General features: G+C 52.6%; 1 protein-coding gene and 1 long non-coding RNA gene across 4 annotated transcripts; one reads left to right on the top strand and one right to left on the bottom strand.

The window, feature by feature from the left end:
- Window positions 1–12,705: 12,705 nt before the first annotated feature.
- Rps6ka1 (ribosomal protein S6 kinase A1) lies at window positions 12,706–51,670 on the bottom strand. Of its 3 annotated transcripts, XM_021643582.2 has the most exons (22): window positions 51,438–51,670; window positions 45,120–45,164; window positions 36,771–36,887; window positions 36,464–36,545; window positions 34,605–34,685; window positions 34,347–34,426; window positions 32,783–32,889; window positions 31,853–31,890; window positions 31,248–31,390; window positions 30,802–30,872; window positions 30,445–30,533; window positions 29,267–29,331; window positions 28,865–28,967; window positions 26,274–26,404; window positions 25,301–25,426; window positions 25,015–25,104; window positions 24,382–24,540; window positions 15,552–15,713; window positions 15,291–15,367; window positions 15,059–15,176; window positions 13,969–14,106; window positions 12,706–13,633 (listed from the first exon to the last, which is right to left on the bottom strand). In XM_021643582.2, the coding sequence occupies exons 1-22, from the start codon at window positions 51,498–51,500 to the stop codon at window positions 13,511–13,513; spliced, it is 2,208 nt and encodes a 735-aa protein (XP_021499257.1). In that variant the 5' UTR covers window positions 51,501–51,670; the 3' UTR covers window positions 12,706–13,510. The 3 variants fall into 3 exon arrangements, with proteins under 3 accessions (XP_021499257.1, XP_021499265.1, XP_021499249.1); XM_021643590.2 differs by lacking the exons at window positions 45,120–45,164; window positions 51,438–51,670 and adding an exon at window positions 39,413–39,536; XM_021643574.2 differs by lacking the exons at window positions 45,120–45,164; window positions 51,438–51,670 and adding an exon at window positions 37,690–37,891.
- On the top strand, window positions 51,638–55,744 carry LOC132652981 (uncharacterized). Its single transcript, XR_009590569.1, has 3 exons — window positions 51,638–52,375; window positions 54,049–54,109; window positions 55,239–55,744. It is a non-coding gene; the product is annotated as an uncharacterized LOC132652981 (long non-coding RNA).
- The last annotated feature ends 14,479 nt before the right edge of the window (window positions 55,745–70,223 follow it).

The following is a 70,223-nucleotide window of genomic DNA, read 5'->3' as shown; positions in this document are numbered from 1 at the left end:
ATGATACCAAAGCTGCCTATTAACTTCCTATTAACCCTTCCATCCATCACCTATGGGCTTTCTATGTCCCTGGAAACTTGCATGTACTAAACACGTGCTCGCTCACTGGACCACACCCTCCAAATTGCCTTTCGTGGCGATATTTACTTGTCTGGTGGGATCAAAGCTTATTACCCCTAAAAGATGCCTAGGTTCCAAATTGTTACTGTTCTTTTTACTAAACAAAACAAAACAAAACAAAAACGCCAAACGGGGCTGGAGTGATGGCTCAGCGGAAGCCTTGGTTGGGTTCCCAGCACCGAAGCTGCACACTGAAGAAAGGCTACAGCTCTAAAGTTTGCCTCATTTCCACACAGGAAGAGTGGAAATGTGACTCAGTCATGCTCCCTAGCCATAGGAGTAAATCCCTTCTCTTTGTGACTCCTAGAATTGCCATTACCATCACCACAGAAATCCTGGACCTCAAATCCTCAAGGACTCTGGGAGACAAAACACACCTAAGTCGAAGGCTGTCTGAGCTGGAGCTCCACAACCCCACTTAGGAGAGAGTGTGCCAACGAAGGCTTTCGAAGTCCAAAGAGCACAGCCAAGCTGCACACAGCGGGCGGGGGTTCAAGGTCACCCTGGGCTGCATAGAGTTTGACGTCGGCCATCTGTGCAAACACGGTTTGGTAAAGTGCTGCTCGAGCAAGAGGACTTGAGTTCTGATCCCCATTCGCACTGGCGGTGTGGAGACAGGCGGATCCCTGCAGGTCAACTCCGCGAGGGACCCAGCGGCGTGGCGAGGAGGAAGAAGGCTGAGGAAGGCATGGTGGCTTGCGAGCATTCCATGCCTCGATACCAGAATCCCAGCAGAGAATCCAGGCCCGGGCAGGCAGGTTTCTACGAGGATAAGGCCAGCCTGTTCTACTTAGTGAGTTCCAGGGAAGCCAGGGCTACAGAGTGAGATAGTGAGACCCTGTCTCCAAAAAACAAAGAAAAACAAAAACAAACAACAAACATAGCCTAAGAAAGAAACAAAGAATGTGGAAAGCCAGACACCTGAAGGTGATCCCCAGAACCTAACTGCTGAGAGAAAAGAATTTGCTTTGTTTTTGTTTGTTTGTTTGTTTTTGAGGCAGTGTTTCTCTAAATAGCCCTGGCTGTTCTGGAACTTGCTCTATAGATGAGGCTGGCCTCGAACTCACATTGATCCATCTGCCTCTGCTTCACGAGTTCTTCAACACACACACACACACACACACAGACACACACACACACACACACGAATGCACGAAGATTTAAAAAGAATCAGGTGGAGACTGATTTTGGAAGACACCAGCACACACTCTCATGAACATACACATATAGGCACTGGCAATAGCAACCTGGAAAGCACAGCTTGATTCACTGTGTTCTTTTTTCTTTTTTAATTTTTATTTTATGTACAGTAGTATGAAGGTGTCAGATCTCTTGGGATTTGTGTTACAGACAGTTGTGAGTTGGGTGCTGGGAATTGAACCCAGGTCCATTTGGAAGAGCAGACAGTGCTCTTAACCACTGAGCCATCTCTCCAGCCTCAGTTCACTGTGTTCTTGTTTGGAACCAGAGTCCCATGTAGCCCAGGCTAGCCTCAAACTATGTGTGTAACTGAGGTCAGTCTTAAATCCCTGGCTCCTCTCAGCCTTTCAGGCCTATGTCACAATGTCTGGCTGATTGGATTTGATCAACATTAAAATCTTCTACTCTTTTGTAGACTTCAGGAAGAGAGGGAGTCCTGTTTGCTAGTTTGAGGCAGGCTTTCACCATCCAAGACAGGCTGCCCAGGAACAAAAATAATTATCACTCCTCTATGTCCAGAGAGAGCTAGGCTCCTGTCACCCTGTTCGGCCAGTGAATGCATGTTTTGGGCAAGTGACCTGAATCCAGAAGATGCTAAGAATAAATCTGCTCCTCAGTTAGACAACCCAGCAAGGAATAGACAGAAGACTTGTACAGATTCTCCTCCAAAGAAGATACACATAAAAAAAGCAAGAAGTCCCACTGTGAGTCAGCAGGGAAATGCAAATTAGAACTACAATGAGCTCTCTGAAGCCAGAAGCAGAAACTAGGAGGAGAGGGCTTCCTCAGAGGCGTTCATCCAGTCCTGCACACTCCTGCTTAGAAGAGAAGAAAGGCGGAGTCTGTGGAGACTTGGAGAACACCCTGAGGTTTCAGACCGTTACCTCAGGGCCGGGCAGGCTTTGAGTAAACCCTGAGAAAATGCTTAAGCGGGGCAAACCAGAGGAAGGAACAGATGAGAGCTTTTGACAAACACCTAAGATAGAATTTTTTTTTTTTTTAATGGTTTTTCAAGACAGGGTTTCTCTGTGTAGCCCTGCTCACTTTGTAAACCAGGCTGGCCTCAGACTCAGAGATCTGCCTGCCTCTTCCTCCCAATTGCTGGGCTTAAAGGCTTGTGCCACCAGTTAAGGACACTATGTGCTCTTCAGGAGGACCTGGGTTCAATTCCCATCACCCACATGGGAGCTCATAACTGTTTGTAATTCCAGTTGCAGAGAACCCAGTGTTTTCTGGCCTCTGTGGGCACAGCGAGTACAAAGTACACAGACGCACGTGCAGGCAAAACATCCATCAACATTAAAAAAAAAGTCATGTTGCTGGGGTTCGTGCACACACCTGTAGCCCCTGCGCTCTGGAGGCAGAGGGAGGAGGATGAAGGCCAGCCTGGGCTGAAGACCAGTTGTTAGAGTGCTTGTCCAACACTGAGGAAGCCCTGAGTCTGATCTCCGGACCTCATAAACGAGGCATGGTGGCTCACCCCGGTAATTCCAGCACTTGGGAGAGAGAAGCAGGAGGATCAGAGCGTCAGAGTGAGTTTGAGGCCAGCCTGGACTACGTGAGACCCGGTCTCTACAAAGATAACAAACAAACAAACAAATCAATGACAGCGCCTACAGAATGAGAGCTCAGGAAGAGTCTGCTGCCCGGGCAGCAGAGCCCCGAACCATTGCAGAGCCTGGGCAGTGGAGGAGGTTCATCTTCTGCGACATCCTGCTTTCATTTGTTTTCCTTTTTATTTTATTTTTGGTTTTTTGAGACAGGGTTTTTCTGTGTGGCCTTGGCTGTCCTGAACTCACTTGTAGACCAGGCTGGCCTGGAACTCACAGAGAGCCACCTGTTTCTGCCTCCTGAGATTAAAGGCTTGCACCACCACATACAGCTAAATCACAAATATTTTAAACATTTGCAAATTGTTCTTCAACAAAAACTTCCATTCTTCAGATGAAACAGTGAGTCACAGGTTGGGGAAACATATTCATTAAAGATTATTATACACTTATTATATTAAATAGGATATATTTATATTACATTGTACAAGCCCTTTATATTCATACATGGAGTTCTCTGTAACTCTGTAAGAGAAATGACTCAATTGGAAAATGTGGCAGCTGGGCGTGGTGGCGCACGCCTGTCATCCCAGCACTCTGGGAGGAAGAGGCAAATGGATCGCTATGAGTTCAAGGCCAGCCTGGACCTACAAAGTGAGTCCAGGACAGCCAAGGCTACACAGAGAAACTCTGTCTCAAAAAAAGAAAAGAGGAGCAGAAGCATATAGAAATAGTGAGTTTGTGGAAAGTGCTCGCTAACGTTAGTCATCAGGAAATGCAGACTGAAGTCACAAAGAGAAACCACCCCACACCCACCGGTGTGACTAAATTTAAAACAACTGATATCACAACCCAAGCACAGGTGTCCAACCTTTTGACCTCAGCACGATGCTGTCATCCTCAAATGTCATCTGCAAATGGGCCTCATTCACAGCCGTTCTCCGCCCCGTGTAGCCAGTCAGACATGCCTGGCAGTAACAACCGGAGGTTTGTGTGTTCCTAGTAAGAAAGTGATGTGGTGGGAGCTGCAGAGAGGGCTCAGAGGTTAGGATCACTGGCTGCTCTTCCAGAGGTCCTGAGTTCAATTCCCAGCAACCACATGGTGGCTCACAACCATCTATAGTGAGATCTGGTGCCTTCTTCTGGCCTGCAGGCACACATGCAGGCAGAACGCTGCATACATAATAAATAAGTAAACCTTAAAAAAAGAAAGTAATGTGGTGCAACTACCTTGGAGCACATTTATTATTACCTATGTTAATATTATAGATATGAATTTGTCTGTGTAGCCTTGGCTGTCCTGGAACTCACTGTGTAGACCAGGCTGGCCTCAAACTCACAGAGATCCGCCTGCCTCTGCCTCCCTCATGCTGGGATCCAGGCGTGTGCCACCCTGCCCGGCCAGCCAGTGCTCTTAACCCCTGAGCCGTGTCTCCACTCCCACAGGCAGTCTTACTTCCTCCTTCCACATGCTACGGTTGCAGGCATGTGCCCACACTTGCCTGTAATTTTTGTTTCTCTGTTGACTGGGGGGGACACACTCCGAAGCTCAAGCTGGCTCAAGCTCATGGCGATCCTCCTGCCTCCGTCTCCGAAGGGCTGGGGTTACACCCGGGCTGTCAATACCCGTCTTTAGGTAGGCTTTCTTTCTTCTTTCACATCTTAATTATATGCATAGATGTGTGTACATATGTGTGCACAGAGGCTAGAGGTGTTGGGGCTCCTGGGCTGGGTTTACTGGTGGTTGTGAGTCACATGATCTGGGTGCTGGGACTTGAACCTGGTGCTCTGGCAGAACACTAAGCGCTTTCACTGCCGAGCCATCTCTCCCGTCCTAAAAGAATGGTTTCCGCTTTCACCAGACTGCGGGACCACAGGTCCACCGGGGCATCTCATCAAGAAGCTGGGAGAAAGAAGCCAGGGGAGGAAGAGGAAAGGCAGCCCGGGTCTCCTAACTGAACAGCCCTGGTCTTTTCACTGGGCTTTCCCTTTGTGGCCACTGCACAGCTTAAGATCCGTCTACAGGGGCTGGAAAGATGGCTCAGTGATTAAGAGCACCGTCTGCTCCTCCCAGTGAAGCCCAGGTTCAATTCCCAGCACCTACATGTCAGCTGAAAACTGTCATAATGCCAATACCAAGGAATCTCACACTTTCACATTAATGCACATAAAATAAACCATTAAAAATAAAAGATCAGTCTCCATTTTGCCCTGTGTCTTGGAGCACGTCTGTAATCCAGCATTCGGGAGGCTCATCTCTGTGAGTTTGAGGTACAGAGTGAGTTCCAGGACAGCTAAAGCTACACAGAGAAACCCTGTCTCGAAAACCAACAAACAAACAAACAAACAAACAAAAATTGAGTATCGTGCATTTTATTGGATGTAACGAAAATTCAATATTCATATAAACATGGAAGTGAAATTTCTTCCTGGTCAGTTAGCCTGAGTCAGAGTTTATGAAGAGAATCCTTTGTGTCCTAGCAGCTGGAAGAACTGGGCACTGTTGATTGGTAGACAGCTCACCAGCGCCCCCTGGAGGTGAGCTGGCAGCACAGCCCACCTTCCTGGCAAAGCAACTGTCTGAGATTAAGCCACTGATAGCCGCCTTCCACTCTGTGATCAGGCATGGTGGCACATGGCTGTGATTCCGGCACTCAGGAGACTGAGGCAAGAAGATTGTGAGTTCGAGGCCAGGCTGACCTACATGGCAGGTTCAAGCTCAGCCTGGGCTATGTAATGTACCTGGCAACTGACAAAAACTTTGTCTCATCAGGCATAGTATCACACACCTTTAGCCCAGCATGTGGCAGGCAAAGGTAGGTGGATCTCTGTGAGTTCAAGGCAAGCCTGGTCTACAAGAAAATTAGAGCCTGGCTGGCCTCAAACTCAGAGACATCCTCGCTGGGATTCAAGGCTTGTGTCCTGCTCCCAGCAAACATTCTTTTTTGTTTGCGTCTTTGTTTTTGTCATTTAAAAACAGGATCTTGAACTGGGGCATGGTGGAATATACCTTTAGCCCCATCACTTAGGGAGGCAGAGGCAGGAGGATCTCTTTGAGGTCAAGGCCACCCTGGCCTACAAAGGGATTCAAGGCTACACAGAGAAACCCTGTCTTGGAAAACCAACCAACCAAAGAAAATATAGAAACAGGATCTTATTCAGTATAAACTGACCTCAAAGTAGCTACATAAGCAAAGACAACCTGGAACTCCTCATCCTCCTGCCTCTACCTCCTAAGTACTACGACTATAACACTCATTCCACACCCTGGTTAGGGACCATCCTTGTTCCCATTGCTCCTCTCACAGTCAATGCCAGAGCCTTGACTCTCATTAATTTTTTTTTCCAGTACTGGGGATTGAACTCCATATGATATGGCAAGTGCTCTACCACTAAGCGATGTCCTCAGCCCCATTTTTATTTTTAATTTAAAAAAAATTTTAAATTGTATAGGAGTGCTCTATATGCATTTGCATCTGCAGGCCAGAAGAGGGCACCAGATCTCACTACAGATGGTTGTGAGCCACCATGTGGCTGCTGGGAATTGAACTCAGGATCTCTAGAATAGCAGACAGTGCTCTTACCCTCTGCCATCTCTCCAGGCTCCATTTTTGCTTTTTAGTTTGCTTTTAAGTTGCTCAAGATAACATTGAACTTGGCTCCTCCTGTCTCAGCCTCCCAAATAGCTGGAATTACAGTCTTGGGCCACCAGACCTGGCCATGTTAAAGTGCCCCACCCTCTCTGAGAAGGCTTTGCAGCTCCATGTAAGAGCTGAGATTTCGAGGAGGCCAGAAGTCTGCTTCAGAACACAGGGCGGGTGATGGCTGCTGTGAGACACAGCCTCATTTGTGCCCCTCACTGAACTTCCTCTCATTGCTCAAAGTTAGCCTCTACTTGGAAGCTCCAGGAGGGCCCAGTAATGAAAACTCCATAGCAACAGTAGGGGTGACTGGGCCCAGCTAAACCCAGCCTCAGGGAGAATTTTCTGCTATGGATGAGTGAGTGAGTCAGGCCTGTCCCAGATGCAAGCTCCGTGCCCAGGTCAGACATGTGTCATCTGTCATCCGCCTCCTGATTTCTCAACCCAGCCCACAGCCTTTGGGGCAGGTGTGGAGCCACAGAAGAGAAGCAACAGAGGAAATGATTTATAAAAAGCAGTCTCAGATTGAGTCACACACATGAGTTATAGCTCAGAAAAGAGGTTCTGGGCAGGAAGGGAAAACGAGGCCTTGTGAAAGGCTCCCCCTTCTCCCTGGGGGAAGACGCCTCAGAGGAGCCGACTTCTCTCCAGGCCTTGGATATGGCTTTGCTTGTCCACATGTGGAATGAGGAAAGAACCTGAGCTGGGAGCTGGCGTGTGAGATCCGGGAGGAAGGAGGGCAGCAGTGAACATGTGTTAGCCCGAGCTATGCCTCGGCCATCTTGTGCCCCCTGCATGAAACAGAACAAAACACAGGCACTAATACGAACTCAGGTTTACAGATGGGGAGCTGGCTGGGGATGGCAGCAGCACCTCTTCAATCCCAGCAACTTGGGAGGTGGGTGGCTTGGCGAAGCTCTTCTTTACCAACCCAAGGACCCGACTTCAAACCCCAGAATTCACAGGAAAAGCTTGACTCTCAGGGAGGCAGAGACAAGCGGCCTGGCTCTTGGGGCCAACGGTCAGCCAGTCTAGCCCAGTGAAGTCTGGGCCTGGAGACCTGTCTCTCGGGATGTTAAACGGTATACGTTTGTTTGGCATTTGAGGACATAAAGGGTCACAGCTCCAACTGACTGGGTGTCTGGGTAGTGTCCGCCCACCGTGGCCTTCCCAGGCGAAGGGGCAGGAGGGGGTAAGAGCCACACCGCAGGGGTCCTGTGGCCGCCCACCTTCCTCCCACAGCCTCAGTGCCGTCCTTTGCCTGTGGCCGCAGCTGCCACCTTCAAGGAAGGCGCTGCACTCAGAAAGGTCTCTCCAGCTTCATGTTGAATCATCTTTCCCCCGAGTCTCCCACAGTCGGTGGGGAAGCCCTCTCTCTGTTTCTAGAAAAAAAAAAAAAACGTATATATAGCTACTCAGAAAAGTCTCCATTCAGCGTGGAGGAACTTTCCGTGATGCCGGGCTTACCCTGCGGCGTGGGCGTGGTGGATTCTCCAGGCCTGGCCATATCCAGCCCCGGCCGGGTGACTAGCTGAAGGGGCTTCCTGTAGGAGACAGGGGTTGGGTCTAGGCCTTTAAGGTGCTTTACCCAAAAGCTTTAATGAGTCATTAAGAGTTGAATTTAGCCTTTAAATGAGGGTCAAATATAGGGCATATATGAGCTTCGAGCTAAGAAAAACTTAGGCTCAAAACCTGCCTCACTGGCATAGTATGTGCCTAGGAGTTCAAGGCAAGACTGGGCAACACAGAGGCCTGCCTGGGCAACAGGGAATATTCCCTTTTACAAAAACAAAACAAAACAAAACAAAACAAAACAACAAAAAACCTCACAGGGCTGGTGAGATGGTCCAACCAGTCAGGGCCCCTGCCACCAAGCCTACTGACCTGAGTTCGGTCCCTAGAACCACATAACAGGAGAGAGCCAGCTTCTGTACAGTGTCCTCTGACCCCCACCTACATGCTATGACGTGCCCCCACACAGAAACATACACACAATAAATAAACATTTTTTTTTTTTTTAAAGTGGCCTAGCCACTTCCTTGCTTGGACACTGTGGGTACATTTCCTCTGCTGACCTCAATTTCCTTCTTGTCAAATCAAAAATACCCACCTCATGGGACTACTTGGATTTTTTTTTTTTTCGTTTTTTTCTTTTTGAGTCAGGCTGGCCTCAAATTCGCTAGGCAGCCAGGGCCGGCTGTTACCAAAGCCGTGTTCCTGCTACCGTTACTTTCTAAGTGCGGGATGATGGCTGGACAGGTCCACCCTGGTTTTCTGCAGTGTCGAGATGGGACCCAGAGTTTTGCCGAGTCCAGGCAAGCACTGTCCAAACTGGGCCACCTCCCCAGCCCGACGAAAAAGATGAAGGTACCCGTGTGACAGGGGGACATCAGTGCCCTTCCTGGTGTGAAGTGGGGCTCCGTAGAGCACACCTCTGACAGTTCCTCAACAAATGGCCAAGCCACAAATTAACAGGTCCACTGCTGACCTGTCATTACAGAGCGAAGGGTTTAAACACATGTGCCGAGGTCCTGAGAGGGCAGGAAGCTGGCGCTTCCTCTGAGGGGGACTATTTTTGAGGTAATTCTAGAAAGCATAATACACAAATGGGCAAAACGCAAGAAATGCTCGGCATCCATGGGGCAGGTTCGGTGAAGAGCACGGACTGCTTGCTCTTCCAGGGGGACTGAGTTCGGTTTCCAGCACCCATATCAGGTGGCTCACAACTGTCTTTAAAGACAGTTCCGGAGAATTCAAAGCCCTCTTGGGGCCTCCACAGGTACCTGCACATGTGTGACACACATCAACCCATAAAGGCACATATATAGGAAAAAAAAAAAAAGAGGCCGGGCAGTGACGCCTTTAACCCAGCACTCAGGAGGCAGAGGCAGGTGGATCTTTGCCAGCCTGGTCTACAGAGCAAGTTCCAGGACAGCCAGGGCTACAAAGAAAAACCTTGTCTCAAAAAACAAAACTGGGGCCTGGAGAGATGGCTCAGAGGTTAAGAGCACTGACTGTTCTTCCTAAAAGTCCTGAGTTCAATCCCCAGCACCCACATGGTGGCTCACAACCATCCATAATGAGATCTGGTGCCCTCTTCTGACCTGCTGCTATACATGCTGACAGAACACTGTATACATTATACATAAATAAATCTTAAAAAAAAAACAACACTATACCAAACCAACCAACCAAGCAGAACAAGAAAGACAGAAAGGGTCCTCAGAGATCCTGGTGTGTTCAGCTGCAACTCAGATCCTGTCTTCGGGGCTGTGTGATGTGGAATCGCTCTCGGGTGTTCTCAGAAGCTCGGGGTGTTCAGACCCGCACCCATCTGTGTATTCTGCTCTGCCCACAGCTGTGTCCTCAGGCAAGTCAAGCTTGTGTGAAATAGTTGATTGTATCTTGCTCACATGAGGATTTAGTGAAAGCAAGCATGAAAACCACTACGTGCCCCATTCTCTGCAGGTGAGAGCTGTGAACTCTTTATCGGCAATCGTGTCTCTGGTATTTTGTTATAGAGAAAGCAGACAAGGGCATCTTGAGGTTTTTTTGTTTTAAGATTTATTTATCATGTATACAGCGTTCTGCCTGCATGTATGCCTGCGCGCCAGAAGAGGGCACCAGATCTCATTATAGACGGTTGTGAGCATCTTGAGTCTTAATGTGTCTCCCCAACCCTGGGCCAGTGGGTTCAGCCTAGAGAATCAGTGCTCAGAGAGACGCTAGTAGCTGTGAGCTGTTTCTAGAGTTTGGTTAGTTCTAGAAGAGTCTGGGGAGGGGACGCCGTTGAGCAAACTTTGCACAAACCTTTTCCTTTCTTCTTCATAGTCACTCCCCCCCCTTCTTTTTGTTGTTTTTCCAAGACAGGGTTTCTTCTGTGTAGCCCTGGCCCCCCTAGAACTTGCTCTGTAGGCCAGGCTGGCCTAGAACTCAGAGCTCCACCATCCTCTGCCTCGCAAGTGCTGGGATTAGAGGTGTGCTCCATGCCCAGCCACTTGCTCGATTTTCAAGTGGTGTTGAGATAAACACGGACCAAAGAGTAAAGACTCTTTGGTTTGTTACTGTTTATGTGGTACGGTATTTTTGCCCTGTCTGAACACCACATGAAGGAGGGTCTCATCTCACATAACCCATGCAGACTTTGGACACACCGCGTGGCTGAGGATGGGTTCATCCTGGGAAACATGCCCCAAACCAAAGCCAAACGGACAAAATCAAGACCTCGATCCTCCTGCCTCCACCTCTCAAGTGCCGGGATTGCAAGTGTGCGCTAACACCACTTGCTCAAAGGATTTTTTATGTTATTTTTTTGTGTTGGATGCATGCATGCATGTGAGTACACTGTGAAGGGCGGAGGACAGCTTGCTGGGATCAGGGCTCCTTCCACTGAGGGCTCTGGGACTCGATCTCAGAACGTCACACGGCAAGCACGTTAGCTGCCGAGCTACCTCATCGGCTCCGAGAAGGTATTCTTGAATCTCTTCTCCAGTGTCCAAAACCGCGAGCGCTCTGTCTACTGTCAGAGCGTGTCCTGACTGTCGGCTCTCCCTCCAGCCTGCTCAAGCCACGTCAGCCCTCCCACGGTCACCCTGTTCTTCCAATCCACTTGGTATACAGCAGTCGCTGACTTTAAAAAACAGAAATCGCCCAGGGCCGGAGCCCATGTTTATCATTTCCAGGTGGCTTGATCTACAGCAGCACCCTGAAAGTAGGTCAGTGTTCTCCTACTTCCTGTTTGAGAGCAGCCTGGGCTACAGTAGCAGGAAAAGAGCGAACATGTTACTGTCTTATTTATGCGGTGTCGGGAATTAGATCTAGCCTGCATGGCTTGAACCATGTGCCTTTTTTTAAAGATATATTTAGTACATGAGTGCTCTATCTGCATGTACGCCTGCAGGCCAGGAGACAGTCTCAGATCACATTATAGATGGTTGTGAGCCACCATGTGGTTGACTGGGAACTGAACTTAGGACCTCTGGAATAGCAGCCAGGGCCCTTAACCTGTGAGCCATCTCTCCAGCCGCCATGCCTGGACTCTCAAGCAGTGGTTTTCAACCTGGGAGTCCACCTTTTCACAGGGTCACATACCAGAGACTCTGCAGATCAGATAGTTACATTATGATTCATAACAGTAGCAAAGTACAGTCATGTCATGAAGGAGCAACAAAAATAATTTTATGGGCTGGGCGGTGGCAGCGCACACCTTTAATCCCAGTACTCCAGGGGCAGAGGTAGAGACAGGCGATCTCTGAGTTAGAGGCCAGCCTGGTCTACAGAGTAAGTTCCAGGACAGCCAGGGCTACACAGAGAAACCCTGTTTGGGAGACGACGACAACAACAAAACCCTTTTACGACTGGGGTCACCACGACACAAGGAACTGTATTAAAGGGTCCCAGCTTTAGGAAGGTTGAGAACCCGCTGCCCTAAATCCTTTTCTAAGATAGTTTGCTCAATGCTTCATAATGTTCAAGTCTGGCCTGCAAAGCCCTGCCTCCTCCTCAGCTCCTCAGCACACACTCCTGCTCCTGAGGAGAGCATCATCAACCCTCTCACCCACGCTAAGCCCCTGGCTGGGCCGTTTCCTAGCTTCATCCTCCAGCTAGCCTGCATTTCCCGCTTAGGTCTGTCCTAACTCTCCTGCTATGGTTGGTCCCTTCTAACCATCCAGACCTCAGCTTCTGGGCTGCTCTCTACAGGCGCCTTTCCTCCCTAATTCTCTGAATATCATATCAGTTGGTGACCTTGGACTCCTTGGTGTCCATTTCCCCTACTGTGCAGCAAGATCCAGGCCCTTATTTTCTACCTGGCTCCCCAGAAAGAATGTCTGCATGAAAGAATGTCATTCCCTCTCTGAGCCTGTTTTCCATCCTTAGAATGGAGCATCTAGGACAGGGTTGTTAAGATTAAATGAGACAGGCGCTAGGGGCATAGTTCAGTGACAGAGCACTGTGTGGGGTCCCAAGTTCAAGTCCCACCACCACAAAGAGGAAAGGAAGGAGGGAGGCCGGAGGCAGAGCACTTGTTCAGGAGTGTAGGCCCTGCGGTTGATTTTCACCGCAAAGAGCCAGCCAGGGATGGAGTCACACACTCCTCCTCAAATGAACTGTGCTCGCTCGGAGCAGGTGGGCTAAACTGACCCTGGCCTGTTTCCTGTCCCTTCAAGGAGGATAAGGAGCGGAAGAGCAGGTGCTTTGACGGATTGTTAAGTTTATTAGAAAGGCCTTGGACAGGTGAACCCTGAGTTACCAGCTGAGGAGGAAATGAAAAAGCCCTCGCCCCCCCCCCCCCCGTGGCCCACCTCCCTGGTCTCCTGTGAACTCCTTCCGGTGGCAGACAGGAAGTCGGCCAAAAAGTGCTCTCTACCTCCTCTCCACGGGGCTGTCCGACCGGACTGCAGGGGCCCGCCGTGGATGGGCAATGCGGGTGCAGGTGCCTGGAGCCAGGGGCTGACAGGGCGGTCCCTGGCTCTAGCAGAGAGTGGTTCTAGAAGCCCAGAGAACGGAAAAGGAGCCGGCCGGGGCCCAGGTTCTGCCGATAGTCAGCGGGCGGCTCTGAGAGGCAACGCTGGGCTGCTTGGAGGTGTGTGTGCAGGCGGCTCCGTGGCCAGGAGAGGGGTGCTTAGGGGAGGGCCCCAAAGCCGACCAAGGGGGTCTTGGCCACACAGTCTCCACGTGACTCGGCGCTCCTCCTGGGACTGCAGTGGACAAAAAGGCATATGGATCTTGTAAAAAATCCATGGTTTTGAGAGATGCCATTTTTTTTGGTAGATGACGTCATTTCCCCCCCCTTAAAAAATAGTTTGTACAGTGAATGGATTTCACACAATGGGCCTGGGCCCAGAAGAGTCCGTCCGGGGGAGGAAGGCACTTCGCACCCTCGCTTGGGTGGTCTCCGTTGATGACGTCCTTCGGGACTCCACCTGGCTTGGTCCTGTGACACAGGCCTGCTCCCTCCGGGAAGGGCTCTGCCTCTGAGAAGTTCGTCTGCCCTGTGGATCACAGGGTGGTGGAGGGCAGCTTCCTCACCCGCCGCTGGGCCAAGATGGACGACTCGATTGGCTTCAGCTGCGGGGTGGGTTTGGAGCTGTTGAGTGCAGAATATGTAGCTGCCATGGCTCCCTGAGAAGGAAGGCAGGAGAGCAGACCATGAGGGAGGGTGGGCAGACAAAACACGCAAACCCCAGGCCAGGCGCTGGCCCACCCCTCCCGGGAGCCCCCAGCCCCCCTAACCCACTGTTCCCAGCCTTGGTGGGGCTTCCTGACCACCGGGCTTCCCTGGGACGCGGCATGCGTAAGTCAGGAACTTCCCCAGGGGTAGGGCTATGCCTTTTTGCCACACGTCCTGGATGTGGGGACAGACACAAGCTGCCTGGCTCTGCCACTTCAAGCCCCTGCCACAGCCCTCGGGCCTGAGACCAGGCCCCACCCCCGACACCTGGCGGCCCCAGGCTCACCTTTACGAGCTGCAGGTCTTGGTGGGACAGCTGGCTCTGGGGGAGCTTCTCTTTCTGGGTGATCCACGGGTGCTGCAGGACCTGCTGGGCTGTGAGGCGTTGGTGGGGGTCGACGTGCAGCATCTTAGACACCAAGTCCTAGAGGCACAAGGGCGAGGGGTGACGGGTGGGGGCCGTCGGGGGGAGCAGACAGCCCAGCTCCGCTGACCACAAGGCAGGCACCACCACTGCGGCCTTGCAAGACGCTCGCAACCGGATGTCACTTCAGCATGGTACACGCAATTGAAATAAGGCTGTGGCGGTATACACCTTCAAACCTAGTTCGACATTGGTGTCGCACGCCTGTAATCCCAGCACTCAGGGAGGCAGAGGCAGGCGGATCTCTTTGAGTTCGAGGCCAGCCTGGTCTACACAGCGAGTCTAAGATAGTCAGAGCTACACAGAGAAACCCTGTCTTGGAAAGACTAAAAAAAAACCAAACAAACCACCTTTAAATCCAGTGCTGAGGAGGCAGAGGAGGGTAGATCTTCATGAGATGAATGCCAGTCTGGTCAACAGACAGACCAAGTTCTAAGATAGCCTAGGCTACACAGTGAGACCAAATAAAACCCCCAAACAGTAACAGAACCTCAACCAGATAAAACCCACACACTTAGCTCTCCCCCTCGCCAGCCTGAGCGCCCCGGACAGGTGACTTATGAGCCTCAGTCTCCCTTCTGAGAAAGAGGTGCCAGCAGCCAGCGTGGGGGGTGCTGTTCACTAAGGGTTCACGCTGACGCTCTGGGGAGCAGAAACTTCCCGATGCTGAAAGTCCAAGAGCAGCCTCCTCTGGGAAGGCATTCCACAGGGCACGGGGAGGTGCCCTCACACCCGGCCAGAGGGCTGGCCTCCATGTGCGGACGGCCCTCCTACCACACCAACCAGACAAACGGCGAGGGGGCCATGTCTGGGAATCCACTTGGTGTAATACTGCAATGGGGGTTGCTGGAACATTCTACTTGGGAGAAAGAGGCTGCAGGAGGCCAGTGCGTGAGCCGCTGAAACGCCCCGACCCCAGCCTGGCTCGGTCCTCCGGGCCTTGCAGACCCACCTTGGCAGCCTCGGACACCGTGTTCCAGTTTCCCCCGCTGAGCGTGAACTTCCCGCTGCCAATCCGGGTCAGGATCTCCTCCGGCGTGTCACTGGGCCCATTGGCAAATGGAGTGTATCTGGGAAGAAGTTCCCAAATCCAGCTTTACTCTGGCCTCCATCCTGGCACTGGGGGTAGGTCAGGAGGTCAGAGCTCCCATAGGTAAGGCCAGCGGCCCAGGCTTCACACTCACCCCGCCAGCATGGTGTACAGCAGAACACCCAGGCTCCAAATGTCACAGCCTTCATCGTAGCCCTGGCGCTTCAGGACCTGGCGGGAGGCAGGGGAGGGAGGTCAGCCGAGGGGCGTGAGGACGGGAGCAAACATTTCCCAGAAGGGGCCCAGCCTCTGCTATCGTACCCTTGGTACCTGGGTGGAGGTCATCAACACTTGAGTTCCAGACTGTAGGGGACCTTCAAGAGCGGACACAAGGCCCCCTGCTGCCTCCACTTACCTCAGGTGCCACGAAGTTGGCTGTGTAGCAAGGTGTCATGAGGAGGCCGTTCTCTGCCCGCAGCTGCTTGGCAAAGCCAAAGTCGCAGATGCGCAGGCACTCGGGGTTCCCGGACTCATCCACGTACAGGATATTACTGGGTTTGAGGTCCCTGTGGACAACCTGTAAGCAGAGGGCTGGCGGGTCAGTAGATGGTGGAGGAGTAGGGACCCATGCCGACCACCAGAACTGAGGAAGCCACGCAGACTGGCACACAGACAGGGGAAGGCCCAGACCTCGAAGGGAGGGGAAGGCGCTGACATGGGCACCCCATGTTGGTGCCTTTAAAAAGCTGTGTACAGCGGTGCCAGAGCGCACAACTTGAGGCAGTCGACCCTTGCCTTCCACTGTGTGGCTCCTGGAGACCAGACTTGGGTCGCCAGGCTCGGTAGCAAGCACCGCCTCACCAGCTTTGTATTGCCTTTCCGGGATCTCTGAGAGGATGCCGGCAGCTGTAAGCGCGTCCTGATTGCTTCCCTCTATTTACCCATCATGTACTCTCTCCTGGGCAGCTCCCTCGTTCCCGCAGTGTGGCTCCTTTCCCCCTTTCCTCTTCCTTTTAAAAAGTTTTCCTCCCCGACCATGGGAAGGCAGTACAATGGCTGTGCTTCCCCCCCATCCCACCGAGCTCTGCTGGTTCCACCGTCAACACGCAGAGCCCAGCCGCCTCCAGCGCCTCTCCTGTCAGGAACCTCGTCCCCAGCACCGTCATCTGCCTCTAGATTCTGCAGCTGCCAGAGTGAGTCCTTCAGACCCCAGTCAAGGGAGCAATAGAATCCACGTGGTGGAAGGAGGGAACCGGTTCCCTTAGTTGTCCTCTGCCTTTCAGATGCACATGCCACAGCATGAGCATGCGTGCACACACACACACACACACACACACACACACACACACACAAACACACAGTACAGTGCCTCTAATCCCAGCACTCGGGGAGGCCAGCCTGGTCTACAAAGCAAGTGCAGGACAGTCAGGACTACACAGAGAAACCCTGTCTTCCAAATAAAATAAAATAAAATGGAGGGGGGGTATGCAGCTCAGTTTATAGTGTTCTTGCAGGAGGACCAAAAATTCAAGTTCTCCCATGACTACACAGTAAGAGGCCAACCTGAGTCACACAGTCCTCATCCAAAAAAACCAACCAGCCAGCCAGCCAGCTAGCCAACCAGACAACCAGCCAGCAGCCAGCCAGCCAGCCAACCAGACAACCAGCCAGCAGCCAATCAACCAACCAACCGACCAACCAGCCAGCCAGCCAGCCAACCAGCCAGCCAGCCAGCCAACCAGCCAACCAACCAACCAGCCAACCAGCCAACCAGCCAACCAACCAACCAGCCAGCCAACCAGCCAATCAGCCAACCAACCAACCAGCCAGCCAGCCAATCAACCAGCCAGCCAACCAACCAACCAGCCAGCCAACCAACCAGCCAGCCAGCCAATCAACTAGCCAACCAACCAACCAACCAACCAGCCAGCCAGCCAGCCAGCCAGCCAGCCAGCCAGCCAGCCAACCAACCAACCAACCAACCGACCAACCAACGTGGGGCTAGAAAGATAGCTTGGCAATTAAGAACGCTGGCTGAGCCAGGAGGCAGCGGCACACACCTTTAATCACAGCACTCCGGAGGGGCAGTTTACGGCCAGACTGGTCCACAGAGTGAGTTTCAGGTTAGCCAGGGCTACACAGAGAAACCCTGTCTTGAACCCTACCCCCATACATTAAAAAAAAAAAAAAAAAAAAAAGCCTTTTAAAAATGTCACTGCATTCTGACCTCACTGGGGCTGCCCGCCACACCTCAGTAAGTAGGCTGGTGACAGTTTTGGTTTGGTTTCTGATTTTTTTGGGGAACAGGGTTTCTCTGTTTATCAAGCCCTGGCTGTCCTGGCTTTGTAGATCGGGCTGGCCTCCTGCCTTTGTCTCCCGAGTGCTGGGCTTAAACGCATGCCCACCACGCCAGGCCGGTGACTCTTTACAGAGGAGGAAATGGAGTCTCAGAGAGAAAGGCTGACCTGAGAGAAGGAGGAGCAGGATTTGAACTCAGCCCTGGCCACTGTTGCAGGACCTTTTCAGTTTGGTGTGGCACAGAGGATACATTTGGGGAACAGGGATAGGGAAGTTTGTGATTTTACCCTGCCCTAGCAACAGAGAGAAATGAGTAACTCTGACAGGAATCGAGTATGCTGAAACAGAAGTGGGGTGGGACACAGCTCTGACAAGCTCCAGAGTCACGGCTGCCTGGCCACCAGGTGTGCACACTGTCACAGAAAGCCACGGCAGGCTGCGCGGGCGTGAGAGAAGCCACACGGAGCGGGCACCACAGCAACCAGACTGAGCACTGCTCCTGGGTACTAGGCGACTGTCACCACGCTGGAATTCACCAAACCTCACTACCTCAGCGCCAAAGCCCACCCCTTCTGCGGAACAGGCAGGGAAGCCCAGCCTCGCCCTCCACGGCTGTGTGCCCACCACTCGGCCTTCAGATCTCTCGACAAGTGTGTCTAGGGTCCAGGGTTGTAGGGAAAGGCCAGGGATGCTTCATCTGGGGCTCGGGCAGTGGTGGGTGTTTGTCACGGCAACCCCATAGTCGGTTCAGATGGAATCTGAGTTTTGATGGGGAGAAGGCAGGAGGACTGCTGGGGTTCCCTGGCTTCCATTCTAGCTGAGAAAACACAAGCCCAAGGTTCAAGGAGAGACCCTGCCCAGAAGGAATAGAGGGAGAGGGAGAGAGGACAACATTCAATAATTGGACTCTGTGCCCACAGGCTTCTGTACACGCACACCTACACAGACACACGCTCACATAAATCTTCCAAAAAAAAAAAAAAAGTCAGTGGTGGCACACACCTTTGACCCCAGCGCTCAGTTTGAGGCCAGCCTGGCCTACAGAGTGAGTTCTAAGACAGCCAGAGCTACACAGAGAAACCTTGTCTTGAAAAACAAAAACAGAGGAAAAAAAAAACAAAAACAAAAAAACAAACCAAAAGATGCAAACGTATTCTCCAAAACACAAGCCCTGACTTCCTGCCTTGTCACAGAACATTATCCGCGACAGTAAACACTTGGTCTATCCACTGTCCACTCCCAGCAATAAGAACGAACCCACTGCGGCCCACAATGGGAACACATCGCAAAGACGATGTTAACTGACAGGGACAGAGAGCAGCACAGTCAAAAATGAGCTGGGGGCGGCCACACAAGCCCCGTGATCCCAGTCCTCCAGGGAGGACCAGCCTGGCTACACACCTACACACCAACAGTCTTCCCGCTTTCACACAGACAACAACACCCCCCACCCCCCAACTACAATAAAGAACAAGAAGAAAAGAGAAGTGAGTGGGTATAGGAAGGCTATTCTGAAGAGAGATTTGGGAAATGCTTTGTGCATTGATGTCAGAGCTGGAACGGGGTGTGTTCGCTGCTAGGAAACCGACTGACCTTGTGGCTTGTGCATCACGTTGTATTTATGAGACATTTCAAGACACAGATGCTATTCAAACAAAAGGGGCGTGGTGCCTGTAATCCCAGCACCAGAGGCGGGCAGATCTCTGAGTTCGAGGCCAGCCTGGTCTACAAAGAGAGTTCTAGTACAGCCAAGGCTACACAGAGAAACCCTGTCTTGGAAAAATAAAAATAAAAAAAATAAAAAATAAAAAACTGGGGCTGGAGAGATGGCTCAGTGGTTAAGAGCACCCAGAGGACCTAGGTTCAATTCCCAACACCCACATGGCAGCTCACAACTGTCTGTAACTTCAAGATCTGACACCTTCACACAGACACACCTGCAGGCTAAACACCAATGCACATAAAATAAATAAATAAAAAACAAAAACAAACCAACCAACCAGGTGTCTGGCCCCTCAGTATTCCTTCCTTTCTTTCAGCTTCTTTGGACTCGCAGCTTCAGAGACCAAACCAACCTTGAGAGCCCCTGCAATCACCTCTACAAAAAGGAGCACCCACCCTGAGTTGGCACCAGCAGCTCCTGGAATCTGGAAAAGGCCAGAAACGAAACTCTGGCGACCTATAAACTCCTGGCTCTGGGAAAGAGACAATTTCCCGCATGCAGCTGCCTGAACTCAGGATTAATCTGTAGCCTTCAAGTGGCCACAATGCCTTTGAAGACGCTCTTGTTCGGGAGAGCAATTCCTTGCTCCAAGGTTCAGGTTAGCCACTGGTAACCCGCTAGCCCCGCTCTGCCTTCTTTCTTTAAAGATTTATTTAGTATATATACAATGTTCTGTCTGCATGTATATCTGCACGCCAGAAGAGGGCTCTAGATCCCATTATAGATGGTTTTTAGCCACCATGTGGTTGCTGGGACTTGAACTCAAGACCTCTGGAAGAGCAGACAGTGCTCTTAACTGCTGAGCCATCTCTCCAGCCCCCAGCTCTGTCTTCTTATAGCCCTGGCTGTCCTGGAACTTACTCTGTAGACCAGGCTGGCCTTGAACTCACAGAAATCCACTTGCCTCTGCCTCCTGAGTGCTGAAATTATAGCTGTGTGCCACCACTGCCCCAGTACTGTGGGGCCTCTAGCACACTAGGCAATCACTCTACCATTGAGCCAAAGCTGTTATGGGAATCTTTTTTCTTTTTTAAAGATTTATTTATTATTTATACAACATTCTGCCTGTATACCAGATCTTACTATAGATGGTTCTGAGCCACCATGTAGTTGCTGGGAATTGAACTCAGGACCTTTGGAAGAGCAGCAAGTGTTCTTAACCTCTGAGCCATCACTCCAGCCCATTAGGGGGAATCTAACCAGCATTAACAAGACAGGAAAAGGAAACATTTACTCTCTGATCTGACATGTTTAAATATTAGTCTGCTTGCACTGGCCACATAAGAAACCAAAGCCACTTCAAATGTGACCATTAAAAACCCCTGTGGTGGGGCTGGGGAGATGGCTCAGCAGTCAAAAGCATAGGCTACTCTTCCCAAGGACCCAGGTTCAATTCCCAGCACCCACATGGCAGCTCACAACTGTCTGAACTCCAGTTCCAGAGAATCTAGTATCCTCAGACATACATACATGCAGGCAAAATACCAATGTACATAAAAATAAGTAAATCTTAAAAAAAAAAAAGTGGCAACTACACTAAAGCTTTGGTTACAAGGTAAAGTTCCCTTTTATAAAAGGATTCTGGGCCCCTAAGAGGGTTTAATCGGTAAAGGCAATTGCAGCCAAGCCTGACAACCCGAGTTCAATCCTGACATGCTGAAAGAGATAACTGACTCCCACAAGAAATCCTGTGACCCACACACATGCACTGTGGCACACACTCTCACACATACTAAATTAACTAGGTGAACAAACGTGAAAGAATTCCCCGAGTAAGTTATATGTAACCTAATACAGCCATACGGCGATTTTTGCAAGTCTAGCAACATAATTGCTTCCAATACTCTGAAAGGACAACTCCATGAATTGAGGGTCTTCCCAATGAGGAGATGGGGCTGCTCCCACCTGGCCTGAGCAATCAGGGGCACCAGGAGGCAATCTGTGGGTGCCATTCAGGATCAAGTATGGCGTCTCCACTGATGAGACAAATGGCCTTCCCCCCAACCCCACTTTACAGTTTTGTAGCAGAATGCCCAACAGAGAACATACCCCCAACTGCCCTGCAGAAGAGCCAGCGCTTAAGTACAAATGGAGAACTCAACTGTTGTACATAACTAGCTCGGAGCCTAGGTATGAGTACAGCAGATCCTGAGCCTGTGCACCTCTGAGGACATCACGACCCCTACCCCCACTCCATCACCAAAACATGGAATTGGACGCTGATGGTTGGACGTGGTCATAATAAGCCCCCTTCCTAGTCTTCCTCTGTGGATGTCATCATTAAGAACAAAGAACACTGGACTTCCTTGATCAGTGTCCTGTGGTCGTGAAGTATTCTAGCTGGGTGTAGGGGCTACTGTGTCTATATTCTCAGCACTCAGGAGGCCGAGGCAGCTGGCTCTCTGAGTTCCAAGCCAACAGGCTAGCCTAGGTTATATGAAAAGACCTTGTCTCAAAAATAATAAACAAAATCAGGGTGTGGTGCCACGAGCCTTTCATCCCAGCACTCCAGAGGCAGAGGCAGGTGGATCTCTGAGTTTGAGGCCAACCTGGTCTACAGAGTAAGTTCCAGGACAGCCAGAAACTACTCAGAGAAATCCAGTCTCAAAAATCAAATTAGCAAGAACAGAGACGACAACAACAACAACAAAATAGGTAAGTCTTCTACATGATCCGTTTGGAACCCAGGCCTTGGTTGGCCTTGAGAACCATACTCCCACTCTCCCTGTAAGAAAATGAAATCAACTTTAAGCAGTTTGTGCAGAGCACACAGGAGGACTTGGGTTTGACTCTCAGCGTGGACTAAAAAAGATCCTTTCTCTCACTCATCATCAAAGCACAAAATGAATGCCAGTGGTAAGGCGCTGCAAGGGCTTATGGGAAACAATGGCACGATGGGAAATGACAGAGAAACATAAATGATGTTGCTGGGAAACAACAGACTCAGAGCCTGAGACATTCCAAGGGAACTTCTGGTCTCTTTGGCACATGAGTGGCTCGTGCTGCACTTGACCCTGGGGTACACTTTATGCAAGTTTCAATTCAGTGAAGAAACACGAGCCCAGGTGGATGAGGTCACATGCACTCGAGACAGGGTTTCTCTGTGTAGCCCTGGCTGTCCTGGAACTCACTCTGTAGACCAGGCTGGCCTTGAACAAATAAAGATCCGCCTGCCTCTGCCTCCTGAATGCTGGGATTACAGGCGTGGGCACCGCCACCCAGCTGAGGTGACATGCATTTGCGGACAAAGTCTTGCCAGGTAGACCAGCCTGGCCTCAGTCTCACAGAGATTCCTCTGCCCCTGTGCCCTGAGTGCTAGAACTAAAGGTCCGGGGTATCAGACGCAGTCCCAAAAACAAAAACTCTGTAGCTCTGGGTATTTAGAAGTCAAGTGTCCAATACTGTTCAGCCTGGCTGTTCCGGAGGGAAAAGGACTATACTGTGCTATTCTTTCATTTGTTTGTTTGAGGTGAGGAGATGGCTCAGTGGTTAAGGGAGCTTGCTGCTCCCCTGGAGGACTCTTAAATTTGGTTCCCAGCACCCACATCTGGCAGCTCACAACTGCCCTCTTCTGTCCTCTAGTGTGCACGTGTGCTCACATGCACAAGCAATTTGTGTACACACACACACACACACACACACACACACATACACACAGGCAAGCCGAGAAAGCCACAGTGAGGAAATCAGTCAGCAGTACCCCTCCCTGGTCTCTACTTCAGCTCCTGCCTCCAGATTCCTGCCTTGATTTTCCTCAATTGGACCGTGACCTGGGAAATATAACCCAAATAAGCCTTTTCCTCCCCAAGTTCCCTTCAGTCATCATGACTTTCCACAGCAATAGAGAGCAAAACAGGACAGCACGTAAACTTGGGAGCCAGAGTTCAGATCTTTAGCATGCTGGGCTACTTGTAATTCCAACACTGGAAGCCCAAAATAAGTTGCTTAGCTAGTCAGCACAAGCCTGGACCAGGGAGAGCCTCTGCCTCAATATATACAGGGCGGAGCGATTGAGAATGACACCCAGCGCCAACCTCTGACCTCCACACGCAGGGCAGGCACACACGAATGTATACCTGCCCACATACCTGTCTACACAAGGGCAAGCTCACATATACATACATACTGGTGCATGTGTGACATGGTGGTGGCACATACTGTCCTCCGCTAGTTGGCTGTCCTCCAACTAGTGATATCATCCTACCTTGGCCTCTCAAGTGCCGGGACTACAGCTGGGTTGCCATGCCTGGCTTTCTACCCCCTCCCCCTCCTTGGAGACAAGGTCTCACTTGGTAGACAAGGCTGGCCTCAAACTCACTATCTGCCTACTGAGTGCTGGGATTAATGGCACACAATGTTCTGTCTGAATGTACACCTGCATGCCAGAAGAGGGCACCAGATCCCACTATAGATGGTTGTGTGAGCCACCATGTGGTTGCTGGGAATTGAACTCAGGACCTCTGGAAAAAGCAACCAGTGCTCTTAACCTCTGAGCCATCTCTCCAGCTCCCCTGACGTCCCTCTTAACACCTCACTGTCTGATCAGAAGCCTGCCAGAATACCACCTCTCTCAGCCAGGGAGAGCCACCAGGTAGCCCGCAAGCATTGGGAACTTTACTTGCTTGGCTACTTACCCACCAGGGCCAACATCAACAAAGGAAGCCACGCCCTTTGGCCCTTCCCAGGCCCTCCTCCTTAGCACCTGGGCCACCCTCTCCCCTTCGATGCCTCGAAGCCCCCTACAGGGACTACCCTGCCCCACTCTAAACAAAATCTACTCCTTCCAGCAACCTCCAGACTCCATTTTCCCAGGAGAATGACCTTATGGCTCCAAGCCTCAGCCTTCGGGCTCTGTCAAGGGCCAGTAACACCTAATTCGGGCTTTTGTGGAAATCCCACCGAGGTGACAAAGGAAACGCTCTCTTAAATTAAACCTTAGCAGCTGGGCGTGGTGTCACACACCTGTGATCCGGCACTCGGGGAGGCAGAGGCAGGTGGACTGCTGTGAGTTCAAAACCAGCCTGGTCTACAAAGTAAGTCCGGGACAGCCAAAAAAGAACCTCAGCATGTGGTGCACGGCACACAGTAGGTACTAGACAGAGGCAACCAGCCACTTACCCATCCCTAACCCCCCGTTCCCCATGGCACTCCTGAGCCAGCCAGGTCTTGCATTCTGCCCGTATCACGACCTTGATACCCCCAAGCCCCCTTAATAGAGACTCACCCCCTGGGAATGCAAGTACTCCACGGTCTTGCTGACGGTGTGCAGGACGCAGCTGGCCTCCCGCTCCGAGAAGAACCTCTGCCTCAGGATCTTGTCCAGCAGCTCCCCGCCCCTCATCAGCTCCGTCACCAGGTACACGTGTTTGCCATCATCGTACACCTGCCAGAGACCGCACCGTGAGGACCCTCGGCCCCCAGCTCTCCAGACGAGGAAGCCCCGGGACTGGTTCTGCCACCCGTCTGGGCTCCCAGCCTGCTGGCCAGTGGGTGCTGCCCCATCCCCGAAGGTTCAGGGGCCCCCGCCTCTTTCTCATGAGCCCTGGGAGGGCTCCCTGAAGTCAAAAACATGGTGTCGGGTGCTGGAGAAATGGCTCAGAGGATAAGAGCACTGATTGCTCTTCCCAAAGGTCCTGAGTTCAAGTCCCAGCAACCACATGGTGGCTCACAACCATCTAAACATGAAATCTGGTTCCCTCTTCTGGTGTGCAGGTGTACATGCTAACACACATTGCATAAGTAATAAATAAATAAATCTTTAAAAAAAAAAAAACAAAACATGGTGCTGTCCCTTGGTCAAATCCTACAGCTGGGCTTTCCAGCCCCAGCCTGGCTCCAGCGGTCCTTCCCCACTCACATCTTTCAGGGTGATGATGTTGGGGTGTTGCCCGTACCGCAGAAGAATCTCAATCTCCTCTGAGGGATCTCGTTTGCTCTTGTCAATGACCTGGAGAGAATGGGAGAGGGAGCCCCACACGTGACATCAGGGGCACAGACCCACAGTCCAGGTCTCTTTGCCACGCAGCCCACACTACAAGGCCCAGGGAGACCCAGCCGCACGCCTGTCGGAATCCACAGGCACCCCCATCCAAGTGTCCCAGGGACACTGGCCTCACTCCCAACACAGCCTGCCTGAGGCCCACCTTGACCGCATACTCCATGTTGGTGGCCTTGTGGACACAGCGCTTACACACGGAGTAGGAGCCCACGCCAATCGTCTCCTTTACGATGTAGCCGTCACTGAAAACCAAGTTCTTCCCGTGAAGTTGCTGCAAGAGACAAGAGTCAGCCTGACCCCAGGCGCTACGGTCCAGGGGTCATCCCCAACATCAGGCCTGGCTCAGTAAGGACGGCATGGAGAGAGGAGAAACTGTCACAAGGCCTAAGTGTTATGTGTGTGAACTCAGTCAAGAACCTGCCCATTTTGGAGCCTCAGTTTCTACTCTCTGCAATGGGCACGCTCGCTTTACATATTAGCTCTAGGAAGCCTGTTCAGAAGAAAATTCTATCACTACAAATGAGGAAACTGAGGCACAGGGGCTGATGTCTCCCCTAGCATTTGGACCTTCTTTTTTTTCCTTCGGGACAGGGTTTCTCTGTGTAGCCCTGGCTGTCCTGGACTTGCTTTGTAGACCAAGCTGGTCTCCAACTCAAAGAGATCCACCTGCCTCTGCCTCCCAAGTGCCTGGATTACAGGCGCGTGCCATAGCTAAACCCAGACCATGAGCTCTGAGGTCTACAGTACTGCCTGTTAGCTGTTAACTTTCCATGGAGCAGTCTATGTGCAAAGGAAGGGCACGTGTGGGCACAGACAAGGCCCCTGCCACTTCCTCACCCAGCCACTCCCTCATTCCACCCTCAGGGCGTTCTGTGGCATGCCTCTAGAGCCTGGCTCTATCTCAGTTTCCATCTGTCTTTTTAATCAGGGCCACTGTGAGCCAGATCTCAAGGACTGGGTTACACTACCGGATTTAACACGAGGACAGTGAGGGTCCAGGAGGTCATCGTCTGGGTCTCAGAGGGGTCTGACCTGTCCAGCCCCGGGGCCCGTGTTCTCAGCTCTGCTGTTGGTGGCTTTTATTCGGAAAGGGGCAGCGAGTGTCCCCACCCCCTCACCTGTACCACCGAGTGGAGGGGGGCCTGAGTGGCCCGAGGCTTGCTGTCATCCTCCATTAGGCCAGTGGCCACGAAGCTGAAGCCACGGAACAGCTGATGGGCACCAGCACTGGGGGGGATGCCTGGTGAATCTGTCAAGGAGAGGGCGCGGGGTGAGGGGGTACTCTTGATGCCAAGGCAGTCCAGGAAGGGGAGACTGCAGGGAGCCTGGCAGCCACGGAGGGAGCCGGTTGAGAGCCTATCTGCCCCAGGCCTGTACCTATCTGTCCACATGGGTAGCTCAGGGGTACAGCACTTGCTCAGAATGTACAATGTCTTGGGTCTGATACCCAGCACCCCAAAGAAATACAAACACATACACTGTTAGGTCTCGGACCCTAGACAAGTCTCAGGACTTTGGCTTCTCCCCGAGCCCACCCTGAACCTCTCCCTCCCAGGGCTTGGCTTCCCCTGTTCTTCCCATAGCCTGATCCTTATATAACTTGGCCATCTTGGCTACTCCTGGCCCAGACCACCCTTTTTGGTCAGTGGCTCCTTTCTTCCTGTTGCAAAACTCCAAAACTGTGGATTGTAAAACCCTGCTTATTGTTTGGCTTGGTTGAGCCCTAACACACACCTTTAATCAAAGCACTTTCTGTCTATTGTAAATTGTGATTACGGTGTGATTCACCCAGGCCTATCTCATACTCTCTGTATACCGGATCTAACAAAGCTTTCCCTCAGTAAAAGGGTCAGAGCAAGAAACCAGCTGACAGGGATTAAAGAGAAGGAGGGACTTTGAGCTGAGGGGTATTTAAAACAGAGTGTCACAGAAGTACAGCTTTTAGCTCAAGCTCTGGCTTTAGCTTAGGCTTCAGCTCCTTAGCTCCCTGGCTTTTCGGCCTTTGAGCTAGCAAGCCTTCGGCCTTGGGCTTTTTTTTTTTTTTTTTTTTTTTTTTTTTTTGGCCTTTTCCTCCTAGGCTGTCAGTTGTACTAGTGAGTGTTTTGGGGTTTTTCCATCTGACGTGAGCTGAGAAGGAAGGTCAGCTGGGTGCTTTCTCTGCCTCCCTGAGCTAGCAGGTTTTCACCCCAGCATCTGGTTCCCCAGTCCTTATTGGTAAAATAGAACGGTTGGGATTTTCATCACTTATAACAACCTCTTCCTCTCCCTTCCTCCCCTTCCCACGGTCTGGTTCAGTGTGTTGGCCATGTTCATGTCCTGGGCTCTTCCCTCTGCTGGTTCCCTCCCTTCTAGCTACAATCAAAATCTTCTCCATACTTTAGGAATAGCCATGTCCTCCTCCTTTTGATTTCATTTTTTTTTTCCATTCACATACTAAATGAATAAATAAACAAACCTGGCATGATGGCACATGCCTGTCACCTCAGCGCTCAGAAGGCACTCAGGAGTGCGGCTGCTCTGAGGCCAGCCTGTCTAGGTTTCATAGCTCTGAGCTAGCCTGAGCCTGTCTCAAAAACTCCAAATAACCAATTAACGAGTGTAATATAAACAAATAAACATGTTCTTAGACCCTCCCAGTCCTGTCTGTCTGCAGGCGGATGCCTCCTCCCCGAGCCTTCCCACCTCAGGTCCATCTCCCTCAGCACAGCTACAGGTAGAGCTCAGCTCCAACCAACAAGTCTGGGGCCACCTGTGCCCTCAGCCTCTCTTCTCCCTGCAGCAACTCAGTCCCGCTGGAACCCCACGGCCTCGAAAGTCTCAGAGCTGCCACGCCTGCCATTCCCCTGGATTGGATAATCCTGTCCATCCTCCAAGGCTTGGCTTGCATGCCCTCCCCTCAGAAAGCTGCCTGCTGTTGCTCCTCTGACCCTCTAAAATCCCCTTTTCCCCCAATAGCCTGAGTGACACGGCTGTCTTGTTCACTCTCCTAAATCTGTCTTCACCACCATTCTCACTATGGCTGACACACAGCAGGGACCTGGTATGGGCGTTGGGGATAAGCGATGAGCTTCCTGTCAGCCACGGTGGGTGTACAAGCTACAGAGAGAAAAATCACCCTCTAAGAAGGCATCTCAGAACTGACACACAACTCCCCAGCCACTAGCAGTATCTGGCCGGACCATCTGGATTCCCAGGCTCTCTCTTAGAAGCCGCCCTCACTGGCTTCTTGCAGCAATGGGGGAAAGGGAGGGATAAGGGGAGTCTGTGACTCTCCCCGAAGGTTCCAGCCAAGTGATGAAGCCTAGCATCGGAAGGCAAGCCCATTCCTACACTCATCCCTTCAAGGGCACCGTCGCCTCCGCTCGGCCAGAGCCTCTGCGTCACAGTCAGATTCCTCCTCCCTGATGCAAGTGGAGGCCTGACATGTTCAGTTTTTCCAGCGGGCTGGAAGATGCCTGGGGCAGGGGTCCTGACTTTCCTGCTGCGGCCTAAACCAACCCCACATCTCATCCCCTCACCCGGAAAGAAAGAGGTCCACGGTGCCCCCGAGAGATCGGCAGGCAGAAAGAGGCCAGGGCGGAGCCAGATACCCACTGTTATCTACCCATGCAGCTGGCCCCCCAGAGTCCTTGATCACCCCTGCATCCCACAGATCCCCCCCAAGATCTGCTTCCCTGGCCCTAGCCCCAGACAGACAAGCTGGACCTACCCCTGGGTGTGCGTGACGTGAACTCCGTATCAAAATAGAAGGTGTCATCGGGCTGGGCCACAGCTGGCTTGAAAGGTGGCTTGATCTCGCGACGGTAGAGCTTCTGCAAGGAGGGGTAAAGGCCCTGGTCACTCTGGTGACCCCCCAGCCTTCCAGCGCCCCAGCAGGAAGAGCGGAAGCTGTGCTGCCCAGCAGGTAACAAGTCTGAACCTTTGGGAGACTGGCCTTGGAGAGCATGCCAGCGTCCTCCAGGGGCATTTCAAGGGCTGCTCACCTATCTCCCTCCCACATCTGAGGCCACAACTGGCAGAGGACTCCCTCCACTCCCCCACCTCCCACCCTTCCCCCACCCCCCAAACCTCCCACCCTTCCTGTGTCCACGGCGTGGACAGATTCACTCACATTCCAGTCAATGGTGGAATAGAAAATATGTCTCTTAATTTCCTCTGCCCCATCAGGGCCCGAGCCTGAAAGAAGCCAAATGAGGGTCCAACCTCAGACACACCTCCTTGTCCCCCAAGCTCTGGACCAGCTGCTCCAGCAGATGGCAGCTTGGGCTCACCCTGCCCCATATCAGCATTCGTCACCCTGAAGCCTGGAGCACGCTCAGCACTTTCTACTTTATGGAGTAAAGCTGACACTGACAATCAAGTACCAGTGTCCCGAAGAAGAACGGGCCAGGCAGAACAGGCAACAACCAGGACAGAAGCTGGACTTTTCTTCTTCAAATCAGGGTTTCTCTTTGGAGCCTTGGCTGTCCTGGACTCGCTTTGTAAACCAGGCTGGCCTCAAACTCACAGGTATCGGCCTGCTCTGCTTCCCAGAGTGCCGGGTTCACAGGCGTGCGCCACCGCGCCCAGCTGGTGCTGGACTTCTTTTGAGATCTAACAAGGCCCTACATCTAGCCCGGCCAGGGACCCCTCTCTGCCCTTCTCCTACTGCCCTCTTTATCCCTGAGACAAACGCTTATTCAGTCCAACCCTGGGGTGGGGACTGGACCTTATGAAACTTGGTGGGGTTCCAGATAAAGCCAGCAAGCAAAAAAAGTCAGCAAATACTGCACACTCTGGCACACGACAGGCACATCCTTCTCTGACTCAGAGGACCCTGGGAGCCGGGTCAGGGTTACTGTCTCTACTGACAAAAGGAACCTGGGGCTCAGAGGGGTGATGTCACCTGCCCAATTAGGTAGCACACAAACGGTACTCAATCACTCAACAAATATTTACAGTGACTGCTGGGTGCCAGGCGGTGGGGACGGACACAGCTAGGTCTGGGACCTTTCTCGCTCCTAAGCTCATGTGCCTTCTCTTGAGCCAGCAACCTTGGCAGAGAAGCTGTGTGGGGGCCTCTGTCCTTGTCCCTGAGGGGGTAGGGATGACTCAGTTCCTGCCTTCCCTGCCTCACACAGGTCACCCTCCCGACACCACACATGGAGACAGAAAACGGGGAGGCCGGGAGCATTGTCTGCTTGCACAAAGCACAACGGCTCCTTTCAGCCCCAGATGTGGCCCTGTGGCCTAGGCTGCAGCTGTGCCCTGTTCCCGTCCGCCGCATCCCCTCCCCTGAGCTGGGCTTACCAAGCCGGTTGGCAGGATTCCTCTTGAACAGAGCCCGCAGGAGGCTCTGGGCTTCCGTGCTCAAAAACTGGGGCATGCCTAGCTTCGCCCTGGAACAGCCACAGGTCTCATCAGGGCCGAGCCCCACCCCAGAAGCCCCAGAGCCCCCTTCCCTTTGTCCAGGTCTCTTTCCCAGCTCAGTCCAGACAAGCCAGCCACTAACTCACCTCCCAAAGACTTTAGGGACACCTCCCATGGTATCCCTTGCCGGTGGACGGCAAGGGTTCTGTGGAGTCAGGGAAAAGGCAAATCTCTGGCCCCGAAGCTGGGGTGGGATTAGGAAGAACTTGTCAGGGCCAGGGCAGCGCTGGTGCTTACTTCAAAATCAAGGTCATGGTCTCCTTCCGGTCCTTCCCCTGGAAGGGCAGGGAGCCCGTCAGCATCTCAAACTGCAGGGAAAAGGTGCAATCTTGATCTCTCTCCCCCACATCCTCTTTCCCCTCCTTCCCAGGCTACCCTGCTCCAGTCCCAGGATTCCTGCTGGCCTCTTTAGACTCTTCCTGGAGCAAGGCCTGTACCTGCCTCTTTCCCCACCCCAGCCTAGACTCTAGAAGCAGCACCAAAGCTGGAAGCTGAGGAGAACCCCCGAGTCAGGTGAAGGCTGCTTCAGTCAGGTGAACTGAAGTCCACGATGCTTCCAAGTGCAATAGTGTGCAGGGTGACGCAGCTTGGTTGTGAGGCCAGAAGAGGATGAGAGGATTTTTCTCGCTATGTACACAGAGAAAGCTTATGGCTGGCTCATTTACCCTGGTCCGGACACTCACCATCAACACCCCATAGGACCACCAATCCGCGCTGTGGGTGTGCCCCTGGCGGTTGACAACCTCCGGCGCCATGTACTCCACCGTCCCGCAGAAGGAATAAGCCTTCCTCTCATGGTCAATGGCCTCCTTGCTCAGGCCAAAGTCTGTGGCACGGAGGGCAGAGAAGTCGTCTTTAGCACCCCTGCCCAAGCGTATCTGCCCAAGATTATAGCGGGGAGCTGTGTCTGAACTGGAACCTGGGGGCCCTTGAGAGATGGCCCAGCAGTTAAGAGCACTGGCTGTTCTTCCAGAGAACCCAGGTTCGAGTCCCAGCTCCCACGTGATGGCTAGGCTAGCAACCAGGCCAGGGGAGTCTGGCTTCTGTAGGCAACGCACTCATGAGGTACAGACGAGCACGCCCGCAGGTAAAACCCCCGTACACAAGCAAGCAAACAAACAAACAAACACACACACACAAATAACGAGGGCTTGAGCTTTTGGCTTCCTGTATATAATTGGCATTATCGCTCAGGGGACAGAGGGAACTCCGAGCCCCCAGCTGAGAACAGATGGAGGCTCCCTTCATCCTTCCCCAGAGCCCAAAGGAGCAGGCGCCCTTCACTCACCAGTGAGTTTGATGTGGCCCTCCTCATCCAGAAGGACACTGTAACAGAGAGAGACAGGAGTCAGGAAGCCTTAGCAGCAGGCACTCTGTGGGTTCTGGGGGTGCCATGGGATAGAGGAACTTGGGCCTGCCCTGAAGGGCCTGGTCCAGATCTACCCAGGGGAAGACTGGCACAACAGAGGCCCGGCAATGGCATCAGGGTCCCGTGTTACTAAAGGGAACACTACAGCTCGGGAAAGTAACTCCCTCTAATCACAAGATTTGTCTGTGCAGCTTTTCTTTAAGTACAGGCTCCACTGTATTGTACAGGCTGGCTTCAAACTCTTGGACGCTGTCTCTTGCTGGTACTGTGGCTGTGTACAGGGCCTGGCCTGAGGTGTGCCAGGTCTAACTGGTCTAACTGTGCACCTCAAGTCTAACACCAGACTCCATCCTAGCTCTCAAGATAGCACTGGAAGGCACTGCCTTTGAAAACCCCAGGAGGAACATATCAAGAAGTGATCTCTAAGCCGGGCGTGGCGGTACAAGCCTTTAATCCCAGCAGAGGTAGGTGGATAGCTGTGAGCTGGAGGCCAGCCTGGTCTACAGTGCTAGCCAGGGCTATACAAAGAAATCCTGTCTTGAAAAACAAACAAAACAAAACAAAATGATCTTTAATGGCAGCATCCCCGATGGGGGCACACGGCTGCCCGGCGGCCTTCCGTAATAGCAGTACTGGTCAGGCACTCCCTAATCACCTAAGGTGAATCTTAGGCTAATGGCCTAATGCTAATGGCCTCTACTCACTGCAACCATCCATCCTTCTGATTGACACAAAGAGAGGTAAGTTCCTGGGGAAGGCCACCCATTTCCACCAGAGTGGTGTTGAGCTAAGAGGCCAGGAGCAGTCTCTGCACCCCAGAGAGAGGCCAGGGGCATGGCAGGCACTCACTTCTCAGGCTTGAGGTCTCTGTAAATGATGCCCAAACTGTGCAGGTGGTCCAGGCCCAGTGCCAGTTCAGCCAGGTAGAACTTTACGTCCTCCTCCGTAAACATAACCTGCGACAGGGAGAGACAGGCTTCAGTGGAAGCTGGGCTGCAGAGCAGTCAGAGCCCCTGAGCAGGGTCTACCCCGGGGACAGGGTCCAATGTCACGTATCTTTCCCTAATACACAAGTCATGCGCTGTGATAGTCTGGAAACAGCAAGGAGTGGGAACAATCCACGCAGGAGTCAAAGACTAAATAAACGGCCTCTCCTGGGTAAAACGGTTTAGCTACGCACAGCCCAGAACAAGGAGTATCTTCACATCCCGATGCTGAACCATCCGAGACACGCTGACCGCTGACCGTAGAGGCCAGGCCCAGAACAGCGTGCACAGAGCAATACTTCTCACGTAAGAGAGTCGGAGTAGGGACTCAACACGTATAGAATTTATTTACAAAAAGGAACCCGAGAAGATTAAATAGAACCCCCCCCAACGTTTACCCACAGAGGGTAGAGGAACTGTGGTAGTGATAAGACTTCACCGCGAGTATTTTTCTTTTGAATCACGAAAATGGACCATCTCGTTAAGCACTAACTTTTTGGGGGGAAGTGGATGGTTTGAGACCAGGTTTCTCTGTGTGGCCTTGGCTGGCCTTGAACCCAGAGATCCACCTGCCCCTGCCTCCCTGAGTGCTGGGTTTACAGGCGTGTGCCACTGCGCCTGGCTAGCATAAATGTTTTAAATATGGGAAGATTTGGATCTGAGAAATTGGGACAAGACTCAACAGCAATCACTCAAGTTCTTGGAACCCACAGGGTAAAAGGAGAGAACCAACTCTTACAAGTTGTCCTCTGACCTCCATCTGTGCGCACGTGTGTCCACGTGTCCATCTCTGTGTGTGTCCCAATATAAATACTGGTGTTTGTTTGTTTTAAAGAAGGTGTGCATTTTTTTTCCATCCTAGGAATTGAATCAGGCCTTTGCATAATCTAGACACTCAAAAAACTCTACTGCTGAGTTACATGCCAGCCCTATTTATTTTTAGTTTGTCAGGCAGGTCTTAATCCTGTAATCCACCTGCCTCAGCCTCACAGGTAGCTGAAACGGCAGGCCTGTGCCACCATGCCTGGCCAAGCCTGGTTCTCTCTCTATTTTTTAGGAATGAGGTTCAGATGCTTTTGGGTCAGGGCCCTTTATATTACAGCCTTTTGTGCAAATGGCAGGACCAGAAGCTGTCCTGGGCGGCTTTGGGCTTCTTTGCCTTGGCCAGAACCCCCTCTGAACTCTCATCTCAAGCACCGAGGGATTCCCTTAGCAGCCAGAAACCACTGCAGCGTCACGTTTAGGTCGGTTCATGGCCAATTCACCCTGAGAGAAACTCTCGGGGGCTTTGCCAATTGGGTAGCCTCTCTTCAAGGGCAGATGACATTTCTTGACTGTCAAACAGAGCTGCGAAGTCACAGGCCCAGACGGTGCTGAAGGTGTCCTTCATGAGGCCTCACACTCCCCTCGGTGCGATGCCAGCTTACCTCCTTTGAGAGCCGTGTGAACAGGTCACCGCCACGCAGGAAGTCCAGAATAAGATAGAGCTTGCCCTCGGTCTGGAAGGCTGAGAGAGGAGAGAAGCCAAGATGGCGTCAGCTGGGCCTTGAGACCAGCAGCTCTAATCCTGGCTCCTTGGCCTGGCCCCGTGGGGGGTGGGGCCAGGAACAAGGGAGGTAGCAAGACATAGGCCAGGGTGGAGGCTGAGGGGAGCGGTGGCATTTGGGCAGGGTCTGTGACCTCACCGTAGTGCAGCTTCACCACGAATGGGTGGTTCACGTCAGCCAGGATGTCTCTTTCCATCTTGGTCCGAACACGGTCACGCACTGGCCAGGGGAGAAGGGAAGTCACTGGAAGACTCAGCCTCTCCCCAGAGCCCTTTCCCTTTCTCAGTCTCGAAAGGTGGGCTCTCTGGCCAGCTCTCGTTCTCCTCATAACGTCTGGGCAGCATCCTGGTGTCTTGCCCAGGTGTCTAGCCTCGTCTCCCACCATACTTCACAGCCACTGAGCACCTTGTACCCAGGGAGCCCTATTTTCTGAGGTCCCCAGACTTTACCTGCACCCCTTAACCGCCTCCCATCCCATCTCCCAAAAAGTATTCTCTTGGGTCTGAGCAGTCATTTGTCACATGCTTTGACTATTAATGTTTTTTTTTCCCCTTTGTTTTGTTGCTGGAGGATTTGAGACATGAGTGCTCAGATAGCCAGCACCGGCCTTGAACTTTTAATCCTCCTGCCTCTGCCTCTCCTGTGCTTCAATGATAGGTCTCAAGAATGTCTGGTTTGGGAGGATGGGGGGTAAAGAAAGTTGCTAGGCCCACTTTCACCACCAACAGGTTTTTGGTTGACTGGTTCAGGCCCTCCTCCTGGGAGCATGCCTACCTTGCAGGTGAGGCTGGAACCTCTGGGCGCCCAGAATGTTGGTGCTTCCCTGTCACAGTGCTTATTTTATTGAATCCTCGTCTTTCTCGCACTAGATGTGGCACGGGCTATACGGCAGTTACCTAGCCCAGCCACTTTCAAGCACACCTCCCATCTCCAGCCACCTCAGGGACTCAGTTCCTCCTTCCTGGGGCAGTCCTCACTTCAACCATCTTGTTCCGGTAAATTCCTAACATCCCTCAAGGCAGAGGGCCTGCATGCACTCCCCAGAGTGTCCCCCAGACCCTTTGCTGACCTCTATGAAGCCATCACCCGCCCCTCACCTCCTTGGCCTGGATGTCCACGCACACAGCTTGGTACTGCTGTACCTGTGGTCAGTCCACTTAAAGCTCCCACCCAGTCTGTGAGCCCCTCATAGTAGGGACCACATATTTTCATCTTTCTCCTCTCCTGTGGCTCCCACCATCCTATCCTGAGGGATGATCCTGTCAGACAGCCCTAGGTAGGCCAAGGACAGATCGGTCCCTAAGGCTGAGCCCTCCTTTCTCCCTCAGCCAAGGCTTAGCTTGGGCTCCACCTGATTTGTGGCCACACTGGCTCCCCGACCAATCAGAATCAACAACAGACCCCTTAGCCAACTCCTAACCATCCTCAAAGACTTGGCAACTCCCCAGAATTTGTCACTTTGGGATCCCTCTTGAACCTCTCTGTCATCCAACTCTGTGGACCCCAACACACCTTCTCTTATGGGGCCCCAGTTTCTACACTCCCAGGTTCCTCCTCTTCTCTCATGCCCTTCTTTTTGTCTTTTAGAGGCAGGGTTTCCCTGTGCATCCCTGGCTGTCCTAGAACTCGCTCTGTAGACCAGGCTGGCCTCAAACTCACAGAGGTGTGCTTGTCTCTGCCTCCCACGTGCTGGGACTAAAGGTGTGCGCCACCACCCAGCAATCTCATGTCCATCTATGCTCGGAACCCCCCTTAGGCCTTTCCTAAGCGCCATGAAGCAGCTCTGTTGGTAAAACACTCTTGCCCAGCAATCCTGCACCCCACTACTTCCATCTGGGCCCTAGCCTTTCCTTGGTTTTGGAGGAGGGGGAAGGAGGGGCAAGGGCAGACTCCTGAAAAGAGGCACCTCCCTCATCACCCACACCAGCCTGCAGCCTGGGCTGCTCCCTGCTTCTACACCCATCTTCACTTCTGAGCAGGGATGTGCTCTCACTCACCTTTCAGTGTGGCCTTCTTTAACACTTTCATGGCATACAAGTGCCCACTGTCAGGCTGGGTGACCTTGCGCACCAGGAAGACCTGAGAAGGCAGAGGGCGGGAGATGGGAGATGGCTGACCCAGCTCACTCCCAGCCACTGACCTATAGATTCCCTGGAAACCCCAAGCTGACCTTCAGCTCTCCCTGAATATCAATGTGACCTCTCACCCTTGCTCTCTGATCCTATGGTGGACTCCAACATAACCCCTGACATTCCACCTCAGACACGACCTGTGATAGCCTCCCAATAAGGGCCTTTAACTTACTTTGCCAAAGGATCCCTGGCCCAGGACCTTGAGGAGCTCAAAATGGGAAGGATCAGCCTTCTCAGAGCCAGCCTTGACATGGTGTGTGATGGAGATCTCCTTGAGGACGCCCTCATCCTGACAGAAGGACAGAGATGGTAGGTGTGGACCATTTTGTAGGTGTGGGGCCCTTCCTGGGCAACACGGCATACAGCTTATCCAAGCCATCCACCAGATCAGAACAGGCCACTCCCTCAAGAGCTGGCAGGCTCACGGGTGCCAACAGCGTCTCAAAGGCCGACTATCAGAGTGCCAGCTCAGGTGAGGCCCTGTTCCTGTGGCATGGATGCTCTGGCCTGTTCAGGCTCAAAGGAAGGTACACACACGGCCAGAATGAGTTGACTCAAGCCTTGGGTCTGGTGTAGGGACCTACTGAGACCTGCCCTTAATGTCCCCTCCCCCGGCTGTTTGGGTTTTGCCACAATAGGAAGTAAGGTTTGAGCTCATAATGGGGAGGTAGAGTTGGGCCCTTTTTGCCAGTCAGGGTGAGATGAGGTGAACCCTCTGGTTATATGGATAAGGCTAAGGAACACAGAGACCCACGAGTCAACCAGACAGACCTCTCGGCCCATGCAGTGCCTATCTGACACAACTGAGGGTTAAGGCCAGAGGCCCTATACTCTACCAAGCTTCTGTTGATGAGCATCTACCAGCCTTGCTGTGATGCTGCTGTTACAGGAGCTCCCTGGCCCTCCACTCCACAGTCTCACCCCACGGCACTGAGATGCCTCCTTACTTCCCCAGGAAGCAAGTCCAAGGCAAGACCCAGTCATCTAGCAGGGCCAGGAGAGCCCAAAGCTAACTGAGGCCAAACTGGATGCCCAAACACCTGTTCCAGCAGCTACTGCCAAGCCCGGACCAGATACCCGGGTATACTTACCGAGTCCTGCTGGGGACCAGAGCCAGGGCCAGGGCCAGGCAGAGCCTGGCCGACCCTGGACCGCTGCTTCCTGAGCAGCCAGGGGAGCAGGGCCCTGAGCCGCAGACGGGGCAGCTTGGGGTCCTGCTCCATCGGCCCAGCGGGGCCACAGCACCATGGCAAGGGTAGGCAACAATCCACCGGGGCTGCCGAGGAGGTGGCTGGGCCCAAGGCGGATGTGCAGGGTGAGGGCGCGGGGGCTGGGCCAGGCCCGAGACAGCCAATCACACAGGGCCTGTGGTTTCCCAGCTCCAGGCTTCCACCCTCACTCTGTTCCCTTCTCTCCCCACCCCAGCCCCCACTCCCCGGTGGGTGCCTGAGGTTGGCCCTCTGGCCCTCCCCTTCATCCTCCCTGTGGGTCTACAAAGAGAAAGCAACCCCAGTGCTGAGCAGATAGGTCCTAGACCAGCAGGGACCTGACAAGGTGTCCAGTAGGCAGGCACGCATCTAGCACATAGCGGCAGACAAGGACAGACACCCGTCAGGCAGGGACCGGAAAGCATTCGTACAACGTTACATGTACATAACATAGACACATCCATCAAACGGACAAGGAGGCATGACATAAGGACATATCCAAAACCAGCCAGAGATAGACTGGGACCCTCACCTGAAGACAGAAACAGACAGGTGCATAGAGAGATGGGTGGGAGATCTGTGCCCGGAGGCAAAGGCAAGAACGCGCATCCACTATACAGGGGGGAACTCATGTCTATGAGCGATAGAGACTCAACGGAACATGCCAAGACAGAAGGAACCACTCGACATTTATCATGTACCCAGTTCATGAAGACAGGCGTTTTTATCAATTGGAGACAGGGTCTGGAACCCAATCCAAGGGAGAAAGAGCTGGCAGCAGAGAGACGGGCAGAATTTGAGACCCCCACAGACACCCAGGGCAGACCCAGGCAGGCAACAGGCCAGGAATCCCCAGGAAAGGGCAACAGGCAGAGCTGTAGGCTCTTTTTTGAGTGCTCAGGATGGGGACAGACAAAAGGAACATAGACTTCTGGCCCCAGTACCCCGAAGCGGCCCTGGGTCGGTGGTCGGTCCCATCGATGAGATCTTCTAAAACTCTCCCTGAGGGAGAGGCTGAGAGAGCCATCTCTTACCCTGATCCAAATACCCCTAAAACCTCTAACCCCTCTGTGGGACAGGAAACTGTGGTTCAGATTCAAGACAGACCAATGTCGGAACTGTCCTGAGCCAAGTCCCTCCTCAGGGTCCTGTCTGGCTGTAGTCAGCAGCCTCAAGTGCCAGGAAAGGGTGGGCAGGTAAGTCAGTCAGAGCCCACTTCCTGCTCTCCTAAGCCCGCCCTCTCTGAGTCCTAAAGCCAGTCTGGGACTTCCCATTCCAAGTCCTCGCTCTCAGAGACTCCAAGGGTCTCGACAGTGCCATCAAACCCCAGAAACACTGCAGCCTAGTCGGTCCCCAGAGAGTTATCTGGTGGAACAGGCAGAAGACACGGCTCAGAGGGTGACTGCGGTTAGGCCCAGGCCACACAGCAATTCCTGTTCACCCCACCCCAAGACCTGCTCCTTAACTCCCCTGTCTGCCTGAGAAGACACTGGGGACAGATGCAGCTACCCGGAAACTCCACAAGACAGAGTGCTTCCCCCAAACCTGTCCCATGCCGGGAGTCACAAAGACAGCGACTCTGGAGGTAAGTTACCCTTCTCCTCACCTTTCTGGGACAGAAGCCAGATTCTCTCTCAAATTTGGGGAGCTCTCGTGGGGTCTGCATGGTGGGGCTCACACTGGTGGCCAAGGGGCCCGTCACTCCTACAACTTCTGCTTTTTTTAGCCTTCTTAGCCCAGAAGGCAGGGTCTCTGGCCCCCCTCCTTCTCACTTCCCTCTCAGCAAGAAGGAGGAACTCAAGATAAGTTAGGCTCCCCTGCTAAGGAGGGGACACTGCAGACCCCAAGCTAGGAGCCAGGGAGAGCCCAAAGGTACATCCCCTTTGCCTCCTGACTCCCAAGCAGAGGAGACAGGAATATAGACCCAAGTCACAAGCCGCCACACAACAGGCACAGGACGTGAAAGTACACGTCCTGGGGTCTCCCCAGGAGCATATGGAACAGAAAGCTGCAAGGCCAGTCTGGCTGGCCCAGCCCAGAGCTTAGACTCCCCTTGCCCTGCAGAGCAGGCCATACCCTGCCTGGTCCCATTTCTGTTCAGACACACTAACCCTAAACCCTGTGGTGGACAGAAGTTAGGAGATCCAAGAAGAAGAACGAAGAAGAACGGGCTACTGAGGGCAGGAGTGGACCAGGCCCATCCCTTTCTGTAGGGTTTCACCTCCCCTGACCCGGACACACCCATAGGAACTACCATTCCCTCAGGCGGATGGTAGGAAACCATTTCTAGAAAGCCGGGTGTAGAAACACGCGACCCCTCGCGAACACCGTACTTCCCCTTCACTATTTTGACAGGGCTCTGATAACAGCCTGTGGTAGATGGCTTGTAGAGTTGTGAAAGATGCCGCCCCGAGACCAAAGCTCTATTGCATCTTCAGGCAGGCAGGGGCAACTTGCCTGAAGACTCACCGCAAGCCCCTACGTGGGCTCCCCTCAACCCACCAGTCTCCATAAACAGGGAAAGAAGTGCTGTGGCCAGCAGGGTACCAGGAGGGACAGGAAGAAGGAAATGGTCTCAACTGCCTTTGCTGAGCCGTGGGAGGTCTTCAGACTCTGGTGGGGATGGGGGCGAGGACAGACAGACATCGGCTTATGTTCCTGGTCCCTGACTCTGTTCCCTGTTTACTTTCTCCACACAGCAACAGGAAAAGAAGCCCAGATCCTTGTCTTCTAGGATCTTTGCCCTGGGCCTCCTGCTATGGGCAAAGCCACTTGTCAGTTGCTGATCCTAATGGCCACTAACACTCCCTTCCCCAGCTGGACCTTCCGGGTGTGTCTCCCAGCATGCCTCTCGGCAGGGTGGCTATGCCTAGGTATCCTAAGGACTGATCGCAGGTGCCTGCTTCACCCACTCGGGCAACGAGACACTAGGAGACACACAAGCTAAGGCTGGCACCGCCAATAAGAAATACTTGGTAACAAAACACAACTTTCCTACCACAGGGCCGCAGTTAAGGTGCTGTGGCCGCCCAGAGGTGAGCAGAGTGTCAAGGGTGATGTCCAGGAAGACTTTCTGGAGGAGAAGCCCGGCTGGGCTTTGGGGATGAACAGGTATTGGCTAGAAAGAAAGGGAGTAAGAATAATCCACACTGAGAAAGAGCAATGTGTGCCAGGTGCGTAGGAAGTGGGGTGAGGACCCCATACAAGCCGGGTGCTCCCAGGCAAAATGTCTCTATTTCTGTATCAGCCTCTCCGCTGTTGAGATGAAGGCTCACCATACCCTTGGAAGCCAAAAGGGCTCTGGAGAAAAGAGACATTGCAATCAGAATGTCTATTTAGACCACCGGCTCTCCCAAGGAAGAGAGCCCAGACTTGCATCCCTAGTGCTAGGCAGGTAAAAGAAGTTTCTCTTAAGACCTGAGGCTGTCCAAGGCTCCCCACAGCCTGGAGTCACACATCCTGCCTGAGCTCTAGGGCCAGGGGAACACAAGGGATCCGGAAGGGATCCGGGAGGGATCAGGGTTTCATAAACAGGAAGAGAGGAGGGGAGGCGGGAGATGCTCAGCTCTCAAAATAGACCTGCAGGCACTTCAAAGGGGTCCAGCTCCGGAGATAGCCAGAGGAGGGGGCCTGGGTTGCCCAGTCTGCTCCCGGGAGGGGAGAGGGAGCGTAAGTGTTCTGAGGGTACCAGGAATATACAGAGGTTAAGGGGAATCCAAGGAGTGCCTGCCCTACGCCATCAATGCTAAACCCCAATGCAGCTGTGATGGATAAGGGAGCCCATGTTAGATTATCAGCACTGTGCACAAACCTTGTTGGCTATTTTAATTTGTACACAGCACACTCTCTCTTCTAGGTGGTCCTAAGAGTTAGGGCCCTTTCTTCTTTGTTTTTTTGACAAAGCCTTGGCTGGTTTGGAACTCACTCTGGAGACCAGAGTGGCCTAGAACTCACAGATATCCACCTGCCTCTCCTATGCCATCATGCCCAGCCAGATTGGCTCTTCTGCATTCATAGCTAGGATCTACTGTGCCCTGTGAAGGAGCAACTTGCCCCAGGCCGTGCAAACAAGCCTCAGGAACAGAACTCAGGCCGCCTGACTCCCAGCCCTCCACCCCTGCCTCAGCTCCACCTGGAAGGCCTGCCTCTACCGGGCGGGACTCAAAGCCCAGGCAAATGCTAACTCTGCAAGGAGGCAGCCAGGTGCCCGAGAGCCCGCCTGCACCTGCCACACGCAGCAGAGACCACCTCCCTGGTTCTCCCTCAGCCAAGGGCTCAGATGACACTGGCCGAGGCTAGGATGGGCTCATAACGCCAATCACTCTCCTGAGAGGAACGCGGGGACCCAAAGGGTGTTACGCGTAGGTCCACGTGCCTGTGACCACGTTATTTCCCCCAGCTTAGCACCGCCAACACAGTTTTCCTGTCTCCACCCTCCCTCCAGGCCTGGGTGCTCTCCGAGGCTGGGGGTGGAGGGTGTCCAGCGCATTTGGGAGGGGGTTGTCACAACTCGGTGGCATACCTAATGTGTAATGAGGGACGGTGTGCCTCCATCCACAGCACAGCCATGAGGTCCTGACAGCAGGCTGAGCGCCCCCTAGTGTACTAAGCCCAGAAGCGGCCACAGTCATGGAGGAGTTTGCCCTCAGGACTGGCACCTGGGGAGGTGGGTACCCACTGCCCTTCCTTTTCAGCACTCGGGACTCGCCAGCCAGGGAGGAACGTAGCTCTGGTCAAACGAGGCTTGCCTCCCATCGCTGTGTGACATGAGGCTTCGGTTTTCTCATCTGGAAAATGCTGTTCTACCTCTGAAAGCTGTCCTCGGGGCTGGAGAGATGGCTCCTTGGTTAAGAACATGGACTTGCTTTTCCTGAGTGACCCAGGTTCGATTCTCAGCACCTACATGGCTACTAACAATCATCTCTAATTTCCGTTCCAGAGGATCGGACAACTCTCTTCTGGCCTCCTCAGGCATACATGAAGGCAAGACACACGTACACATAAAATGAAAATAAATCTAAATCTATATATATAAACTGAGCACAGCGCTTCTAGCTTGATGCCAGGCAGGCACGGTTCAGCTTTTTCCAACATGTGGCACCTGAGAGCCCCAAGGCTCACCATCTCCTGCACTGACCCTCTTCTTCTCCAAGGACCTCCACCTTAGTGCAGCCTTAGGCTGTGGAACGAACAAAGGCTGCCTGGACCAGCTCCCTCCCCCAATCTGCCTCCTGTTTGGTTTGGTTTTGAGACAGAGTCTCACGTAGCCCAGGCTAGTCTAAAACCCACTTGTGTACCAGAGGATGACACTGAATTCCTGATTCTCCTGTCTCTACTTCCAGCCTGCACCACCAACGTAGCACCTTTGGCTTGAGATTTCAGGCTGAACTCACTACTGGTTCCCCAAAACCTCTACTGTGACCCCATGGCCCTTCAAACCTAAGATATAAATGCTTGGATTTCCATGGCTCCCTCCTTTTTTTGGGGGGGGGGTTGTCTCTGGGTAACCCTGGCTGTTCTGGAACTCACTCTTTAGACCAGGCTGGCCTTGAACCCACTGAGATCCGCCTGCCTCTGCCTCCCAAGTGCTGGGATTAAAGGCGTGCGCCACTACCTCTGTTTTATTACTAGGAACCTAGGGGCAGCTCTTTTGTGGGATGAATCTCCAGACATGCTCAGAGATAAGGAAGGTCCAAGCTCTAAGGCTTACTGGCCCCCACGGCTCTGTTGCTACAGTAACCAACAGCAGGAGGGGGTAGGGGCCTGCTATTCTCACCACACAGCCCCACCACACCCAGCTCAGCTACCTTATCTTAGGAAGCTAGGTCAATGTAAACACCAGGACCAAGCCTGACTCCAAATCAAAGGTCGTCCTTACAGCTTGGCTGACCCAGGCCTAGAAGGTGGGGCTCTGAGCAGGAAGCAGAACTGAGTAGCACACCAGAGCGGTCCTACCGTGTGCCAGGCAGTTACTACCCTGTCTGTCCTTCTCTCCCGTCCTGCTAGAAAGGCCTTACTCCCCAACCTACAGATGAGGAGGGAAACATGAGAGCTACTGGGTGGGGTGGGGTGGGTGCCGGGCACCTGGGTTTGCAGAGACCCTGCCCAGAGGGCCTCCAAAGCGGTCAACAGCCACCATCTCTGTGACTTAGGTGTGGTTCTTCCTACTTCAGAGGCGAGAAAGCCCGGGCTCACAGAGAGCAAGGTACCCAACTTGTCGTGCAGGAGCTTTTGGCTACGCATGAAACCAGCAAGGGAGACTGGTGAGATGTCTCGGCAAGGAAAGGCGGTTGCTGCCGCGCTTGACAAGGCATCGGCGTGACAGAAGGAGAGAACGGACCTCGCCAAGCTGTCCTTGGACCTCCACACATGCCTAGGGACATGCATGCACACACATACACACACATACATGTATACACATGAGCGCACACAAAATTATTAAATAAAAGTGTAATCCTCAGCTGGGCATGGTGGCATACACCTTTAATCCCAGCACTTGGGAGGCCAAGGCTAAAGGATCTCTGAGAATGAGGCCAGCCAGGTCTAAATAATGAGTTCCAGGCCAGCCAGAATTACATGCCAAGACCCTGTCCAAAAAAACAGATATAAATTGCAGGGTGGTGGTGGCACATGCCTTTAATCCCAGCGCTCGGGAGGCAGAGGCAAGTGGATCTCTGTGAGTTTGAGGCCAGCCTGGCCTACAGAGAGTTCCAGGACAGCTAAGGCTACACAGAGAAACCCTGTCTCGAAACACAAAAATATAATAAAATAACAACAACAATAATAATAATAATGGGTAACAGACTGGCAGGGTATCAGAAAGTATCTTGGGGGAGTGGAGACAGTTGGGACAAATGACTACACCTCATTTTGGGAGCTGGGAGTCCCAAGAAACCACCTGGGAGGCACGAGGCGGGCTGAGGATATAAAAGCCACCAGGGGCAGGCCCAAATGTTCCCAAGCTCTTGTTGCACCCGGTCCACCAAGATCAGCACACTACACCGACCCCTCCATTCATTCCTTAGGCCCAAACTCTACCAGTATGTGAACCCAGGAAGTGTTGTGGCCTGGGTCACAGACAACCAGAATTCCTGTACCTGTTCTTGGCCCTCTCTGGGCCACAATACCCTCCCTCACCTTTGAGATAGGAGAGTTGAAACCAGTGGGCTCTGTCCCGAGCATAGAGACAGAATGAGAGGAAGAGAGCCAAGCTATACAAAGGAAGGAGAGGCCCAGGCCTTCACATCCTGGTGGCGCTGAGCAATCCTCTCTTCTCTGTGGCCACCACTTCACTCGCAGAACCTAGGCCTCACCTTGGATGGCTGAAGTCCAGCTTCTTCCCCCGAGGCCTGTCCATTCTGGAAAAGAGAAAGAAAATGAGGGGCAACGTCACAATTTACCCGATGGAGAAAAATGCATCCTGGGACACGCCATCCTTGGCTGCTCCCAATAGCCAGGGAGGCCGTAGAGACCAGTCAGCTCTACACAGCTTCCCTTCTACTTTGGCTTCACTGTGAAAGAATCAAGTCCTCTGGCAACAGCCCCTTCCAACCTAGGCAGAGTATCCCCAGGACTCAGAATGCCCCCCTCCCCCTGCCTACCAAACACCCATCATCCTCAAAGTCTCAGTTCAGAGATTACCTCTTCCCAGGGAGAGGGAAGGGGCACACACAGCCAGGGCGGGTCGTGCGACCTTCTGCAAATTAACTAAGCGTGACAGGCCTCAGTTTCCCAATCTGGAGCACTGGGACAGATCCCCTAACTTCCACAAATTGCTGCAAGGATGGAGGAAGACAAAGTTGGGGCAGGTGTCCCTCCTGGTGGCTTCTCTGGCCCTGCCCTGCTTCCAGAACAGCTGGATCGGCCACACCTTTGCACTATCACGCTGGTCACACACAGACTTGCCCTTCCCAGGAGGGCACACACGAGTTCCTGTACCAACCACGGCTCTGCTCCGTGCCAAGGCTGGCCTCCCTGCCTCACACCTGGGGCCCCGTTTAACCTTTCTGACAGCCCTGGGAGTCAGGCCCCGGCTCTACAGGGCGAGGACACCAGGGTTCAGAGGGGACTAATGACGGAACCCTCGTACACCTGAAGAGCAGCCGTCTGATAGGCGGCCCCCAAATACAGACACGGATCGGGAAGGGCCTGCTGCAGAGTGGCCCGCACCTTGGCCAGGGAGCTACCTGCAGGGACAGGCAGGTGCAAGACGCACCTCTGGGCTCTCCTGCCTCTTCCTGACCGTACCCCAGATGGAGACTCCACACCCCGGGGTGCGCCGAAGCTACGAGGAAGCAGTCCCCACCCCTCCTGGCATGGAGTGAGTACACTGAGACAGACAGGAGGCTCCCAAAGGCGGGGACTTTGGAGCCACAAGTCAGGTCCACAGGGCGGCTTTGGCCTGACTTGGCAGCAGCAGGCACAGCTGCATTCTACCTGTTATGTAAAACCCCTTGCTCCAGGAGTGGCTGCCTCCTGCCTGCCGGGACACCCTTCCTGCCCTGAATCCCCTTAATGCCTCTAACCCCACCCGCCCAAGAGTGTTATACAGGTATACACACACACACACTGTGAAGAAAAGGGGCAGGTTGGTCAGGGCCTAAGGGCGGGGCTAGGCAAAGCAGATGCATTTGCTGAGTTCAGGGCACCCCACAGACTAGAGATCACAGAGGAACTGTCCCTCAGACACAGCCTGCCCACCAGACCCGGCCTGTCCCCATCCCAGGTACACCAAACCTTCACCTTCCTCAACAGTCAACAGTCACCACCCACTGAAAACCTCACCTCCTCTGTGACTGACACTAAGCTAGACTCACGTCCCGCTCCCAGGCCACCATCTCCAACTACCCAGCACCAGGGTTAAAAATGTGTGTTCAAATTCTGGCTTCTACCCTTGGTGTGACCCTGAGGAGGTCATTTTACTTCTCATGGCTCAGTCTCCTCGCCTGTTAAATGGAAATACAAATAATATATTTTATAGGGAGCTGCTAAAACCAACAAAACCAAGCCCGTAAGTCCACACACCCGGCCCGTGAGCGGCCCACAAGCAGCAGCCACTGTGGCTATCACCATTACTGCCTCGCCCACCCAGCTCCCGTCTTTTTCATAATCCGTTGTCTTCCGGCCTACTAAGGAAGTAAATCAGACACCATTTACCGCAAGAAAGTCTGTCCAAGTGGCCAGCCACGAAAACCGGCACCATGTTCACCACCTAAAGGGCACTCATGACAAAAATGACAATTTGTGACATTTTCATCCACCTTCAGGCAATTCAGGGCAGCCACGATAACCTTCCTTCTCAAGCTTTAAGCACATGGGCCGACAGACTGGCGAGATGGCGCACCAGTTTAAGGTGCTTGCCACCATGCCTGAAGACCTGAGTTCGATCCCTGGAATGCATAAGAGGGTGGAGGGAGAGCAGTGACTCCACAACGTTGTTCGGTGGTTCCCACGAACGTGCAGCCACACGAATGCCCACAGATGCCCATCATGTACAAGCACACACCAAAATAACTACTAAAAGGAAGATTAAAGATAGCCCCGCTTCGTGAATTTGCGTGCCATCCTTGCCCAGAGACCACGCCGATCTTCTGTGGGTCATTCTGGTTTCAGTGCGTGTCCCGACGAAGCAAGCACTATCGGGCCCTCTCTGGAGCCTCTGCTGAATGACCTGAGACCCTGAACAGACCTGCTCATGTGACTGAGCATGGTGGCTCGCCCTTCCGAGACAATCCTTCCTGCTCTTCTCCTGGGGCTGAATTCAGACTCCACCTCCTCTGCCCACACAGCCTCTAATTCTTCCCTCTTCCCTCCGCTGCCCAGCACTGAGCACACAGGTTAACCCGGGAAGGGGCGTGACTGTGCTCCTCATCAGCGTCTTAGTACTGAGGGTCTGACAAACAGTCACATGAAGGGTGAAAGGTCAACCCAGCAACAACAGCTAGGAAGCCAGCGCAGGGTCTCGTCGCCCTGGTTTTCAGCTGAGGCTCAGCACTGAAGGGCTCACCGTGCGGGTGGCAGCGATGGGACCATAACTCGAAGTCATGTGACTGCAAGCCCAAATCCCTGATTAAGGAGAGAAGGTATAGCAAGAGGTATCAAGTTTCTCGAGCATAATTCAGGGGACCTCCCCCAACCAAGCCTTGTCCGGCTAGGATCCTCGTCTAGGTACCATCTTCGTGCACCCATTTCTCTAAGAGCCAATACCCAGGCCTCCAGAGAAGTGATCCATCCTCAACAAAGGACTGAAGGGGCAGAGACAGGATGGTCCTTTTGGTCTGACATGTGGGGCAGTGGAAGAACACAGCTGTGTGACCACAAAGGCATAGGCCCTTGTCTTGGCTCTTAATCTGACCCGCATCTGCAATATCACTTTTCGGAGCCTCAGTTTTCTTTGTATCGTGACAGTACATCCACCTTGTCAGCAGCTGCCATCTGTGACTTCGGAAACTGAGCCAAGTCCTTGTCTAAAAAGCCTAAGGTGGGCTGGAGAGATGCTCAATGGTTAAGAGCCCCTGTTGTTCTTCCAGCGGACATGAGTTCAAATCCCAGTACCCATGGTGAGCAACTCACAACTGCCTGTAACTCCAGCTTCAGGAGATCCAATGCCCTTTTCTGGCCCCTGCTGAGACACGTACACTAAGTCAATCTTTAATAATAAATCTTAAAAGGCCTAAGGGCAGGCTTAGCTCAGTGGCAGAGTACCTGCCTAGCACAAACAAGGCCCTGAATGGATGGATGGATGGGGAAAGGAAAGGAAGAAAAGGAAAGGGAAGCAAAAGAAAGGGAAGGGAAGGAAGGAGAAAAATAAAAAGACAGGCAAACCAGACCCTGGGACCAGGGCAAAAAGCCTGGGACAGAGAAGGTCCTCTGACCTCTTGGAGTACCCCATTCTCCTCTCTTCCTCAGGGGCTCTGCTCATGAAGATGGACACCTGCTCTGAACCCCTAGAGCACTGAACCCCTTCCAGCAGCCAGAGTCTGGACAGGCATGTGTCTTTCCACCTAAGGGTCCAGAGCAGTTTCTGGAGAAGCTGCAAGCAGAACAGATGGAGAAAGATAGCACGTGCCCCGAAGGCAGGAAGCAGCCCCAGGAACTGGGTTCTGAGCCCAGCATTGGCAGCCCTGTGCACTGTTAGAGCCTGAGGGCCAAGTGCCAGGCCACTGTTAGCCCTCAGCCAAGGCTGGACAAGGGCCCTGAGGACTGAGAAGTGTGTGCCAACATCCGGAGCTGCTCTTGGAGTACCTGCCACCTGCACCAGCTTAAACCCAGCCCATGTGCATCATCAAGTCCCCCTTGCTTGATTGTAAACAGCAATGGCAACAGCACTGAGTTCTAATCCTGGCCCAGATACTCATGTTCAGCTGTCCCATCTGAAGACGGAGGTCATAATTTCTATCTTAAGATAATAGGAAAACCAAAGTAAAGTAACGTCGATGGACAGTAGGCTGTGAAGCCCTGGCGAGACAGGGCCTCTGTTATTTTCAGCAAAACCAAGAAAAGCCCATATTTCCAGCTGGTTTATTCAACTCTTGGGCCCTGCCTCCCAGCAGCCCATTTTTGGTTGACAGCGATGGGAAGGCAGGGCAATTCATATGCCAGACCTCATCTGCCAAATGCCCCTGCCAGCCCCCTTACCAGCCTCCTTCCTGGCCCGAAGCTGCCCACGATGGCGCCAGTACCTGCGGGCCGGGCGCTTGTATCACTTACATGTCACCTGCACGAAGAACAGCAGGGCTCTGTTCTCAAGCAAGAATGCGCACCCTCACTGCCCCATGGCTCCTGTTACTCAAACAATACCAGCCAGCCCACTGGCACCTCCGTGGCTTGGGGGTGGGGACAAGGGCAACAGTGCCCAGGGCTTTGCACCTTGTTGGGCCCAGGAAGCAGAGCTTAAAGCTCATTTGCAGCACTGGAAAGAGAGGCCCAGACAGCCTGAAGATGGACTAAGGGCTATATAGCATTTCTGAAGTAAAGCTCAATGAAAAAAAAAAAAAAATCCTCTCCCCATCCCAGGAAATTTGACAAGTCCCTTCTCCCCTCCCCCCCAATTCAGGTGGAACAGTATTCAAACTAAGGTGTTTCCGGTTTAACCTGGCCCCATGAAGCTGGCCCTGGCCTCAGGATTTCCCAAAGGGAAGCAGGAAGTGCTGCCCTGGAGGAGGCCAGAGATCCTAGCTCTCTACCCTCCCTGCCAGTGGAACACTGTGAATCTCTGGGCGAAGTCCCTCCCCAGCCACAGCTAGCTCCACTCTACCTTCCTCTGGAGGCCCAGGTGGCAGGGGCGTGCCCAGGCAAGGGAACACACCTCTCAGCCTCCCCTCAGGCCTTGTGCCCCAGTCCTGAGGTGGGGGCGGGGCGGAGGGGCAACAGGGGGCTGCATAGGGCAGTGCCCCTCACCTAGAAGGTGAGTCAGCCAGAGAACCTCTGAGCCGCTCGCTGTGTAGGGCCTGTAAAAAAAAAAAAAAAAAAAAAAAAAAACCCATGGCAAGGATCCCAGAACAATTTACTCCAAATTGCGCCTTCAGGTTGGTTACCTAATCCAGCCGCGCCCACCCTCCAATAGCCAGGGGAGGCCATCCCTTTAAAGGGGCAGCAGGCTCCGGGGTGTCTGAAAACCTGGGGACTTCCCTGTGGATCCCTTGCTAGCTGTGGTCCTGAGAGGCAGGGCATACGGTGATTGCCCTGAGGTCCCAGACGTAGGTAAGGGTTCGAGCCAGGAGAAAAATCATGTGGGTTCTGGGATCAAGTGAGGTCTCCTTCTGTCTTCCGTACCCCCACCAAGAGCTCCAGTCCCAGCGCAGTCTTTCCTCTGCCTCCTTCCCAGCATCAGAGTAGGGGAAAGTTTTAAACTTGCTGATTGAGGACTTGACCTTGATCTCAGGGTCACAGGACACCACAAAAGTGGCCTCCTGCAGGCTCAGGGTTGGACCAGAAAGCCCTCAGAGGACAGGAGCTGCTTCTGGGAGAGACCGGACGACAGAAGCCATACTGCCCAAGGGCCCAGCAGAAAGACGAGGCAGTCTCTTCTCCAGAGACAGTTTTCACAAGGTCTAGGGGCCATCCCCACTCTCCAACATAACCTGAAGTGGGAACACCCAATGTCACTAGCTGTGGAGCAAAGAAAACCAGGTCCACTCCAGGTGTGGAATCACCCCACCTTCCATAACTGCCAGGGGTCCAGAAGGGCTGTCTCCCTAAGATCAGAAGCGGAGGATCCAAGAGAGCTCTTGGGGAGAGGGAACGATGAGAAACCGGATTCCCATGATCCTTGTCTCTAGTAGAACCCCAGACATCTGACCCAAGCCTTTCCCTTCTGCACCGACTGGGACAACTCCCACCGCAACCAAAAGATGATAAGCGGGACGGGTCCTAGGGGCGCTTGGGGTGTCAGACCTCACCACCCCGCGGGGTTCCTCTCCTGGCTACGGTAGGGAGGTACTGAGCGCCCAGCAGAACCATCCCCCTGCACCGCACACCCGGAGCCCAGGGGGGTGGAGCCGGACAGCGGGCTAGAGGCCGGAGGGCACCCGCGTCCCGGCGGGGCTGCAGAGGCACCGCGGACCGCCCCGCCCCTGTGCGGATCCGGGCTGGCCGGCCGCCGCCGCCGGTCCCCCGCCCCTCTCACTCACCTCCGGGTCCAGCGGCACCAGCTCCATGAGCGGCCAGGGCTCCTTGAGCTGGGCGAGCGGCATCGCGCCGCCGCCGGGCCGCCCGCGCTCCTCCCGGAGGCCCCGGGCTGCGCCGCCTCCGGGCCCTGGAGTCCCCGCGGCTGCACCGAGACACCCCGCAAAGCCCCGCGCCCCTCGCGCTCCGGCTGGGCCGTCCGCCGCCGCCGCCGCGGCACTCGCACTTCGGCTCCCTCCGTCACCCGGCGCCGCCGCGCCCATTGGCTACCTGCGCGGGGGCGGGGCCTAAGCAGCCCCGCCCCGTCCCCGCGGCGCGGCATTCCCGGCGCGGACCCCCGCCCCCGACGTGCCGGGAGTCGGCCCCGCCCACACGCGAGCCCCCGGCCCGCTCTCGGCCCTGCCCACCCGAGGCTCCGCCGGTTCCCTCTCCCCGGGCTCCGCGCCGCTTGGCAGACCTCGCCCGGTCCTAGCAGCGCATGGGATCTGAACTCAGATGTGCCCTCTCCCTCCCGGGGAGGCGCTGCCACCGTCCACATCCCATTCACGTGGGACGCCCTGGGCCTGATCCCGACAGAGGCGTGAAAGGAGCCTGGGCGGTGTGTCCTCTGGCTCTCAGCTCGCTCCGCACTGGGCTGGTCCTCGCGCGAAAGCTCGGAGCCACACTGGGGTCTCCACGGGAGCCTCGTGTCCCCGAGCCGGCCAGCCCCGCAGCGCCCCCAGGGTGATTTCCTAATGCGCATTTTTTCCCTCCCAGTCGGTGTTGTGCCCTATCACTTGAGGGCGCTGGTTTCAGGCCAGGTCCCGCGTCCCTTCCGCAGCAGGCCGGATTGTGGTCTGGTTTGAGCTTGAGGCCCTGGGAAGAAGGCAAAGCGCAGGCTTGGTGGAACCAGGATTCCCTCTGGCAAGATTTGACCTGCACCTAAGGAGCTCTTAGGGCCCAGGTGTGGTAAGATATTATTCTCAGGTGAGAGGGGCCAACTACAAGGGGCCTAGCTTATTAAAAGCCTCCAGCGAGCCTGGCTCCATTGATAATGACTTCTTTTCTGTTGTGTTTGCTTGCTTGCTTGATTCTGGACATGGAACCCAGGCTTTGCAGGCCTGGTCGCGCTTGGTACCATGGACCTATACCTCCTAGTGGCTTGTGATTTTCTTGTAGTAGCTACTCCTCAGAGAGATGAAGCGATTTATCCATAGTCACACAGCAGGTCAGGAACACCCTAGTGTTTAAAAGGCCGTGGGGTGTGTTCCTGAGATGGCCCAATGAGTAAATGAACTCGCCTGCGGTACTGATGTCCTGAGTTTGATTCCCAGGCCCCATGGTAGGAGAGAACCAACTCTCACAAGCTGTCCTCTGACCTCCACAAATGTGCACAGGGACAACCTTCCCCAATAAAGAGATTTGAATGCAATACATTTTTAAGTGGGCCGTAGTGGCACACACCTCTAATCCTAGCACTAGGGAGGCAGAGGCAGGAGGATCGCTAAGGTCAGGGCCAGCCTGGTCTACTTATCAAGTTCCTGACCAACCAGAGCTATATAGAGAGAACCAATCTCAAAAACAAAACAAACAAACGTTAAGTGGGGCCTGGAGAGATGGCTAGTGGTTAAGAACACTGGTTGCTCTTCCAGAGGACCTGGGTTCAATTCCCAGCAACCACAACTCTATGTGTAACTCCAATTTCAGGAGACCGGACACCCTCACACAGACATACATGCAGGCAAAACACCATGGCACATAAAATTAAATACAGTTTGGAAAAAGTAAATACATAAATAGAAATAAGTTTAATCCAGGAGACCGAGGCCAGATGACTTTGAGGACAGCTTGGACTGCATAATGGAGACTTTGTCTTAAAAAAAAAAAAAGTTACATTGGGGAAAAAAAAATGGAAACAGTTGCTAGTTGCTTCAGCAAGCGTTTGTAATCTCACTGCTGAGGGGACTGAGACAGGATCTCATTGTGAGCTCCAGGCTCAAAGAGAGACTCACTCAATAAACAATGAAAAGTTAAAGACGTGGGTTGTCAGCCTGTGGCCTACGTGCACATGGGCACTTACACCCGCACACATGCACAGGCTCACATATGCACATGTACCTATAGCACACACACATGCAATGCACACAAACAGGTACACACGCATACACACACACACACACACACACACACACACACACACAGAAGTAGACACTGATTTCTCCCAAATCTACATGCCCCCCTTAACCCCTGTCTTCCTGATCGCTGCTGACTTGAACTGCATTTTGAGTGGAAAGGACTTTGGAATCCAAAAAGCATAGATTTGAATCCCAGATCTCCTCTTTCAGCATCGGAAACGCCTGTCTTTACGCTCAGCTTCTTTATCTGAAAAACAGGATTTTTGTTTTGTTTTGTTTTCAAGACAGGGTTTCTCTGTGTATCAAGCCCCGGCTGTCCTGGACTTGCTTTGTAGACCAGGCTGACCTCACAGCGATCGGTCTGCCTCTGCCTCTGCCTCTGCCTCCCAAGCGATGGGATTAAAGGTGTGCTCCACCAGCTGGAAAAATGGTAATTATAACTCTAAGTTTTTAGGTCTGTTGTTATGACTAAACTCATTATAACCCTTTATATTGTTTATAGTTAGGAATTACACACCAGACCCTCTCTGCATGGTGGTGCAAACAGCATTTAGGAGGCTAAGGTAAGAGGATCTTGAATTTGAAGCAGATCAGCCTGGTTTACATAGTGAGACTATATATATATACATACAGGTGTAACAGTGTATACTTGTAACTCTAGCTTGTGGGGGATGGAAGGCAGGAGGAATCTGGAGTTCAAGATCCTCCTCGGCTTTATATTGAGTTTTAGGCTAGAAGACCCTGTCTCAAACACCTGGCAAGATCATTCACAGGGTAAAGGGGCCTGCCAGTGAGCCTGAAGATTTTGAGCTCCAGGATCTGCAAAACAGAGAGAAAGAAAACTTAATTCCACATGTGCCCTGTGCACTTGGAAACACACACACACACACACACACACACACACACACACACACACAGAAATAAATTAAAATGAAAAAAAAAAAAAAAAGGAACGCAGCATCGTCTTTCCCTGCTTCGATCTCAGGGTTCTGAAAACAGTAGGCAGACAGATTCCAGTGAGTTCAAAGCCAGCCTGGTCTACATAGGGAGTTCCAGGACTGCCAGGGCAACACAGTAAGGCCTTGTCTCGGTGAATGAATGAAAGAGGTTGGAGAGATGGCTCAGTTGATAATGCAGCAAAGCCAGGGTGAGGATGGGAGTTAAGAACCCATGAACATGCCGGGCCATCCCGGCAAACTCCAGCAATCCCAGCACTGGAGAAGCAGAGACAATGGATTCCCATGGCAAGCCGGCTAGCCACACTAGCTGCAAGTGGTGAGTTCCAGATTCAGTGAGAGACCCTGCCTCAACGAAACGGACACACACGCAGGAACACAAGTTTGTGGGAGTGGACACATATGTTATACACGCACACGCTGAATAATTAAACGCGGCCAATGCTGATACGGCGTGAACACGCTCTGTTCTAAGCCTTTTTCCTGTGCTCTGTGCACTGTGGGATTCACGTCGACCTGATGAGACAGGGGCTTGGGGACAGCTTGATGCCAGATGGCAGATGGCAGCAATTATGAGCATCGGAGCAGTTTGTGATGCTCCAGCCCTGGCTGCTCAGGGCTAGAATTCGCATACCAGGGCACGCTTGATTAAATTAGTCCCTGTCATTTATCGCACATCCAAACTGAACTGGGGATCCTGGGTTTTTGACTTGCTCAATCTTGCAATCCTCTGCAGGGCTCAGAGCAGAGGAGGAACAGGGAGGAAGACACCCTGAGATCCACGGGTGTGGAGCTCTGCTGGATGAGGGTGAAGTCTGACATTTCTGGATAGCCCTGTGCTCAGGCGAAGCTGATGGACTCCCTTTTCTCAGTGGGGTCTTCCTCTCTCCACCTGATCCGGGTACCCCAGATCTTGTAAGGAGCGGTACATAGCCCTCGGAGAAAGATCACAGGCCGGAACTGGAGTTACAGACAGTTGTGAGCTGCCTTGAGGGTGCATGGGAATTGAACCCTGGACCTTTGGAAGAGCAGCCATTGTGTTTAACCGCTGAGTCATCTCTCCAGCCCCTGGCCCCTGCCTTTCCCCTCTTATGATAGGACTGCTTTGGCACATGTAGATTAAGTGTCCCTGGCAACCCTGACCCCGGTGAATCAAATACATTCACTCTCAGAACGCTTCCCACCGCCCAAGATTTACATTGCTCTTGATTTCACACTGAATAAACAGCACTCTCTCACTTCGAGGCTATCTGAGATTCATTTATTCTGGGGAAGAAGTGCTCCTGGACACCCGAACTTGGCTGCCAATCAAGCGGCTCCCTGCCCACCACCGAGAGCTTCTGGACTGCCAAGGGCTTGACGGCCAGTCGGCCAGCCACATGCTGCTGCCCGCGGTGAACCTCTGCCATCCTCCGGCCTGTGGTGGCACTGCCTGAGCATCCGGCTGTTGCCTTGCATTGCAGGGGACCTGCTTCCTGGCCAGCCTCAGGCCTCTGCACTGCCTAGCACAGCAGCTTAACCAAGAGCTGTAACACTTGGGTATCGCCAAAGGCTTTGAAATGCCCAAGTTTCCACTCCCACCGGCAATCTCATTTATTTATTTTTTGTTTGTTTATTTGTTTCGAGACAAGGTTTCTCTGTGTAGCCTTGGCTGTCCCAGACTCAATTTGTAGACCAGACTGGCCTCAAACTCACAGAGATCCTCCTCCCTCTGCCTCCCTGAGTGCTGGGATTAAAGGTGTGCGCCATCTTTCCCAGCTGTCTGATCTCATTTTAACAGTGCGAGCTAAACAGTTAACACTCTATGAAAAACTCTTCCCATACCCCAGCCTACCACCTGCGCCTTGCCCGAAAGCATTCTAGCCGTTCCTGAGATCTGGGACCTTTGACCTCATTCCCGTCCAGGAGCCCTGACTGGAAGGAGAAGGACAAACAACTTGATGCTGGGGAAAACAGGGCAAAGGTGGTGGGCAACCGGGATGCAGTAAAGGAGGGAGAGTTGCAGTGCTTCTGCTTTCAGTCTCCCTCTTCCCTCCTGTCTCACCACGGTTCCCCTCCAGGGCAACGTCTTACTTGAGTTTTCAACTTAAAATTGATCTGCTCTATATAAAGAGATCAAGGTGAGACCGTGTCTCAAACAAACAGCCACAATAACAAAATTGTTACTTCTTTAATGAGGGGAGAGGGTATGACGCAGGATGAATTTGGGGAGCAGAGGATAACTTTTGGGAGTCAGGTGTCTCCTTCTAAGGCATGGACCAGAGGGATCTACTCAGGCTTTAGCCTCAGCTACATCCACAGTGCCAACCCATGGGAACTCAGACCCAGAGAGGAGGCAGGCCCATCTGGGAAGAGCCTTGTTCCTTCTCAGCCCTGAGTAGGGCTGAGCAAATGATATGAGGGCCACTGAGTTCATCGCGTGTGAAGAGATTTAAGGGAGGCTTGTGGAGGAGCTCCAGGATACGGAAATGTCAAAGCTCGGAGAGGGAATGACTAAGGGTCGAAGCAGGGATCTAAGGAATTAGTCCCTCCCATCCACGCTTTGCACCCAGCCTTGATCTGTGGAGGAAGCAACTGGTACCGGTGGATGGCCCCAGCCCATGCTGTGCTAGCCCTTGCCCACGTTCCGTTTCATCATAGCTGTGAACCTCTGGGGTCACCCAACCCTTGCTGAGAGCAAATGACAAGAGTCCCTCAGAGTCCGCGTTATCTCTGCACCCGCAGATTTGTTGCGACAAAAGGAGGTTTAGGTTGTTGCCTCGTCCTGCCCATCTTCAGGAAACGCTTCTGTTACATAGATCGTGTAATGCTAACCTCTGAGGAGACACCACTGGCTACAATGGTACTCCTACCTACCTTACATCCTCACTGGGGCTCCGCTAATTCATTGAAAGGAAAAAAAAGATTTTTAAGGACACTCCCAGAGGCCATTAAGTTATTGAATGAGGGGGTTGGAGAGAGGGCTCAGAGGTTAAGAGCACTGGCTGCTCTTCCAGAGGTCCTGAGTTCAATTCCCAGCAACCACGTGGTGGCTCACAGCCATCTATAGTGAGATCTGGTGCCCTCTTCTGGCATGCAGGCAGAACACTGTCTAAACACAATAAATAAATCTTTCTTAAAAAGTATTGAATGAAGCCAGGCATGGTGGAGCATGCCGGGAATCCCAGCACTCTGGGAGGTAGAGGCAGTCAGATCTCTGTGAGTTCGAGGCCAATCTGGTCTACAAAGTGAGGCCAGGACAGCCAAAGCCAAGGCTACACAGAGAAACCCTATCTTGAAAAACAAATGTTATTGAATAAAAACCCAGTGGCGGTGGTGGACTACCTTTCTGTGACGTGTTGGCCAGGGAAGCCCTCGAGGCCCCACAAACCACAAAGGCGGTTGCTACTGCGGTCGGCTGCATGCCAGATCTAGGCAGTAAGACGCTATTGCTGAAGACGCCTCGCGTGCTCGCTGTGGCCGCAGGAGACATGGAGGAGTTAAGCTGGGACTGAACTGGAAACGCCCACCCTGATGGCTGGCTTTCATAACGCCAGAGGTGGCCATGCAGGCCGCTGGTGGACAACTGTCAACAACATTCCTGCTATCTATGGATGGACCCTGAGTGCCGAGACACCGTCCGGCTAGGCAGAGTGTACCTGCCTGCGCAATAGTGGATTGGCTGCCGTGGGGAGGACAGCACCCTTCCCCCTGGAGTCTGTAAACCCAAACAAAACCCATGGCTGCGAGGTCAGAGGTCCCAGCCGGGAAGCAACTTTTGTGGTTTTCCCAGATGGATGAGATTCGCATGTCAAACTGCATTCTCCGCATGGGTGTTTGTGCCCGCAGATCACGGCTGTTGGCAACTCCTAACGAGTGGTGACACTCCTGAGAACAATGACTCTCTCTGTGACATGGTGGCCTAATTCTTAGCCATAGGTGCACATCTATAGTCACCCGCTCCAAGGCTCAGGGACGGTTGCAGAAGAGGGGCAAAAGAGCGATGGGAGAGTCAGAGGAGGGGCGGAGTGTTGTGAAACAGTTTTTCCTGGGACCAAAACACTCCATCTTGTCCGGCAGTGGTGGTGCACGCCTTTAATCTCAGCACTTGGGAGGCAGAGGCAGGTGGATCTCTGTGAGTTCAAGGCTAGCCTGATTTACAAAGCTAGTCTAGGACAGCCAGGGCCACACAGAGAGAGAAACTGTCTCAAAAGAAAGAAAGAAAAAAGAAACAAAGTAACAAAGAAACAAAGGAAAGAGAAAGTCTCTTTCAGAGGGGGAAAAAAAAGGAGACTCTCAAAGGAAAAAACTACAAAGAAGACACTGGGCCCAGCCCAGCTGCCTGCAAGAAGCAGATGCCTGCCAAGCTGTCTGTGCCCCAGGTTTCTCGGATTCTGTGAACTGTCACCCATGCCGGGTTGGACCCTGATAACACAATTGTCTTCGTGCCATTTCGGTAAGTTACCCCTCGCTCATATTTCTGTAAGTAACCCCAATAAAAGTCCTTGGTTCACAGCGCTGAACATTGGTGGTATCTGTTTTTTGGTCTGTCCTGGGTTCCCTATCTGGGGTGAGTAGCTGAGTGTGTTTTGTTTCCACACAACATTTCCTATCTGTTGGCATGCATACTGTGTGTATGCCTGGTGCCCAGGGAGACCAGAAGAGGGCATCAGATTCCCTAGAATCGGAGTAACAATCGGTTGGGAGCTACCACCCACAAGAGCGGCAGGTGCTCTAACCACTGCATCTCTCCAGTCCCCCAACGCTTTGAACTTTTTGTTTGTTCGTTTGTTTGTTTGCGATTCAATTCTCAAGACAGGGTTTCTCTGTGTAGCCCTGGCTGTCCTGGAACCCCCTCTGCAACCAGGCTGGCTCCTGATTGCAGGGGCTAAAGGTGTGTGCCACCACTGCCAGGCTTGCTTTGAACTTGAATACATTTCACCTCTCACGCCTCCTTTCCTTGGAGGTCTTGGAGCCTTTAATCTCAGCACTTGCAGGGCAGAGGCCAATCTTTGTGAGTTCAAGGCTGGCCTAGTCTACTGCATTAGTTATTTTTCTATTGATGTGATAAAACACCATAACCAAGGCAACTTAGAGAAGAACGAGTTTATTTCGGGCTCATGGTTCCAAGGGGTAAGAGTCCATCACCACCACGGGAAGGAAGCGTGGCAGCAGGCAGGCCCAGGCAGCTAGAGTTGCTGAGGGCTGAAGTCTCACCAGGAAACAAAAAACTCTCAGAACCAGCCTGAGTGACACACTTCCTCCAGCAAGGCCACGCCCCCTAAGCCTTCCCAAACAGGACCGCCGGCTGGGAACCAAGCATTAAAACACCAAAGCCATCTTATCTGCATAACAATCTGTAGGCCAGCCAGGGAGACCCTGTCTCAAAAGAGGAAAAAGAGGCGGGGTACAACTTGCGCGGTGGGCCTCTTCTAACCCAAGCCCCAGGTCCACCCCACGTTCTGAGCTGCTCCGTGGCCAGTGCCGGATATTAACAACAGTCATAATACGGGTTAGGGCAGGCTGTTCTGGAGGTTACTTGAGGCGCCTGTTAAATGAATGACTCAGGAGTGTGAGAGGTCAGGCTCGTCAAAGGGCTAATTCTAGCAGGGAGTTGGGGCTGAGTCCTAGGCGTGGGTCTCCCTGCTACAGCCTGGGCTCTGTGGGCTGTGTCGTTGAAAGACTCCTGTCTGGATGGGGCCTGCCCCAGGGAGTTGCTCTGTTCTCACGTTTTCTTGGCCTCTCAGCAGAGGGGGGGTCTTGGCACAGATGTCTGCTGGCAGCAGGTGGAGCAGCGGGAGGCAGTAACTGTAATGCCAGCACCTTTACCAAGCGCTCTCGGTGTGTCGGAACGGGGCCGAGCATTTAAACCCTAATCACCACAAGCAGGAGGCCTTGTGGCCTGCCTGCCTCCCTCCCTCCCTCCTTTCCTTCTTTCTTTCCTTCCCTTACCCCATCCCTCCCCCCATACTGAAAATAGAACCCAGCGCCCCCCCAACCCTTGCCCCCACCCCCAGCACGCTAGGCAAATGCCCCACCATTAAGCCACATCTCCAGCCTCACGAGGGCCCGATGGACAACTGTTCCCTGTCTGGATCTGGAACTGAGAATTTTTGCAAGCAGGATCTCATCAGATGTCTCCAACAAGACAGGAATCACTGCTCCCATTTTCCTAGACGAGAAAAATCGAGGCACGGAGAGGGACAGGGTTGCCCACTGCCGGGCGGACCTGACAGCCAACATCTGTAATCTTACTGCCAGCCGGCTTTGGGGAGGGAGGTCGGGAGCAGCTGGGGTGAGAGGTGGGTCTCCTGTAGGTCTGAGACTCCTCCTCCAGGACACTTCAAACAAAGCCCAAACCTTTGCCATGCCTACAAAGCTCCACAGGGTGGGTGCCGGGTGCTGTTGGTCCCGGCTTCCTGCCTTCCTGCTGCCATCACCCTTGCTGCTCACTGCGCATGCCCAATAAGCTTTCTCCTTGGCTCGACCCTGCTGTGCCCTCTGTCTGGCACATTCTTTGCCCAGCTCTGGCAGTTCATGCTTTCCCTTCACCGCTGTCTACGCGGTGATGACACTCCCTCAGAGAGAACCTTGTTGAGACGGACCCAAATGCTGTGCCTGGCCGCTAGGAATCTCAGCTCATGCCTACCTGTCTGTCCTGCCCACGGGATGGTGACGCTCCCGGAAGCTCACCCTTAGGCTGAGGCAGGCCTGAGGGTTCCAGCCCACGCTGAGATTCTTATCGCAAAAATAAATAAAACTGCCAGCCTGGTAACAGAGCAAGTTCCAGGACAGCCGGGGCTGTTAGACGGAGAAACCCTGTCTGGGAAAACCAACCAACCAACCAGTCAAATAAGCAAATAAATAACAAATAAAACCAACAAAACCAAACGCAAAAGTTCCAGGGATCAGGACAGGCGTCTTGTTCACTTCTGTGTGCATGAACACACATGATAGTATCACATCACAGATCATGCCTGTGAGTGCGGCTCTGCACACCTGGCCTCTCAACACACCTCTGAGCCGTGTGACTCTAGGCGCTTAAGGGTTTGCATCTGTTACCTAGGAACTCACTGGCTCTGTAGACCAGGCTGGCCCCTTGGCAGAGATCCACCTGCCTCTGCTTCTTGAGTGCTGGGAGTGCAGATGTGGGCCACCCAGTCCAGTGGTCTTTACATTTCAAAATAATTTTAAGTGGAAAAAAAAAAAAGAGTGCATGACGTGTGACAGTTGTACGAGATTCAGATCTGGGCACCCGTAAATAAAGTTTTATTGGAACAAGGCCATGCTCCGTTTGTGGATCCTCTATGCTTCTTTCTCACTACGTTAAGTAGCTGCAACAGAGACCATATGGCTTGCAAAGTCTGAAGTATTTACGAGCAGGCGCTTGGGAAACAGTGTGGCGGGCTCTGGGAACTTATGTTCTCAGCGGAGGAGGCAGAGAGTCAGAGGAGCAGGTCAGCTCTCTCTGGGGGTGCAGAGAGTCAGAGGAGCAGGTCAGCCCTGTCTGGGGGTGCAGAGAGTCAGAGGAGCAGGTCAGCCCTGTCTGGGGGTACAGTCTTTCCTCACGGGCGGCTTTCTGGAGCCCCCACCCTGGGGAAAGAAAATGCTCCACCCTCCAGGCTGCCACCCAGCAGCTCAGCATCCCAGCTAGTGACCCTTCCTGGGGTCAAGAGGACCTACCAGTCCCCTCCCCCACCCCAGAATCTGGATTCAAGAGCAACTTTGTGGGAGGACCGGAGGTACCCATGACCTTTTCCTGGTTGTTTTTTTTTTTTTTTTTTCTTGTTGTTGAGGCAGGGTTGCACTCTCTAGCCCGGGCTAGTCCAAACTCCCTGCGAAGAACAGGGTACTTTCACACTAACAGCCCTGTTGCCTCAGACTGCTGGCACTGCAGGCATGAGCCACCACACCCAGCCTTGGTCACCTTCAAGGCCTGCCATGCGTGCATCTGTCTTCGGGGCAGTGTCTTCACTTACCTGCCTGGTAGGGGCGGGTGTGGATTGCGGGTTTGTTTCCGGGGAAAATAAGACTTACGTAAGCTGTTGACTTGCCTCTGTCCCTTACGGTGTCAGAACTGGAAAGTTAGCTTTGGGAGGTACCTTTGGGCTCACCAGAGCCAAAACTTGGAAACCCGTGGCCTAGGGCAGAATCTGCTAAGGGTGGTGGCTAGTCAGCTATGTTCAATAACTGAGGTGTGTATTCCCTGTAAGACTTTTAAGACATTTTAATGAAACCGGGTAGGCCTTTCATTGAAGAACGTTGGTGATGAAATTGCCCTTTCTCGGAGCAGGGCATAGTGCTGCTCAGGTTTAGTTCCGGCATTTGGGAGGCCGAGGCAAGTGGATTCCTGTGAGTTCGAGGCCATCCTGGTCTACAGAATGAGTTCCAGGACAGCCAGGAAACCCTGTCCAGAGAAAACAAAACAAGCACGCATGTACACACACACACACCAACTGTCTCAGGTACCCTCAGTGATGGAGGCATGTGCTCTGCACGCGGATGGCCCTGGCGTCAAGCCCAGCACCAAGAGCATTTTCATTTCTTTCTCTTTTTTTTTAAACATTTTTTAAAAGATTTATTTATTTATTATGTATACAATGTTCTATCTGCATGTACACCTGCACGCCAGATCTCATTATAGATGATTATGAGCCACCATGTGGTTGCTGGGAATTGAACTCAGGACCTCTGGAAGAGCAGACAGTGCTCTTAACTTCTGGGCCATTTCTCCAGCTCCAAGCATTGTCATTTCTAAAAGACCTTCCATTGGGTCTTCAATGGGTGGTGGTGGCACACGTCTTTAATCCCAGCATTCTGGAGGAAGAGGCAGGCAGATCTCTGTGAGACTGAGGCCAGCCTAGTCTACAGAGAGCAAGTCCAAGATAGCCAGGGCTACACAGAGAAACCTTGTCTCCAAAAACAACAACAGCAACAACAAAGTTGGGTCTTTTATAGGCGGGCATGGCTATGCCCAGTTTATTTAGTGCAAGGGAGCAAACCTGTGGCCTCCTGGATTTTACCAACTAAGATATTTCCCTAGTCCTAACAACACCAAATCTTGATTATTGAGATTTTTGAGAAACCTCCGTAGGTTTTGTGCCATGACCCAACTTTACCCCCATCTTGGCATTGCTCCTACAACTGTCACAACAAAAGCATTAAGCATTTGCCACAATGACCGCCACTTCGTAGTCTAAAAAAAGTGAGACACAGAGATGCAAAAGGTGAGGTACAGAGATGCTAAGAGATTTGGGTAAGCAGGTGGCGGTGGCACACGTCTTTAATCCTAGCACTCTGGAGGCAGAGGCAGGTAGATCTCTGAGTTCAAGGCCAGCCTGGTCTACAAAGTGAGTTCCAGGACAGCCAGGGTTACACAGGGAATCCCTGTCTCAAAAAACAGAACAGCAACAACAACACAATTTTGGGGCAAGGACACACCTTTTTTGGTTGGTTGGTTGGTTGGTTGGTTGGCTTCTTTGTTTTATATTTTTGTTTTTGAGACAGGGTTTCTCTGTGTAGCTCTGGCTGTCCTGGAACTCAATTTCTAGACTAGGCTGGCACTGAACTCAGAGATCAGCCTGCCTCTACGTCCCCACAGCTGAGATTAAAGGTGTGTGCCGCCACCACCACCAGCTTTTTTTAATTTTTAATTTTTTTAAGTATGTATTTACGCATGTGAAAGTATGGGTTTGCGCACTAATGCGGTGCTTACAGAGACCAGGAGAGGGCATCAGAGAAACTGTAGTGAGGTTAAAGACACGTGAGCTGGCTCACGTGGGTGCTGGGACCCAAATCAGGCCCTGAGGAAGATGGGTGCATGCGCTTACTAAGCTCCAGTTTTAAAGCTAATGCACGGCACGAATTTCTCTGACTTTAGATCCCCAAGCTCTTTCTGGAGGACGCTGGGGAGTGAGTCTAGGGCCTTCCACATGCTGGCCGAATGCTTTACCACTGAACTGTATCCCTACTGTTCTCCTCTCCCTTCCTAGTCTTTGTTCTTTTCCTCCTCTCTTACCTTTGCTTGTTTGTTTTTGTCCTTGTTTTGACAAGAGGGGTCTCACTCTGTAGCCTTGACTTGACGGAAACTTGTTATGTAGATCAGGCTGGCTTCAAACTTAAAGAGATCGGCCTGCCCCTGTCCCTTGAGTGCCGGAATTAAAGTCATGTGCCATGACACCTGGCCCCAGCCTGGACCCATACTTTGTACTTATTTTAGTTACATCTATTGTTTCATAGCTCAACATGATAGAGATCTGCCTGCTTCTGCCTCTCGAGTGTTGCGATTACAGGATTGGCTAAAACACTAGCCTCTTTCAAAGTTTGGCTGCTTGGGTCCTTGTCCGGCTAGCACACACCAGCAGTAATTGACCGGTGCTCTCTCTCTTAAATGACTGCCACACTTCCACCGTGCCCTCCCTTCCTCCCTGCTCGATCTCCCTGCTGTTTAGCTCTGCACTTTGACTATGGTGATTTTTACAAGTGGAGGACTTGAGTCCCAGAGAAGTGGCTGACAATGTACGAAGTGGGTTTGTGACAAAGCTAGGCGCCAAGCCAAGCCTCACTTAGCCCCTTGGTGACAATTGCAGGTGCCCTCGACTGTGATGGGAGCTCAAGAAGGGACCTTCCCAGCTCAGACCAAGCTAATGCTTCCTTCCTGAGCACGCCCATGGTGTACCGTGGTGGGCACATCCTCACCCACCTGCCATGCCTTCCTCACACACCTCTACCCTCCAGGGAAGCACAGTGCGAGGCGATCATGTGGCCCTCCCAGAATCCCACAGCAAATTCAGGGCGGATCTGTCTAACTTCCGCCCCAGCTCTTGCCAGAAGACCAGAGGAATCTGCTTCCCGCTCGCCTCCTGAGACAGCCAGCCCCTCACACTGTCCTAGATGGTCGGCAGCTGACTCTGAAGTAATCCTCGGCTGAAGTCCTCTTCTCCAAGAGGGAGCTAAGAGGCAGTAGAGACTGTCACGGGTCACTGCCGCGTGCCAGGGGTAGCCTGGACACTTTCCTCCACACTTCTGTCCTATGTGAGGAGTTATTTCCTGAATGAGGAGTTGCTTGACCTGGGAATCACAGACATGATTCTGCAGACAGTATGGGAAAGCCGGGACGGGGAAGCTGAGGTTCAGAGCTCTGCTGAGCTGTCCCATCAGCAAGCCACACAGTTCAGCCACACTCCAAGGCCCTTCTCCATCCACTGAACACTTTGTTCTACACACAGGAAAATTATAAAAAACATGTGAGCGGAAGAGGGCTGAGGCAGCACTGGACTATAATCCTCAACTCTTGGGAGGCTGAGGCAGGAGGATCTCAAGTTCAAGGCCTGCTGAACTACAAAGGGAGAACTTGTCTCAAAGACAAGAGAACACAACCAAACCACAAGAACCAGAGAGGAAGGACTGGACTGAGTGCTCCGCCAGAGGCCTAGGTTTTGACTCTCAGCACCCACAGGGCAGCTCACAACCACCTGTGGTTCCAGTCGGGGAGCCCTGATCAGAAGCTGAGCTTCTGATGGTCATGGGCACTTCACACGTGTGGTGCACAGACGGACGACAGGCAAAATACCCAAACAAATAAAAACGAAGGAAGTAAAATTTTATTCAAAAAACTAAAGCAGAGCACCTGAGCGTGCGCACGCCTTCAGTGCCAGCCCTGGGGAAGCAGAGGCAGGTGGATCTCTGTGTCAGACCAACCTGTTCTACACAGCGAGTTCCAGACCAGCCAGGGCTACATAGGGAGACCCTGTCTCAAAACAAAAACAAAAACAAAAACAAACAAACAACAACAACAACAAAACCACGAGGAACGAAGCATTTCCTGTCTTGAATAAACTGTATTTCAGGAGCATAAAATAATGACAAGTTCATCTTTATGGAGGAATTCTCCAGATAATGAATGCAAAGTGAATAAGAAAAAAAAATCACCATTTTGCAATAGCTAATAAAATAATGATTCATTAGTGGATGTTAAAACCAATAGGTGAAAGGCTGATGGAGCCTGTTCTAGTGAGGACATCATTAAGTCCTCTGATCAGTCAGCTAGGACATCCTGGCTGTATGCTATGCACTTCCAGACTTGCTGCCATGCTGGGTATACAGTGCCGGGGACGCGGCCTGGCTGGCAGAGTGCTTGCTTATCGTGCAGGAGGCTCTGGCTCCATTCCTAGTACTGCACTGAGGGGGCACGGTGGTGCACACCTACCATCCCAGCACTCAGGAGGTGGAGGCAGGAGGGCCAGGATTCAAGGTCATCCTTGCCTCCACGGGGAGTCTGAGGCCGGGCAAGAATCCATCAACCCTGTCTGGAAAGCAAATAGCAACACATGAAGTGCATACGGCTGTCGCCAATAGAGCACTGTTGTCAAACACGTTAAACCCCTCTAATCAAGTCTCTGCATCTGACTTTCAGTTTACTGGAAACCTAAGACAGGAGATCAAGTTCAACTACAGTTCCAGGAAGTACCAAATCTTCTAGGGTACAGAATGCTAATGGGACAAACGCTCTGGTTCTTCCACAAATAAAAAGCACAGGAAAAAGAAAGAGTTGGTAAGATGGCTCAGTGGGTAAAGGTGCTTGCTGTGCTAGCCTGTGAGCTGAGTTGGGTTGCTGGAACTCACGTAAAGGCAGGAGGCGAAAACTAACTCTACAAATTGCCTCCTGAACAACACATGTGAAGAAAACAAGCTCTTTCCCAGATCTCTCTCTCTCTCACACACACACACCAGATACACACCCCATACACACACACACACACACACACACATGCACACACCACATACACACACACACACACACACACACACACACACACACACTAGCAGTGATAAAAAACAATTAAAAATGTAAAAACATAAAGGAAAGTGTACCTGTCATAGATGAAAGGCTACATATGAGAACATCAGAGCTGGTTTTAGTGCTAAAGCGGAGAACCTGGCACCTGGAGGATCAGGAGTGCCAGGTCATCCTTGGCTACAAGGCCAGACTTGGCTGTGTGAGACCCTGAAACACTGCTAGCACTAGTGACAGATTTTAAAATAAAAAGGAGACGAGTGGAAGGTTGGGAAAATCTTTTGGCCAGACTTGTAGAGATTTTAGTCCCAAAAGGAAAAGAAAAAAAGTTAATAGTTATTGAAGGTGAGAAAATACGTGTTAAATGATGACATCTTTCTTTTATGGAATGTTGACCTTTTCTGTCCCAGGGCTGGGGACTGAACTCAGCGCCTCGAGCTCTCTAGATAGATTCCTTACTGTTCTCTTTCCCACGGCCCAGCACCAGAGGAAAGGTGACTCGATCATCTGTTGGCTCGTGGTTTGAGGGATGGAGACTAAAGGGTGCTGCCCTAAGGGCTCTAGTCTGCAGGTCACACAGTGTCAGGAAGCCGAGGGAGGGAGGGAGAGAGGGAGGAAGGGAGGGACGCAGGATGCTGGTACAGCCTTTCCTTCTCTTTTCCGTTGTGTCACCTCCAGAGGGTCTTCTCCCCTCAGGTCTCAGGAAAAACCTGTGCAAACGCACCCACAGGTCCTGGGAGATTCTAAACCCAGTCAAACTCACGGTAAAGATGACTGTGACGGCGGGAGAGCACATCACCACTGAGCTGGATTCCCCAACCCCAGGGGCAGGAGAGATGGCTCAGTGGTTAAGAGTGCTGACTGCTCTTCCAGTGGACCTGGGTTCAACTCCCAGCACCCACCTGGCAGCGGACACCTATACCAAAGGTTAATACCAATGCACAGAATAAATAAAACAGAGCCCCACCCTCCAGGGTTCTTCTGTGTAGTCTTGGCTGTCCTGAACTCACTTTGCAGAGAGGCTGGCATTGCCTCTGTCTGGGGAACACCACTGAAACTGACCTTTGAACTCTGTAGCCCAGGCTGGCCTTGAATTTGCAAACTTCCTATCTCAACTCCTGAGGGGCTGGGATTTCAGACCTAGGACCAACAATAAAAAAAAGTTTTTAAAAACTAAATCATCTGGGCAGTAGTGGCACAAACCTTTAATCCCAGCCCTTGGGAGGCAGAGGCAGAGGTGTATCTCTGTGAGTTCAAAGCCAGCCTGGGCTACAGAGTGAGCTCGTAGTCACGAGCCTGCGTCCCTCCCTGTCCGCTGGCTGGACCTTGGCCCCTGAGTCGCCTACAAATCCCAGAATGCCAGGCGTGGCGTTCCCAACATTATAAACGATGGGAGGGCGCATGGAGAGACCCTAGGCTACACAGACAGCCAAGGCTACACAGAGAAACCCTGTCTCAAAACCTAAAAATAAGAAACTGGAACAAGGGCAGACAAATGGCTCAGAGGTTAAAAGTAAACACTGCTCTTACGGAAGACCTAAGTGTCTGGTTCCCCACACCACCTTGGCAGTTTATAGCCACTTCCGGTCACTCCAGTTCAAGGGAAACTGGCACCTCTGGCCTCCTCAGGCACCTCATGTACACATACCCATAATAAAAGTAAAACTACATTTTAAGAATGAAAAAGGAAATTGGAAGCCTGGCAGGGGTGGCCCACATCCAGGAGACAGAGGCAGGCAAATCTCTGAGTTCGAGGCCAGCCTGGTCCACAGAGCAAGTTCCAGGACAGCCAGGGCTACACAGAGAAACCCTGTCTTGAAAAAACAAGCAGAGGAAATTGGAACAAAGAGAATACAAAATAAGAGAGAGAAGTTCTGCATTTCTGCAGTCTGAAGCAAAGAGGACAGGAAGAGTCACCCAGACCACAAGGCTGAGGAACCAGCACAGCAGCGCGGTCTCTGTGTGGTTTTCCCTTTTGTGTGTGTTTGCTGGGTGGGGGAGGGATGAAGAAAGAGTCTCACTGCCATGCCTCCAAGGGTGGCTTTGAACTCCTGATCCTTTGCTTCTGTCTTTCAAATACTCCATGATGCCTGGCTCCAGCCCACTTTTTCTTTTCCTAAAAATAATTAAATTTGCTACTTATGGTGTGTATAGGTGTGTACGTCAATGAGTGTGTGTGTGTGTGTGTGTGTGTGTGTGGTTGACAACTGTCTGTAACTCCAACAGCAGAGCATTTGACGCCCTCTTCTGACCTCCACAGGCACCTGACACGCACATAACACACACATGCATACAGGAAAACACTCACATACATTCAGACAAAAAATAAATCTTAGGGAGAGAAAGAGTACAAAGTTTATGGACCTATACACCTCTCTCTCTCTCTCTCTCTCTCTCTCTCTCTCTCTCTCTCCTTGTAACCCATCCAACCCTAAAAAGCACAGACTGGAGGAGAAAGCCTGAATGGAGGTTGCAGGGTTTGCCGGGCTTCCGTTACACAGGGCATCTCTCGGCTGCTCAGAATCCTCCTAAGTCTTCCCAAAGTCCCGAGCTGCCCGAGCAGCTCCAGAAAGCCCTGCTTGCTCTCCCTCCTCCAAGTCGCTGACCACCCTGGCTCTGCCAACCCACTTCTCTGCCTCCTCTGCCATCAGCTTTTCCTGAGTGGGCCTAGGAGGAAATCTCCCCAGATCCACAGCGGCCTTTTGCTTTGGGCCACCTCCTCCCACAGCAATCTTCACAATACACTTCTAACAAGACTGGAGGAGGAAAAACCATGAATATTTACGTGTAAATATTTTTGCCCTGTTGCGTAGATATAAGGATTGGAAGGAAAGTCACCAGAATGCTAACAGGAAGAGATCAACAGAGCCATGGGATCAGATAAAGCTGGGCCCGGTTCAGGGCTCTGCCATTCTGTCTTAGCTATGTGACCTTAGCAAGGAAGCC

The sequence above is a fragment of the Meriones unguiculatus genome, chromosome 3 (genome assembly GCF_030254825.1).
Source record: "Meriones unguiculatus strain TT.TT164.6M chromosome 3, Bangor_MerUng_6.1, whole genome shotgun sequence".
NCBI lineage: Eukaryota > Metazoa > Chordata > Mammalia > Rodentia > Muridae > Meriones > Meriones unguiculatus.
Note: the sequence above shows the minus strand (reverse complement) of the source record. Positions and strands in the feature narration are given on the sequence as shown.

What these genes read in the sequence shown, in the direction of transcription:
- Rps6ka1 (XM_021643574.2), bottom strand. Translation starts at nt 37,821, where the DNA reads ATGGAGCAGGACCCCAAGCTGCCCCGTCTGCGGCTCAGGGCCCTGCTC. An exon ending in CACGTCACGCACACCCAGGG is followed by an intron (nt 26,405 to 28,864) that starts GTAGGTCCAGCT and finishes TCTCCTTGACAG; the next exon opens with ATTCACCAGGCATCCCCCCC. An exon ending in CCAACTTCGTGGCACCTGAG is followed by an intron (nt 15,368 to 15,551) that starts GTAAGTGGAGGC and finishes GCCTCCCGCCAG; the next exon opens with GTCCTGAAGCGCCAGGGCTA.